The sequence below is a fragment of the Ovis aries genome, chromosome 15 (assembly GCF_016772045.2).
Source record: "Ovis aries strain OAR_USU_Benz2616 breed Rambouillet chromosome 15, ARS-UI_Ramb_v3.0, whole genome shotgun sequence".
Taxonomy (NCBI): Eukaryota; Metazoa; Chordata; class Mammalia; order Artiodactyla; family Bovidae; genus Ovis; species Ovis aries.
This window is the reverse complement of record NC_056068.1, coordinates 3,264,065-3,336,153: the sequence shown is the minus strand read 5'-3', so window position 1 is coordinate 3,336,153 and position 72,089 is coordinate 3,264,065.

Below are 72,089 nucleotides of genomic sequence, written 5' to 3'. Positions count from 1 at the left end.
ATTATCTTGGTCATTAAGATCTTTTTTGTATAGTTCTTCTGTGTATCCTTACCATCTCTTCTTCTGCTTCTGTTATATCCATACAATTTCTGTCACTTATTGTGTCCATGTTTGCATTAAATGTTCCCTTGTTATCTGTCATTTTCTTGAAGAGATCTCTATTCTTTCCATTCTATTGTTTTCCTCTATTTCTTTTCCCCATTGACCACTGCAGAAGGCTTTATCTTTCTTTGTTTTTCTTTGAAACTCTATATTCAGATGGATATATCTTTCCTTTTCTCCTTGCTTTGCGTTTAGCTTCTCTTATTTCCTCAGCTATTTTTAAGGCCCGCTTAGACAATTATTTCGCCTTTTGCATTTCTTTGTCTTAGGGATGGTCTTGATCCCTGCCTCCTGTACAACGTCCCAAACCTCCACTCATAGTTCTATAGCCACTCTGTCTATCAGATCTATCCCATTGAATCTGTTTGTCACTTCCACTGTATAATTGTAAGGGATTTGACTTAGGTCATACTTGAATGGTCTAGTGGTTTTCCCTACTTCAATTTAAGTCTGAATTTTGCAATGAGTTCGTGGTCTGAACCACAGTCAGCTCCCAGCCTTGTTTTTGCTGACTGTGTAGAGCTTCTCCATTTTTTCTGCAAAGATTATAATTGATCTGATTTCAAAATTGACCATCCAGTGATGTCCATGTGTAGAGTCTTCACTTGTGTTGTTGTGAGAGGTGTTTGCTATTACCAGTGCATTCTCTTGACAAAACTATGTTAGACTTTGCCCTGCTTCATTTTGTACCCAAAGAACAAACTAACCTGTTATTCCAGGCAACTCTTGACTCCCTACTTTTGCCTTCCAGTCCCCTATGATGAAAAGCACATCTTTTTTGGTGGTAGTTCTAGAAGGCCTTGCAGGTCATCATAGAACTGTTCAACCCTAGCTTCTTTGGCATTAGAGTTGGGTCATAGACTTGGATTGCCATGATATTGAATGGTTTGCCTTGGAAACAAACAGAAATCATTCTGTCATTTTTGAAATTGCACCCAAGTACTGCATTTTGTTCTCTTTTGTTGACTATGATGGCTACTCCATCTTCATTTCTTTTAAGAGATTTTTCCCTACAGTAGTAGATATAATGGTCATCTGAATTAAATCTCCCATTCCATTTCATTTTACTTCACTGATTCCTAAAATGTTGGTGTTCACTCTTGCCATCTCCTGTTTGAACACTTCCAATTTACCTTGATTCATGGACCTAACATTCCACGTTCCTATGCAATATTGTTCTATACAACATTGGGCTTCACTTCCATCTCCAGTCATACTGAACAAAGCTATCAGGGTAGAATCAACATAATTACATAGGTTCTTTTTAAAATCTTTATTGAAATATAGTTGTAGTAGTGTGTATATTTTAGTCCCAGACTTCTAGTTTGTTCCTCCCTGACTCTTCCCAATCACATGGATTCTTAAAAGCAGGATTCATAAAGTGTCAGAGGAAAATCTCTCTATGGAGGAATAGTTAGAGACAGGTAGCATTACTTGTTTTGAAGGTAGCAGGAAGCCAAGGAATTCAAATGGCTTCTTAAAAGCTGAAAAAATAAGAAAATGGATGCTCGCTTTGAGCCTCCAGAGGAAACACAGACCTACTGATACATGATAGTTTATTGAAATCTGTATTGGATTTCTATAGAACTCAAAGGTAATATAGTTGTGTCAAGTCACTGTTTATAGTAATGCTATGGGTTCAATATAAAATCAGTACATCAGTGAATTCCAGTTCACTGATACTTTGTCTTTATCTCCTCAGGTGAGAGCATTAGTAACTGTAATGTTAAAGTGCACCAATAATTATCTCTAGCCACTTCAAGTGAATTGTTGGTGACGTATTCCTAGGAACAGGTTCATTCTTAGTCTTTCAATCTGGGGATGTGTAGGACTATTTCCAGGAAAACTATTTTAATTGAGTTCTCCTAATATAATATCTTGAAGAAAATAATTGAAATGCAAGTAGTATATTGGGAAGTGATTCTGGAAAACACCGTTGGAGAGAACATAGATAATACAAAGAAGAGAATAAAACAAATAAATGCATTGCCATAGTTTTCTCTTTCTGACTTATGTATATTATATATATGAAATCTCAAAAGATGGTACTGATGAATCTACTTGCAGGAAACAATGGAGATGCAAACATAGAAAACAGACTTGTGGACCTGAGGGGAGGGGGGCCTAGGAGAGAGTCAGATGAATGGAGAGAGTAGTTGGAAACATATGTGCTACCATATGTAAAATAGATAGCCAGGGGAAATTTGCTGTATGACTCAGGGAGCTTAAACCAGGACTCCGTGACAACACAGAGTGGTGGAATAGAGTGGTAGGTGGAAGGGAGGTCCAAGAGGGAGGGTACATATGTATATCTATGGGTGATTCATAGCAGATTGATGCATAGCAGAAACCAACACTATATTGTAAAGCAAGTATCCTTCAATTAAAAATAAATTTTAAAAAAACGTACATTACCATATGGGTACCTGGTATAAAGAAAAGAGAGAGAAAGAGAAGAACAAGCGCTTGAGAATCATCCCAGTCAGGGAAAAAGGGATGGGGATAATGATTCAAGTAGTACTATCAGCTATTAGTTAAGGAATCCTGAAGACAATTGATTCACCACGGCTTTTAGCCCAACTATGTAGAAGACAGAGCAGGCTCTGCTGGTCAGTGACAACTTTGAGGCAAAGAATCAGAGGTGATGGTGGTTGGAATTTGTGCCAGAGTGCAGGGAGATGGTAAAGGCTGATGGGAGATGGGTGAATCACTTACAGTATCTGCTGTTATCATTGATTCACATTTGTTTTACTATCAATATGTCTATCACACTTGTTATTTTATATCCTTGCCTTTTGCTACTCTATACTTCATACTTTTTAAAAATGTGTTATCTAGCCTCATTTAATTAATTAGTAGTCGTTTTCATTGATTCCACTCTCTTCTTCCTCTTCACTAATTATGTTATTTGTGATCTCAAAAATATTTTATTTGATATCAATTCTTTATCATTTCTTTATTGTTCTACTCAAAGTTTTATAATTTGGCTCAAAACCTCCTCAGGATTTCACGCCACTTTTTTACATACTACTTTTGCTTCAAGTACATCTGAATACTCATGCATTTTCACAAGAATTAAATATTAATAATATGTCATTTAGCATATTTTTCTGGTCGCATATTATATCATTCCCATACTACTTCTCTTTGTACTCAATTGTATCCCAGAGTTTTTCTCCATTTCCCAAATATATTAAAAGCTTTCATTCCTCCATATCTTTGCTCCTACAACTTTTTATGACTTGATTCAACTAATTTTTCATTGCCCAATCCAATTGTTAAGTCTTATGTGATCATTTCCTAATTACCGAGATAAAATAAATTATTCCCAAAACAGCACTTTCATAATATTGCTTATTCTTCTATATATTTGACTCATATTACTGCTATTATCTCTTAGTCCTGCCAATAAACTGTCAGCTTTCCAGGTCATGCACCTACCTAAGTGCTTTAGATATAGTAGATGTCTAATAAATCTCTTGAGTAGCAGTCAATTATAATCAAAGTAGTCTACAAGATGAAATGAGAATCTATATTAGAGGACATAATTGTTGTTTGATAAAAGTAATATCCAGTCAATCACTCTCAGGATTAATGAATATCTATCTAGTAATATTTTGAAACATGCTTCCAAAGACAACACAACAAAATAAATTTTAGAATGACCATTTTATCATGACATAATCCCCTTTTCTTCCTTATTTGAGGCACTAAATGGAATAATATGCTTACCATGCTTTCTAGACATAGATTTATCTTCACTGTCTCAGTTAGCATAATGATCTCAGGCTCACAAAGTATCAATTTTATGATCATGGAATTATCATAACATAGTTTTGGGCTAATGAGCCTATTTGACAAGGAATATTAAAATATAGGAAATATACAAAATATAGGAAAGAAATATTATAGAAACATAAGATCCATTTGTCCTATATTATGCTGCATTTAAAAAAATTATTTCCTGATAGGACATTAGAGTGACTTCATAAAAAATATATCTGAATTGAGCTCTTTTAGATGAATCTTTGAGGAATTCAAGTCTAAGTCAACAGGTATTATACGGTGCTATATCTTCAATAGTAGAATGTGTGTGCCTGCATGCTAGGTTGCTTCAGTCATGTCCAACTCTATAAGAACCTATGGACTGTAGCCCCCAGGCTCCTCTGTCCATTGGATTCTCTAGGCAGGTATACTGGTGGGTTGTCATTCCTTCTTTCAGAGGATCTTCTTGACCCAGGGATCAAACCCTCATCTCATGTCTTCTGCATTGGCAGGCAGGTTCTTTACCACTAGGACCACCTGGGATGCCCCAATAGCGGAATAAATGTCTCTTAAATTAGGAGTACATACTGTTCAGTATCAATGAATAGCACTGACTCACTTGGATAATTTTTACCACTTTTCCTCCAAACTGAACTAGAGTTCCATTTTAAAGGGAGGGTAGTTTCACCAGGGCACAATAGGGTTCCCTCAAGCCTGGAGATCTCTCTGCCACTGGATATTTTGTCCACTCCTATGCCAGTGGACAGACTAGCAAGGAAAAAAAGAGTTAGTACTCTAGCAGAAGTTGTTGTTTAGTAGCTAAGTCATGTCCGAATCTTTTGGTGCCCCATGGAAACCCACCAGGATCCTCTGTCCATGGGATTTCCCAGGCAAGGATATTGGAGTGGATTGCCATTTTCTTCTCCAGAGGATCTTCCAGGCCAAGAGTTCAAATCCACAGCTCCTGCATTGGTGGGCAGATTCTGTACCATTGATTGAACATTAGATTGAGGTGAGAGTGTTGCTGCTATGGTACTGGGCGGGGGGTGGGGGGGGCGGGGAGGAGTGTGTCTGAAATCAGGATACACAGAGGTCCTGATTTATTCATTCATGTCCAGCGACAAATTTAGGTGAAAAATTGCAGCAAATATGATCTGAAAGGGAGTGCAACCAGGATGAAGATCTGAGTTATCCCACCATGGGTGAAGATCTGGCCCCCTAGATCAGCAAAATTATTGCCTGAGAGTGAGTAGCACATAGAATAGCCAGTAAAAGAAGGAGATTATGAACAGTGATTATACTTTGGGGTCGATTGCTGCAGCAAAAACAATAGTGAATTGAAGAAAACAAAGAGAACTTTAGATAAGTACAAATAATATAAAAGCAATAGTATCATCTATTAATATCTTGGAGATTACAGTTTTGGCAACAACAAAGGTATACACTCTTTATCAAGAGTGTATACATTTTCCTTTTTTATGATGCCAAATTTCTTGGCAGTTAGATTAGCTTACAGGGTTACAGACAATGGGATGTGAGTAAAAATTATGTAGACCTAGTCCTTAATAGTATTCCATGAATTTATTCAGACTTTCATTCCCTGACATTATTACCTGAACACAATAAGTTTCTAATTTCAGAGTCCCCAAATAGAGGAAGATTCCATGAATCCATCTTTTTATTGAGTCAATAACAAGTATTACTATAATAAGCCACTAAAAATTCAGGATTAATTTGTTACCCCAATGTAGCATAGCATAATTTCATTAAAAAAGGAGACTAAATTCACTAAAAGAAGAAGGAGAAGGAAGAAAAGGATGAGGAGTAAGAGAAGAAATATTTCAATAGATAGACTTATTAGAATGAGTACATTAGAAAATTTAAGTAGGCAATATAAACTTGACCTCAGCAACTCTCTCAAAGTGAAATGCAAAAGGACAAAGGTATACAATGTAAAGAGTTATGATATATAGATAATGAACTCAGAGTTTCCAACAATGTCTAATAGATATTTAGGAGAAAGCATGAATTAAAATGTCTATAACAACCTAGAGAAAAAGAAAAAAAAATTATCCTGAAGGCTGCCTCAAGTCTTCAAATACAGAATGATCACAGAAAGACAAATACACTGTATCTTAACCAGTTGGCTATTCCTGAGATGAAGCTCATTTAGATTTCAGGACGCAATTGCTCAGTTTAAGAACATATCAAAAGCTGACAACCATGCAAAGAGACAGTGTCTATCAGAAGAAAAGACATGTAAACACTGTTATATTTGAAATGAATAACCTCAGTGGTAAAGAATCCGCCCACCAGTTCAGGAGATGCGGGTTAGATCTTTGGGTCAGAAAGATCCCCTGGTGAAGGAAATGGCAACCCATTCCAGTAATCTTGCCTGAGAAATCTCATGGACCGAAGAGCTTGACAGGCTACAGTTTATGAGGCTGCAAATAGTTGAACACAACTTAGTGACTAAACAATAACAACCACCAACAAGGAACTAGGGTATCACACAGGGAACTCTGCTCAGTGTTATGTGGTAGCCTGGATGGAAGGGGAATTTGTGGGAGAATGGATACATGTATAAGTGTGACTGAGTCCCTTCACTGTTCACCGGAAACTACCACAGCATTGTTAATTGGCTATAGCCCAATACAAAATAAAGGTTTTGTTTTTTAAAGGAAACAATGGAATAAACAGAGAAAATAAGCAGGAATGAGGCCATGTGGTCACTGAACAATAAAGAGAGCATAGAGATCCTGTGAGATTTGTATTGCACTTAAGGTTTGACTACACTATGCTTTTTGTCCTTACATGCACACAGATTCCATCAATGCCTCAAATTTTCTGTTTAAGGTTCTCTGTGACTTGCAACAAAAGAATAATATCTAGAGTAAACATAACCATTATTTCTAAATTTTACTTATATCTAACTCTTCTGTCTTACATTCTGTAACTTCTTCAATGCATTTCTCCTTATTTATTACTAATATTTCACCATTTTCTTAGCACATATTTTCCTTTCCCATATACTTGCTTTTGTCTTCCTGAAATGCCTTTTTCTTTTTCTTTTTTCTCTCTGGAAAACTCATATTTATTCTTTAATAATGAGATGGATTACATACAACTTCATAACATTCCCAATGATTTGATGGAGATTTTGTTGTCCTTTCCTTGTGTTACATGAATACATGTTTATATATACATATATGTATATTTATTTATTTATATGTATATATATTTATATGTATATATATTTTTACATACGTATCAGTTCAGTTCAGTTCAGTCGCTCAGTCGTGTCCTACTCTTTGCAACCCCATGAATCGCAGCACGCCAGGCCTCCCTGTCCATCACCAACTCCCGGAGTTCACTCAGACTCACGTCCATCGAGTCCGTGATGCCATCCAGCCATCTCATCCTTGGTCGTCCCCTTCTCCTCCTGCCCCCAATCCCTCCCAGCATCAGAGTCTTTTCCAATGAGTCAACTCTTCGCATGAGGTGGCCAAAGTACTGGAGTTTCAGCTTTAGCATCATTCCCTCCAAAGAAATCCCAGGGCTGATCTCCTTCAGAATGGATTGGTTGGATCTCCTTGAAGTCCAAAGGACTCTCAAGAGTCTTCTCCAACACCACAGTTCAAAAGCATCAATTCTTTGGCGCTCAGCCTTCTTCATAGTCCAACTCTCACATCCATACATGACCACAGGAAAAACCATAGCCTTGACTAGACAAACCTTAGTTGGCAAAGTAATGTCTCTGCTTTTGAACATGCTATCTAGGTTGGTCATAACTTACATATATATGTATATACATATATATATATATATATATATATATATATATATATAACCACTGGGAAGCAATGCATCTATTTTTTTTTACATATCTTTCTTGCTTTAGGTTTTTTACCACAGGGCCCATACCTTGTTCATTCATGAACACCAGTGCCTATTACAATGGAGAGCATACAGTGCTTGCTCAATAAAGGAGGGATCAAAGAGCTGGCCCAGATTTCATTCAATAGCAAAATAAATTGCTGACTTTCAGCTATTTTACTCTATGACACACCAATCACAAAATATCACATCTGGGAATGATGTGATTTGATTTTGTAAGACTGCTGAAATAATAAGATGCTTTTACTTTAATTTTGTTTTTTATTTTTTATTCACTTAGGTTGATTCTGTATGCAAACTTCAGAATTTGAGGTCAGGATTCCTGAACAGACCATTAATTCAACAACAAATAAGGCATATGACAGCCCTCAAGGCAGTTCAGAAGCTTCTAGTCTCACCAACTGCTTCTAGAAGAGTCTGCCAAGTAGTTTGACACTGTGGAAAGAGCAATTTTTCCCCATATGACATCTGTGATTTCAGGTGTGCTAGAGCAGTAGTCCCCAACCTTCTTGGCACCAGGAGCCAATTTCATGGAAGACAATTTTTCCACAAACCAGAGGTGGGGAGGATGGCTTCAGGATGATTCAAGCACATTACACTAATTATGCACTTTATTTCTAATAAATGCTGCCACTAATCTGATAGGAGGTACCCATCCACAACCTGGAGGTTGGGGACCTCTGGGCTAGAGTGTTCTTTTGCACTTAACTAGGGACAAAGATAGGCACTTTACTGTTTTCTTCAATATTGGGATGGAAAACACATTAGTTAAAGTCTTTATTTTTTTTCCCCACTCATAACAAATCCATAACAAATTGCATGTTGCAATTCCTACATGCAAATAATAAGAGAAAATTATAAATGGAATATGTATCCATTTTTCAGAAGGCCAAAGGGCACTGTCTGTTTTTGCATTTCACAGCAAATATGATCTGTAGTAGAGGTTTTTCTCCAGTTAGCAGCTTAGGGAAATGTAAGCTAACCACACACACACACACACACACACACACACACACACACACATACACACACGCACAGAAATGCAAACTTTTAGGTTTGAATTTTACATTATGCATTCAGAATAAAAATAAGTATTTTCTAAAATTATGTGGTAGTATCACTTAAAATATTACATTTGTCCTAAAATTAAAAGGCTGATTAAAAGCTAATATAAGATGATTCCTTTTGTTTGAAATATGCAATATTTTGTGTAAAGTATTTTGTATCTTTCTCAGAGTATTTCTAGAATATTGCTTCAAATATGAATATATAGGCCTAAATAAACAGGCCAACAAATTTAACCAGCTATTTTGAACTGAACTTTCCAAATAGATTGCTCAGCTATTTATAGTTTGATGTTAAAGAAAAGAGAGCAGAATTATGATGAAAACTGTTGCATTAGATGGTGGACCTCTAAAACTAAAATTGCTTTCCATGCTTCTCCTTTCACTCATCAAGCCAGGGACAATGCTCCATTTATGAAAGAGGAGGAGGTTTCAATATATTACTTTATTTTTCTTTTTTAGAAATGAAAATTCACCCTTTTCAGTGCACAGTTCTATGACATGGGCATACATATACATTCATGTAACCACTAACAGAATCAAAATACAGAATAGTTAAATTGCTTTAAAAATCCATCCATGCCCTTGAAGTCAAACCTTCAGTTCAGATCAGTTCAGTTGCTCAGTCGTGTCCGACTCTTTGCAACCCCATGAATAGCAGCATGCCAGGCCTTCCTGTCCATCACCAACTCCCACAGTTCACTCAGACTCAGGTCCATCGAGTCAGTGATGCCATTCAACCATCTCATCCTCTGTTGTGCCCTTCTCCTCCTGCCCCCAATCCCTCCCAGCATCAGAGTCTTTTCCAATGAGTCAACTCTTCGCATGAGGTGGCCAAAGTACTGGAATTTAACTCCACCCTAACCTATAGAAATCTCAGATCTGTGTTCTATTCCTATATTTCTCTCTTCATAATGTAATATAAATGAAATTTAGTATGTACCTTTTCTATTCTGCCTTCTTGTGTGTATGTGTGTGTGTGTGTGTATGTGTGTGTGTGAATCACTCAGTTGTGTCCGACTCTTTGTGACCACATGGAGTGTAGCCTGCCAGGCTTCTCTGTCTATGTGATTTCCCAAGCAAGAATACTGGAAATCCAAGTCTCTTGCATTGCAGAAGATTCTTTACCATCTGAGCCACCAGGGAAGCCCTTCTCATATTTAGTTTATAGTAAATGTGTGATTTATCCATGCTGTTAAGTGTACCAGAAGCATGTTTCCTCGTTTTCAACTATTGTTTCATTTTATGGATACATCAAAATGTATCTATCCACTATTTGATGGATATGTAAGTTATTTCCAGTTTTGAATAATTATGAGTTAAACCACTATAAAGATTCGCCTATAGGATATTGTATGAATTAAAGTGTTAATTTGTTAATTTTTCTTGAGTGAATACTTAGGCCTGAGTGTTCAGTGGTATTGTTTAACTTTATAAGAAACTGACAAACTGTCTTTCTAGGCATGCATCAGCAGGCCTCTTGCCTGTTCTGGATCCTTCTGGCAAGCATTCAGCGAAGGTTTGTGAAGAAGAACTTGCAACTGTGAATGAAATATCTGTATGTCTGTGGCTTTCAGGAGTTCCATTCTCTTTTATGCTAACCTGCACCTTACCTTTATGTATCTGTGTTTGTTGCTCAGTTGTGTCCAAGTCTTTGTGACCCCATGGACCATACCCACCAGGCTCCTCTGTCAATGGGATTCTCCAGGCACAAATACTGGAGTGGGTTGCTATTCCTTTCTCTAGGGAAACTTCCTGACTCAGGGATTGGACTCAGGTTTCCTACATTGCAGGCAAATTCTTTACCAAAATGTAGTTAAATTCTCACTGCTTTTTATAGCACCTGGCATGTTTTCCTCCACACTCTGTCACAGGTAATGTGGGGCACAGGTCCTAACTCTTACAGGAAAGTCCTATTGTTCTTTAGATTTCAGGTCTATATTATTGCCATGAAACACTAGCTTTCTGATGGGTTTAAGAAAGCTTGTGATTTTGTAGTTTTTTTTTTTTTTTCCCCTCTTCCTTTTTCTTGTTAGAATGGAAACACTACTTCTTCCAGTTTTCTTGTTCTAGGTGGAAGCTTAGCTAAGCTGAGCTTTTTAATGAGACAAAATTATAATTTCTGATGTTCTTAAGCACATTTAAATGAACAATCTTTAGGTTAATGAGCTACCCAATTAAGAGGCACCTTGGTGAAAATGCCTTGAATATCTTAAATGCAGATTCATTTATCTGGAGTTGAAGTTTTACAAAACATAATATAATGCATAGAATAACTATTATGATCATTGTATATTCACATCATGAAGACAGCTGCATAAAAAAGTGGAGACATTTTCATTTAATTAGGCACTAGGATTTGCTTCCAAAAAGCTAGTGAGAAAATCCATCCTCGCAAAGGACTTTTTGCCTCATTGTCATGTTATCAGTTATGTATCATTACTGATTTTCTCATTCCTTTTCATATTGTTTGCTTAACTCAACATCAAAGCTCTGCTTGTTAACTTTTGCATGTTCCTTAAGACCAAAGCATTTTCTTTTGAAACTCTGCCCATTTCCTCTTTGGAAGCAGTCATATTGCTGCTTTTGATTGTAAACCATTTTGTACAAACATGTTATAAAGGCAGATATCATTTGTTACCTAGGCTTTGTTTCCATCTGCACTTCTTTTCAGTCACAGAACTCTAGTTTTATTCAGGTTTGACTTTTCCTCATGTATTTCTATTTATCGCTTCTTAGATAAATTCCAATCTTTTTACTTGGGAATGTGAGAGTTTCCACAATCTAATTCCATCTCAGCTTTCCCACTGCATCTCTTCTGTCTCTCATTCAAACACCAAAAGATTTATGCTGAATTAATCTTAGAAATACTGCAATACAAAATAGAAATACAAATTAGAAATAATCAAGATGTCCTTTCATAGATGAGTGGAAAAAAGCAGTGTTATATTCATATAAGAGAGTGTTTTAATATTAAATTATCAAACCACAGAAAGAGAAGAAGCTTCAATGTGTATTTCCAAATTGGAAAAAAATAATAAAACAGTCTGAAGAGGATATGTAAAGTTTTATTCCAACACACACACATAACATTCTGGAAAAGGCAAACCTATAGAAACTATAGAAAATTATAGAAAAACCATTGGGAGGGAAAAACTGGGAGGGAGGAGGTGAGGGCTCTATAAAGCCCTTTGTAGGGACTGTTGGACTGTTCTTCATGACAGTATAATGGTGAATAATTGTTATACATTTTTCAGAACCTATTTGAGGTTCAACAGGTATGAACCATTGGACTGCAAGGAGATCCACCCAGTCCACCCTAAAGGAGATCAGTCCTGGGTGTTCATTGGAAGGACTAATGTTGAAACTGAAACTCCAATGTTTTGGCCACCTAATGAGAAGAGCTGACTCATTGGAAAAGACCTGATGCTGGGAAAGATTAGGGGCAGGAGGAGAAGGGGATGACAGAGGATGAGATGGTTAGATGGCATCGCTGACTCAATGGACACGGGTTTGGGTGGACTTTGGGAGTTGGTGATGGACAGGGAGGCCTGGGGTGCTGTGGTTCATGGGGTCACAGAGTCGGCCATGACTGAGCGACTGAACTGAAGGTGTGAACCCTAAAGTAAACTATGGACCTTGCGCTGCATTTGGTGGTTCAGTCGAGTCTGACTCTTGGCGATCAGATGGACTGTTGCCCTCCAGGCTCCGTGGGGATTCTCCACACCAGAATACTGGAGTGGGTTGCCATGGCCTCCTCCAGGGGATCTTCCAAACCCAGGGGTAGAACCCAGATCTTCCACACTGCAGGTATTTTCTTTACCATCTAAGCCACCAGGGAAGCCCAAACTTTGGACCTTAGTTAATAACAATATGTCAATATTGATTCATCAATTAAAGCAAAGGTACTACACTAATGAAAGATGAGTTTCCTTGGTGACTCAGACTTTAAAGAATCTGCCTACAATGCAGGAAACTGGGGTTCAGTCCCTGAGTTGGGAAGATCCCCTGGAGAAGGGAATGGCTACCCATTCCAGCATTCTTGCCTGGAAAATTCCATGGACAGAAAAGTCTGGCAGTCCATAGGGCCACAGAAAATCAGACAACTGAGCAATTGGGCACAGAACACAATAAAATATATTAGTAATAGTGGAAACTGTGGAAGGTATATAAGAATCCTATATTTTTTTCCTAATTTTTCTGTAAATCTAAAACGGCTCTAGAAGAAGTGTACTTTTTTAAATTTGTATACAGCAGTTTATAGGATATTAGTATCTTGAGTACCATGAGAATTACTTAGATAATGATTTGAAGAAAAATATTTTAGTTAAAGTAGATTGGAAAAGGCAATGGCAACCCACTCCAGCACTCTTTCCTGGCAAATACCATGGATGGAGGAGCCTGGTAGGCTGCAGTCCATGGGATCTCGAAGAGTAGGACACAACTGAATGACTTCACTTTCACTTTTCACTTTCATGCATTGGAGAAGGAAATGGCAACCCACTCCAGTGTTCTTGCCTGGAAAATCCCAGGGACGGTGGAGCCTGGTGGGCTGCCGTCTATGGGGTCGCACAGAGTCCAACACGGCTGTAGTGACTTAGCAACAGCAGCAGAGAGAAATAGATAGGTTGACTGGCTACAACACTGGTTTGTGAATTCAGGAGTAAGTCATTAATCGTGAAGGAAGACAAGGTTATAGGTAAAGCTACATATGTTGCCAAGGTAAAGGTTTGCTTTTTGTAAAATTTGATTCTCCATGCCCATTAGTCAAAATGAGATGGACTATGAGACAGAAAGCCAAACTGTCTTGCTGACCTCCTTAAGACAATATATATATAAACGTTCCGGATTCAATTGCTGTTGGTCTCTAAAATTAGCCTTGGGACATATGTAAGACATATTATTAGTGCCATTTCACAGATAAAAATGCTAAGGCTCAGAAAAGTTGAAGTTCCACTAGGACTTAAAATATGTGTCTAATGGAAAATGATGGTGAAACGAAGAAGTTATTTCTCAAGAGATTATAAGCCAAACATAAAATGTCAGGTCTAAAGATGTATTCAATACTTCAGAAATTTCAGAGGAAAAATCAAGTGTATGGGTACCTAATGGATAAATGAGAAGAGGGTAGTTCCTTCATTCAGTGAGTAATGGAGACAAAACAAACATTAACAATTAGTTGTAAAATAAATAAATAAAATAAGTGCCTGGTTTCCATGCCCCACAACTGATTCATCTCTGCTGTATTATTAATCTGATACTTGTGTATCTGTGTGTCTCTGTCTCTCTCCTTCTTTCCTCATGACATGGCTGGCAATATGGCTACTATCAGTTCAGTTCAGTTCAGTCCCTCAGCCCAACTCTTTGAGACCCCATGGACTGCAGCATGCCAGGCTAGTATAAAATAAATTTTTATAGATGCTATACTATAAATATTTCATAGCTACTATAAAATAAACTTAAAATTTTAGAAAAATTCCATTTTTTATTTAAAGAGAGGTCTTGGGCTTTAGTATTTTTGCCTTGGGCTTGGTGTCATCATTTGTTTTCCCATCTACATTATTTGCTCCAATATACAATGAGAGCTCTTTTCAGGCTCATCTTTTCCAATTGATTTTTTTTTTTTTTGGTTACTCTTTCTTTTCTTTTCTTCTTTTACTTATCTAAACAATTGCAGTGCATTTTCAAGCACACTTGGCTTACATACACTTGGGAATATTTGATAATGTAAATTGTTTGCTCATTTTGATTTCCCTTATATATAAAGAATTTCATACAATTCCAAGTTAAATAAAATTTCTTAATGAGAGAAAACTAGTAATTCAGATTATATTGACTCATTTTAGAATTTACATAGGACTTTGCCATATAGAGAACAATGAGGCTTTTGATTAAGTCAGACTTTTGTGCTGTCAACATAGGGGTACAAGAAGTAATAAGAGAGAGTCTAGAAACATAACTAAAAAATGAATTAGTAAATGCCTTATATGTACAACAAAAGTGTTGAAAATTTCATAAGCAGTTGGAAATTTCTGATAACTCAAATAATATTTCTCCAAATGTATTCTTCAAAGAAATTTGAAATCAAGTTCCCTTGATAAATTTACTTTTACAATGTATTTGTAAGGGCAGCTGTTTTAAACTCAAACCACTTATGTATACAAACCATTCATATTTGTAATGCATGCTTTATTAATTTAACAAAACTATAATTTTAACTAAACATTAATTAATTGAGCTAAACTGTAAAATATATACAGAATATAAAATTACACTAATGTGATTATTATTTTTATGTTGATTGTTAATTAAAATTATTTCATTCCAGAGATTTGCTATTTTTAACAGAACTTAAATCAGAGTATATCAATTAAGTATATTAGTTCAGTTCAGTCACTCAGTCGTGTCCGACTATTTGTGACCCCATGAATCGCAGCACGCCAGGCCTCCCTGTCCATCACCAACTCCCGGAGTTTACTCAGATTCACTTCCATCGAGTCAGTGATGCCATCCAGGCATCTCATCCTCTGTTGTCCCCTTCTCCTCCTGCCCCGATCCCTCCCAGCATCAGAGTCTTTTCCAATGAGTCAACTCTTTGCATGAGGTGGCCAACGTACTGGAGTTTGAGCTTTCACATCTTTCCTTCCAAAGAAATCCCACGGCTGATCTCCTTCAGAATGGACTGGTTGGATCTCCTTGCAGGCCAAGGGACTCTCAAGAGTCTTCTCCAACACCACAGTTCAAAAGCATCAATTCTTCGGTGCTCAGCTTTCTTCACAATCCAACTCTCACATCCATACATGACTACTGGAAAACCATAGCCTTGACTAGTCAGACCTTAGTTGGCAAAGTAATGTCTCTGCTTATGAGTATGCTTTCCAGGTTGGTCATAACTTTTCTTCCAAGGAGTAGTTTAGTTCAGTTCAGTCGTTCAGTCATGTCCGACTCTGCGAGCCCATGAATCGCAGCACGCCAGGCCTCCCTGTCCATCACCAACTCCCGGAGTTCAGTCAGAATCATGCCCATTGAGTCCATGATGCCATCCACCCATCTCATCCTCGGTCGTCCCCTTCTCCTCCTGCCCACAATCCCTCCCAGCATCAGAGTCTTTTCCAATGAGTCAACTCTTAGCATGAGGTGGCCAAAGTACAGGAGTTTCAGCTTCAGCGTCATTCCTTCCAAAGAAATCCCAAGGTTGATCTCCTTCAGAATGGACTGGTTGGATCTCCTTGCAGCCCAAGGGACTCTCAAGAGTCTTCTCCAACACCACACTTCAAAAGCATCAATTCTTCAGCGCTCAGCCTTCTTCACAGTCCAACTCTCACATCCATACATGACCACAGGAAAAACCATAGCCTTAACTAGATGGACCTTAGTTGGCAAAGTAATGTCTCTGCTTTTGAATATACTATCTAGATTGGTCATAACTTTTCTAAAGCATCTTTTAATTTCATGGCTGCAGCCACCATCTGCCGTGATTTTGGAGCCCAGAAAAATAAAGTCTGACACTGTTTCCACTGTTTCCCCATCTATTTCCCATGAAGTGATGGGACCGGATGCCATGATCTTTGTTTTCTGAATGTTGAGTTTTAAGCCAACTTTTTCACTCTCCTCTTTCACTTTCATCAAGAGACTCTTTAGTTCTTCTTCACTTTCTGCCATAAAGGTGGTGTCATCTGCATATCTGAGGTTATTGATAATTTCTCCTGGCAATCTTGATTCCAGCTTGTGTTTCTTCCAGTTCAGCGTTTCTCCTGATGTACTCTGCATAGAAGTTAAATGAGCAGTGTGACAATATACAGCCTTGACATACTCTTTTTTGTATTTGGAACCGGTCTGTTTTTCCATGTCCAGTTCTAACTGTTGCTTCCTGACCTGCATACAGATTTCTCAAGAGGCAGGTTAGGAGGTCTGTTATTCCCATCTCTTTCAGAATTTTCCACAGTTTATTTGATCCACACAGTCAAAAGCTTTGGCATAGTCAATAAAGCAGAAGTAGATGTTTTTTCTGAAACCCAGTAATTAAATGGAACTGATACTTGAATTACTATGCTATTGCTGCAAAGATATGCTTTGTAGAAATTAATATAATGTAATATAATATTATATATTCTATTATAACAATTCTAATATATATATATATATATATATATATATATATATATATATTCTATTTTAACAATGCACAGCCTGCACCTTTGTAGTGCATCTCTTAATACTTGTTGTTTTACATGCCTCTATATTTGTCCATGATGGATCTCTTGTGTACTCCAGTATGAGTTAAATTAACTAGCACACATTTTTACAATCATTATTAAAATAAATAAAATTTAAGCTATTTCAGTCCTCTTGCCTCTCTTTGTATGGATTCCTTTCTGATACCTATAATCTCAGTACAGAAAAAGTAGGAGTCCTGGAAACTCAGGACATTGCTTTACCACTTAGTTTGACTGGCAAGTCATAATTTTCAAGAGCCAATTTCCCTGTTATTCATTCTTTCACTTACTCATCCATTTGACAAAGTTTGCTGAGTACCTATTGTGTGTGAGGCATTGATATGAACACGGAGGATAAATCAATATTCAAAACTGATTAAATTTTGTCCTCATTCAGCTTTCATAGTACAGGAAGATTAAAAGAAATAGGTAAAAAATTAAGTTATGATATACAGTGATAAGTATTTGGAAAAAAACATAAGAAGGTAAGGAAGTTAGGTTGCTCAAGGAAAGCATATCTGACAAAATGTCATTGGGTTAAAGAAAAAGTGAGAAAATACCATGTAGCTTTCCTGTAACTGTGAAGAAATCAAAGGAACAGCATGAGCAACGATCTTAAAGAGCATTCCTGGTAAGGAAAAAGAAGAGCAAGAAACTCTATGGAGCTAGTGTAAATGATAGGCCAGAGGCAGGAGATACTTATAGAGCATAAGGGAGATGATAGGTCATTAGGATCTTGTTGACAGTAATTAAAATTCCAGGTATTTGGGTAAAACTGAAAATCCACTAAAAGTCTTTATTACACTCTTTGCAGGGTACTGGAAAGGTATTACACTCATTCCAGGGGACTGGAATACAAAAATAGAAAGTGAAGAGATACCTATAGTAACAGGCAAGTTTGACCTTGGACTGCAAAATGAAGCATGACAAAGGCTAACAGAGTTTTGCCAAGAGAATGCACTAGTCATAGAAAACACCCTCTTCCAACAACACAAGAGAAGACTTTACACATGGACATCACCAGATGGTTAATACTGAAATCAGACTGATTATATTCCTTCCAGCTAAAGATGGAGAAGCTCTATACAGTCAGTAAAAACAAGATCAGGAGCACACTGTGGCATAGATCATGAGCTCCTTAATGCAAAATTCACACTAAAATGGAAGAAAGTAGGGAAAACAACTAGATCATTCAGGTATGACCTAAATCAAATCCCTTATGATTATACAGTGGAAGTGGCAAATAGATTTAAGGGATTAGATGTGATAGACTGAGTGTCTTAAGAACTATGGACAGAGATTTGTAACATTGTACAGGAAGCAGTGATCAAAACCATTCCACATGGCAATGACGACCCTGTATGCAAGACAGGAAAAAAGACACAGATGTGTATAACGGACTTTTGGACTCAGAGGGAGAGGGAGAGGGTGGGATGATTTGGGAGAATGGGAATTCTAACATGTATACTATCATGTAAGAATTGAATCGCCAGTCCATGTCTGACGCAGGATGCAGCATGCTTGGGGCTGGTGCATGGGGATGACCCAGAGAGATGTTGTGGGGAGGGAGGTGGGAGGGGGGTCATGTTTGGGAATGCATGTAAGAATTAAAGATTTTAAAATTTAAAAAATAAAAAAAAAATTAAAAAAAAAAAGAAAAGAAATGTAACAAGGTAAAACGGCTGTCTGAGGAGGCCTTACAAATAGCTGAAAAAAGAAAAGTGAATAGCAAAGCAGAAAAGGAAAAATATAGCTGTCTGAATGCAGAGTTCCAAAGAATAGGAAAGAAAGATAAGAAAGCCTTTCTAAGTGATCAATGCAAAGAAATAGAGGAAAACTATAGAATAGGAAAGATTAAAGATCTCGTCAAGAAAATTAAAGATACCAAGGGAACATTTCATGCAAAGATGGGCACAATAAAGGACAGAAATGATATGGACCTAACAGAAGCAGAAGATATTAAGAAGAGGTGGTAAGAATACATAGAAACACTACATAAAAAAGATCTTTATGACCCAGATAACAACGATGGTGTTACCACTCACCTAGAGCCAGACATCTTGGACTGTGAAGTTAAGTGGGCCTTAGGAAGCATCATTATGAACAAAGATAGTGGAGGTGATGAAATTCTAGCTGAGCTATTTCAAATCCTAAAGGATGATGCTGTGACATTGCTTCACTCATTACGCCAGCAAATTTGGAAAACTCAGCAGTGGCCACAGGACTGGAAAATTTCAGGTTTAATTCCAATCCCAAAGAAAGGCAATGCCAAAGAATGTTGAAATTAACACACAATTGCACTCAACTCACAAACTTAGCAAAGTAATACTCAAAATTCTTCAAGCTAGGCTTCAACAATATATGAAATGAGAACTTCCAGATGTTCAAGCTGGATTTAGAAAAGGCAGAAGAACCAGAAATAAAAGTGCCAACATCCACCGGATATTAGAATAAGCAAGAGAATTCCAGAAAAACGTCTGCTTCATTGATTATGCTAAAGCCTTTGACCTTGTGGACCACAATACACTGTGGAAAATCCTTAAAATGATGGGAACATCAGAGCACCTTACCTTCCTCCTGAGAAATCTGTATGTAGGTCAAGAAGGAACAGTTAAAACCGGACATGGAACAACAGACTGGTTCCATATTGGGAAAGGGTATGTCAAGGCTGTGTATTGTCACATTGCTTATTTAACTTAATGCAGAATACATCATGTGAAATGCTGCGCTGAATGAAGCATAAGCTGGACTCCAGATTGGAGGGAGAAATATCAATAACCTCAGATACACAGATGGTACTACCCTTGTGGCAGAAATTGAAGGGAAATGAAAGAGCCTCTTGATAAAGGTGAAAGAGGAGAATGAAAAAAAAGAAAGAAAATAAAGTCGCTCAGTCATGTCCGACTCTGTGACCCCATGAACTGTGTCCTACCAGTCTTCTCCGTCCATGGGATTTTCCAGGCAAGAGTACTAGAGTGGGTTGCCATTTCCTTCTCCAGAGGATCTTCTGACCCAGGGATCGAACCTGGGTCTCCCAGATGCTGGCAGCCACTTTACCGTCTGAGCCACCAGGGAAGCCCGAGAATGAATAAGCTGGCTTAAAACTCAACCTTCAGAAAACTAAAATCATGTCATCTGGTCCCATCACTTCATGGCAAATAGATGGGGAATGTCTGGAAACAGTAGTAGACTTTGTTTTCCTGGGCTCCAAAATCACTGCAGATGACTGCAGCCATGAAATTCAAAGACATTTGCTCCTTGGAAGAAAAACTGTGACAAACCTAGAGAGAATATTAAAAACACAGACATTACTTTACCTACAAAGGTCATATAGTCAAAGCTATGTTTTTTTTCCAGTAGTCATGTATGGTTGTGAGAGTTGGACATTAAAGAAAGCTGAGTGCTGAAGAATTGATATTTCTGAACTGTGGTGTTGGAGAAGACTCTTGAGAGACCCTTGGACTGCAAGGACATCCAATTAGTCCATCCTAAAGGAAATCAGTCCTGAATATTCACTGGAAGGACTGTTGCTGACACTCCAATACTTTTTGCACCTGATGTGAAGAACTGAATCATTGGAAAAGACCCTGATCCTGGAAAAGATTGAAGGCAGGAGGAGAGGCGGGGAACAGAAGATATGATTGTTGTATAACATCACCTACTCGATGGACATGAGTTTGAAGAAGTTCTGTAAATTGGTGATGGACAGAGAAGTCTGCCATGCTGCAGTCTATGGGGTCACAGAGAATCAGACATGCTTGAGAGACAGAAGTGGACTGAGAAAAATGTCTTTGTCACTGGAGGTATCTCTGAGAATTATCCCTGCTCAAATTTAAAGGTTTATGACTGATTGGCTTCCCTGGTGGGTCAAGCAGTAAAGAACCTGCCTCATTGCAGGAGAACTGGGTTTGACCCTTAGTCAGGAAGATCACCTGTAGAAGGGAATGGCAACCCACTCTAGTATTCTTGCCTGGAGAATTCCATGTAGAGAGGAGCCTGGTGGCAACAGTCCATGGGATCTCAATGAATCAGAGTCCACTGAATAACTAACACACATATGTGACTGACACAGAAATGAAAGTTTAGGAATGCTTAGTGTTTAAAGATTTAGTCATATAGAGTGTTGTGCATATAGGTATACTATATACCTATATAGTATACATATAGGTATACATATACCTATATGATGTGCATATAGGTATACAGAGGAAAAAGACAGTGTTTTTCACAAGAATATATAAAACAAAAAATGTGCCTGGCTGAAGATAAAAATTCTGATAAAAAATTCCAGGAAAAAAGTTTTAAACTTTTAGAATTAAATAACCATTAAGAGCTAGAGAGTTGAATGAATTGGGGCAGCAATTATTCCTCAGTTAAGTAAATGAAAGCGTTGTTCCAGAATAGGACCACTGCAGAAAATAGGCCTGAGAAAGACTGTTTTATTGATTAATCTTTATGTTTTGAATCCTCACAAGATTACTATGTTAAACAGAATACAATTCAATTTTGTATTTGCATCTTTAGAGATTCAGTCTAGTTACAATATTGCAGAACTAGAGAGTTTTATTGGGTCATCATTAGATCCACTGAATTTTGTCCTGTTGAATCAATGTACACCTCTGTCCTTTGATCAGTTTTCTCTCCTATGGCATTACATGGAACCATATGCTCCATATTCCATATGACAAGCCTTGGGTATTGAATCAGAATCAGACATGGGTATTGGAGATTCTCCCATATCTCCTCTTTTCCAAATATAATATTATTTCTCTTAATTTTTAATTGTAGTATAGATGATTTATAATATTTTGTTAGTTTCTGGTATACAACAAAGTGATTCAAATATGTATTTTCATATTCTTTCCTTTACAGATTATTACAAGATATTGACTATATATAGTTCCCTGCACTATACAGTAGAGACTTGTCATTTATCTATTTTATATATAGTGATTTGCATCTTCAATTACTGTGGGAGACTAATATAAGAAAACATTGCTGTGATTTATGCCAGAGAATGTTTTGCCTATGTTCCCTTTTAGGAGTTTTATGGTATCATATGAATATTTAAACCTTCAAGAAATTTTGAGTTTATTTTTGTGTTTGGTGTAATGGCATGTCCTAATTTCATTAATTTACATGCAACAGTCCAACTTTCCTGACACCACTTACTGAAGAGACTGTTTTCTCTCCATTGTATATTCTTGCTTGCTGTGTCATAGATTTATTGACCATAGGTGTGTGGGTTTATTTTAATATTATCTATTCTGTTCAATTGATCCATATGTCTGTTTTAATGCAATATCACATTATTTTGATTAGTGTTACGTTGCAATATTTTCTGAAGTCTGGAAGGTTACACTTCCAACTTTGTCCTTTTTCCTCAGGTTTGCTTTAGTGTTTCTGGAATTTTTATGGTTGCATATAAACTTTAGGGGCTTCCCTGTTCGCTCAGACAGTAAAGATACTACCTGCAATGCAGGAGATTTGGGTTTGATCCCTGGGTCAGCAAGATCTCCTGGAGAAGGAAATGGCAACCCACTCTTGTAATTTTGCCTGAGAAATCTCATGGAGAGAGGAGCCTGGTGGGCTACAGTCCATGGGGTTGCAAGAGTCAGACATGACTTAGGATTACTTGTTTTAGTTTTATGAAAGCTAAAAAATTTAGGATTATTTGTTCTAGTTCTATGAAAAATGTCATGATAACTTGATAAGGGTCATATTAAATATGTAGAGTGCTTGGATTAGTACATACATTTCAACAACATTAATTCTTCCAAACAAGATTATGGGATGTCTTTTCATTAATTTGAATCATCTAGTTCAATCATATAGTTCTCAGCATATAAATCTTTAATACCTTTATTTAGGTTTGTTTCTAGGTATGTTAATTTTGAGGGGTGAAGTAAGCCAGAAAGAAAAACACCAATACAGTATACTAACACATATATATGGAATTTAGGAAGATGGCAATGACGACCCTGTATGCAAGACAGGAAAAAAGACACAGATGTATATAATGGACTTTTGGACTCAGAGGGAGAGTGAGAGGGTGGGATGATTTGGGAGAATGGCATTCTAACATGTACACTATCATGTAAGAATTGAATTGCCAGTCTATGTCTGACTCAGGGTGCAGCATGCTTGGGGCTGGTGCATGGGGATGACCCAGAGAGATGTTGTGGGGAGGGAGGTGGGAGGGGGGGTTCATGTTTGGGAACACATGTAAGAATTAAAGATTTTAAAATTCAAAAAATAAAAAGCTAAAAAAAAAATTAAAAAATAAAAATATTCCCTTTCTAATATCTCATTGTTTGTATAAAGAAATCCAACAGATTTCTGTGTGTTAATCGTCTATCCTGCTACCTTGCTGAATTTGTTTATCTGTATTAATAGTTTTTGTGTGAAGTCTTTAGGGTTTTCTATATACACTGTTTTGTCACCTTCATATAATGACAATTTTACCTCTTCTCTTTAAACCTCTTCTCCTCGGATGGTTTTATTTATTTTTCTTCTCTTATTACTGTGGCTAAGACTTCCAATATTATATTTAATACAAGTTGTGAAAGTGGGCATCATTGTCTTTTTTTCATATTTTAGCAAGAAGATTTTTAGCTTTTGAACATTGAATAATAGACTGGCTGTTGGTTTGTCATGAATACTATTTATGATGTTGAGATATACTGACTTTGGTGGTGCTAGGGGTAAAGAATCTGCCTGCTAGTGCAGGAGACATAAGAGACTTGTGTTTGATCCGTGGGTTGGGAGGATCTCCTGGAGAAGGAATTCTTGCATGAGTAATCCCATGGACAGAAGAGCCTGATGGGCTACAGTCCATGCAGTCACAGAGAGTTAGACATGACTGACTAAGTAGCAACATACTGACCTTGGTAAGTTTTTTTTTTTTTTCTTCTTTTTTTTGACACTAACGGATGTTAAATTTTATCAAAGTATTTTATGCATCTTTTGAGAGGGTCATGAGGTTTTTGTCTTTTATTGAAGTGGTATATCACATTGATTCATTTGCAAATGTTGAAATATTCTTGTGATCCTGGGAGGAATCTAACTTGATCAGGTGTAAGATCTTTCCTTTTTTTTTTAATTTTTTAAAATATTTTTAAAGTTTTTTAATGTTATATTGTCATGTTAATATTTTTGTTGTGAATGTGCTTAGTCACTCAGTTGTGTCTGACTCTTTGTGACCCAATGGACTGAAGCCCGCTTGGCTCCTCTGTCTGCGGGGTTCTCAGGCAAGAATACTGGAAGGGATTGCTATGCCCTCCTCCAGGGTATCTTCCCAACCTAGGGATCAAACGTAGGTCTCCCTCATTTCAGGCAGATTCTTTACTGTTTAAGCCACCAGGGAAGTCCTTTGCTGAGAATATTGCCTCTGTATTCTTCAGAGTTACTGACATGTGACATGTCTTTGCCTGGCTTTGGCACCAAGGTGATGATAGCTTCATAGAATGACTTTGGGAGTGTTTCTCCTTTTAAAAGATTTTGAGAAGGATTGGCATAAATTATTCTGTTTATGGTTGGTAGAATTCATTAATGAAACTATCATGGTGATAGTTTCCATGGGCCTGGAATTTTTATTGTAGGTTTTTTTATTTTTCTTTTTAATTAGGGATTGTATTTCACTTCTGAAGATGTCTATTCAAATTATTTCATACTTCTTGATTCAGTTTTCATGAGCTATATTTGTCTGGAAACTTGATCGGGCCATTAGGGTGTCAAATTTCTTAGCATGAAATTGTTTCTAGTATTCTCTTATGATTTTTGCTTTCCTGTAGTATCAGTTGTTATTCCTTCTCTTTCCCTTATCATTTTGTTTATCTGGGCCCCCAGTTTTATTTTCCTTCTTGGTGAGCTTGGCCAAAGGTTTGTTGACTTTGTTTGCCCTGTTAAACAGAGACCTCTTGGTTTTATTAAGGTTTTATTGCTTTTTGAAAATTTTATTTTGTCTCAGATTTTCATTATTTCCTTCTGTTAGGTAGTTAAAATAGGAAAAAGGGGTCCCAAATGGCAGTGGCTAAAATACAAGGAAGGGAAAAGCCTGGAAAAATAAAACAAAGGAAGGTGTGAGGACCAGAGTGAGGACCTCAGGTAGAACAAACAGCACCCCTGATTAGCCTAATTTATATATGGCAGGCCCAGGGGAAGAGGAAAGAAAAAAAAAAAAAAAAGAAGAGCTAAAGGGTGGGGGTCTCTTCTCTGCACCTCTTGGGTTGCCATGCCCTCACACCTTGAGGATGTAGTTCCTTTATTTTCTAAATAAAACTGAGCTGAAACACGGAGCTGTAACACTGATTCATCTGAGAGCTGTAACACTGGTATGTCAGAGGGCTGTAACACTGGTCCCTTGCTTCAAATTTTTGTTGTGATGAGACAGAACCAAGGAAATTACAAATTCCCCTGACACTTCTGTCTGATAATTTTAGGTTTGTGTCTTTCTAATTTTTTCAAGCGATAGTTCAAGTTGTCTATTTGAGATTTTTTTCTTTTCTTTTTTCTTTTTTTTTTTTTAGTGAACCTCTATCACTATGAAATTCCTACTTAGGACTGCTTTAGCTGCATCCCAAAGATTTTGTGTGATTGTGTTTTCATTGTCATTTGTCTTTTAATGCCCTTTTTGATGTCATCATGAGCCATTGGGTATTTATTAGCATGTTGTTTATTTTCCATGTAATTATTTTTCCTCGTTTCTCTTTTTGTGGTTGATTTCTTGTTTCATGCTGTTGTTGTTAGAACAGATACTTGAAGTAATTTCTATCCTCTTAAACTTCCTGAGGCTTGTTTTTTATACTAGTGTGTTGTCTATTCCAGAGAATGCTCGAATGTTCCTTGTGCTTTGGAAAACACTGTGTATTATTATTATTTTTTAATATAGTGTTCTGAAAGTATAAATTAGTGTAACTGTTATAGTGTCAATCATGTCAATTAAGATCACTGTTGTTTTATTGATTTTCTGTCTGAAATATTTGTTCATTGATTTTAATAAGGTGCTAAAGTTTCCTACTGTAATTTCATACTGGTCAATTCATCACTTTATTTCTACTAATATTTGTCTATATATTTTGGTTCTCAAATATTGGGTGTTAACAAGTTTAATATCTTCCTGTATGGATGAATTTATCATTAACATGGTATCCTTTTTCTTTCTTTAATGTATTTTTTTAAAGTATATCTTGTGTGATATAAGTATTGCTATCTCTATTTTCCTGTCATTTCCATTTCCTTAAATATCTGTCTCATCCTCACACTTTCAATATAAGTGTTTCTTTTGCCCTGAAGTGAGTCTTTTATTGACAGCATACTTCAGGTTATTGAATGTTTTATCCATTCTGTCATGCTATATATTTTTTATCAGAGAATTTAATGCATTGTACTGCAAGGTAATTATTGACAGATATGCACTTATTATCATTTTAAATTTTGTTTTTGAGATTATGTTGTACTTTTTCTTTGTTGCTTTTTTTAAAATCCCTTTGTGTTTTGATGATTGTCTTTTTTACTATGCTTGAGATCTTTTCTTTTTGGATTTTATGAGTCTATTGTGTATTTTTGATTTCTGATTATCCTATTTTTCACGAATGTTGACGCATTACTATATCTACTTGCTTCAGACTGGTAGTCATATAGGCATAAACATATTCTTAAAATAATCTCCATTTTTCTCACTCCATTCTCACATATTTTATGATTTTGATGTCTTCTTTTACATTTTCATGTCTACCTTTTTTTTAATTATAGTTATCCTCTCACAATTTAAACAAAAAAATTTTGCAGTGGTTTATTTAGTAACTTACTTTCCAGTTGTGGTTTTCTCTTTCCTGTAGATGCTTGCTTCTTTCCTTTTTAGAGACTAGCTATCAATATTTCTTTTGCCCAAAGAAAGGCAATGCCAAAGAATGCTCAAACTACCACACAGTTGCAGTCATCTCACATGCTAGTAAAGTAATGCTCAAGATTCTCCAAGCCAGGCTTCAACAATATGTGAACCGTGAACTTCCTAATGTTCAAGCTGGTTTTAGAAATGGCAGAGCAACCAGAGACCAAATTGCCAACATCGACTGAATCATGGAAAAAGCAAGAGAGTTCCAGAAAAACATCTATTTCTGCTTTATTGACTATGTCAAAGCCTTTGACTGTGTGGATCACAATAAACTGTGGAAAATTCTGAGAGAGATGGGAATACCAGATCACCTGACCTGCCTCTTGAGAAACCTGTATGCAGGTAAGGAAGCAACAGTTAGAAATGAACTTGGAACAACAAACTGGTTCCAAATATGAAAAGGAGTACATCAAGGCTGTATATTGTCACCCTGCTTATTTAACTTATATGCAGAGTACATCATGAGAAACGCTGGACTGGAAGAAACACAAGCTGGAATCAAGATTGCTGGGAGAAATATCAATAACCTCAGATATGCAGATGACACCACTGTTATGGCAGAAAGTGAAGAGGAACTAAAAGCCTCTTAATGAAAGTGAAAGAGGAGACTGAAAAAGTTGGCTTAAAGCTAAACATTCAGAAAATGAAGATCATGGCACCCGGTCCCATCACTTCATGGGAAATAGATGGGGGAACAGTGGAAACAGTGTCAGACTTTCTATTTTGGGGCTCCCAAATCACTGCAGATGGTAACTGCAGCCATGAAATTAAAAGACACTTACTCCTTGGAAGAAAAGTTATGACCAATCTAGATAGCATATTCAAAAGCAGAGACATTACTTTGCCAACTGAGGTCCGTCTAGTCAAGGCTATGGTTTTTCCAGTAGTCATGTATGGATGTGAGAGTTGGACTGTGAAGAAGGCTGAGCACCAAAGCATTGATGCTTTTGAACTGTGGTGTTGGAGAAGACTCTTGAGAGTCCCTTGGACTGCAAGGAGATCCAACCAGTCCATTCTGAAGGAGATCAGCCCTGGGATTTCTTTGGAAGGAATGATGCTAAATCTGAAACTCCAGTACGTTGGCCACCTCATGCGAAAAGTTGACTCATTGGAAAAAACTCTGATGCTGGGAGGGATTGTGGTCAGGAGGAGAAGGGGATGACAGAGGATGAGATGGCTGGATGGCATCACTGACTCGATGGCCGTGAGTTTGAGTGAACTCCGGGAGTTGGTGATGGACAGGGAGGCCTGGCGTGCTGCGATTCATCGGGTCGCAAATAGTCGGACACGACTGAGAGACTGAACTGAACTGAACTGATCAATATTTCTTTTAGGGGTAATTTAATATTGCTGTATTTTCTAAACTTTTGCTTGTTTGAGAAATTCTTTATCTCTCCTTCTATGCTGAATGATTATCTTTCTGGGTAGAGTTTCTAGATTGCAGGCTTTTCCCTTTTATGACTTTGGATTCATTTTGGCACTCCCTCTGATCTACATTTCTGTGGAGAAATCAGATGATCACCTTATTTGTCCCATAGAACAAATAAACTATATTTATCGCTTGCTGCCTTTAAAACTCTCCTTATCTTTAAATTGAGGTATTTTAATTGCAATATCTTTGTGTGGGCCTGTTTGGGTTTATCTTGTTTGAGATATTCTGTCTTTTCTATACTGGGTTGTACAGTTCTGTCTTTAGGTTTAGGAAGTTTTCAGACATAAATTCTTCAAATATCTTTTCAAATCCCCTTTTATTTTTCTTCTCCTTCTGGAATCTTTATTATGAATAAATTGGTATACTTTGTATTATATTATGTCTTTTATATATTTTTTTTAAATTTAACTTTCTGTCTGCTGTTCAGGTTAAGTAATTTCAGTTATTTTATCTTCTAGACCACTAATTTGTTTCTCTACATTATTTATTTTACTATTTATTGCCATTAACTTGTTTTTTCTCAATCTAAAGACAATAAATTAGCTTCTCTTTATATTTTCTAGTTCCTTGTTTTAGTGATCTGCATTTCCATCAGTTTCCTTTATGAAACTCTTCAGTATTTTTATTAACTCCTTTTGAACTCTGTGTCTGGCAGATCAGAGACATTTATCTCTTTGCTTATTCTTTCAAGATATTTTTGTTGTTGTTCTTTTATTTGGGTGTGGCTCTTCTGCTTCTTCATTTTACATATATTTCTCTGACTCTATGAACTTAGGAGAAATAATTATCTGTTTTTGTCTCAAAGGTTTATCTTTTTTGTGGGACCTTTCCTGTATAGCATGCCTAAGTCTAATAGCTTTAGTTCAATAAAAATATGGATGTTTGCCATGACCTTGCTTGATGTGTACTTGCTGTTATCTCTTTGATAGGGGTATGATTGATGTTGTGGTGACTAAAGTCTACACTAGATATTGAGTGGAACCTCCTCTTTTTTATGTGGTTGTCACAGTACTGCACACACAAGTTAAAGCATACCTCAGGCTAGGGTGTACTGTGAGATGTCCAGGACTGTCTGTGCTTGTCTCTTTCTGTTTTGCCTACAGCAAGCTGACTGTTGCACCCTTCTCAGAGTCTCTGAAACTGTCTACCCTTCCTGGTTGATCTCCCAGCCGGTGAGAGGAGTTCCAAGGGTGAGGGAACCTTTCCTCTTTCACCACTCTCTCCCATGGGGCAGGTCTCAAAAATAGCAGGCATGGGTAGATAAAAAGTTTTTAAATAGCTGTAGAAGACATAAAAAGGAATCAAGTTAAAATAAAAGAAACTACTGATCAAAAAGTCCTTTGAGAAAGTCATTAGTAGATTCAAGGAAGATGAAGAAGGAATTTGTGAACTTGAAGAACTATCCAAAAAAAAAAAAGAAATACAAAAAGAAAACAAGCTCAATAAAACAGAACAAAGAATATACAGCTTTAGAATAATACTGTGAAAGAAGTCAGAGAAGACTATTATTGTTTTAAAACCCACCCTAGGATTATAGTAGATTGGTTGTCGGAAACTACATAAGACAGAAGGTAGTTAAATAGCACTTTTAAAGTGTTGGGGGAAAAAATCATAAAATAAAACAAATATGCATGTAAACAAATAAAAGCAAATAACCCAGAATTCTGTGCTAATGAAAATGTCTTTGAAAACTTAAGGTGAAAACTATCTGGCCAGACAAAGAAAACTAATAAACTTCATTGTGCCATAAGAAATATTCAAGGAAAAAGTTCTGCAGGCAGAATGAACATGAAATCATACAAATAAAGGAATAACTCCAATAATGGTAAAATGAATCTATATATGAAAGATATTTTTTTTTACTTCTTGGAAGGAAAGTTATGACCAACCCAGAATGCATATTCAAAAGCAGAGACATTACTTTGCCAACAAAGGTCTGTCTAGTCAAGGCTATGGTTTTTCCAGTGGTTGTGTATGAGTGTGAGAGTTGGACTGTGAAGAAAGCTGATCACTGAAGAATTGATGCTTTTGAACTGTGGTGTTAGAGAAGACTCTTGAGAGTCCCTTGGACTGCAAGGAGATCCAACTAGTCCATTCTAAAGGAGATCAGTCTTGGGTGTTCTTTGGAAAGAATGATGCTAAAGCTGAAATTCCAATACTTTGGCCATCTCAAGTGAAGAGTTGACTCATTGGAAAAGACTCGGATGCTGGGAGGGATTGGGAGCAGGAGGAGAAGGGGATGACAGAGGATGAGATGGCTGGATGACATCAGTTACCCGATGGGCATGAGTTTGAGTAAACTCTGGGAGTTGTTGAGGGACAGGGAAGCCTGGTATGCTCCAATTCATGGAGTTGCAGAGTTGGACATCACTGAGTGACTGAACTGAACGCAACTGAACTGAATCCCTTGAAATGACTACACAATGTTTTTAAAAATAAGACTAATGTACTTTGGAGTTTATAAACTAGTAAAACTTAAAGTGTGTGACCAAAATGATACACAGAATGGCAGGGACAATTTGGAAGTATGTTTTTATACAGTTTTGCAACTCTGTAAGAAATTTGGTATGTCCTATAAACTTGTTATAAGTTATGTATGTATACTGAAGACCATAAAGTCATCTCTAAATTAAAGAAAAATTTTAAAACATAGTAAAATAAATAAACCAAGGGTGTAAATACATTTAAGTCTATAACTTTGGGTTTTCCAGGTGGCACTACTGGTAAAGAACCCTCTTACCAATGCAGGAGAAATAAAAGATACAGGTTTTACCCTTGGGTCAGGAAGATCCCCTAGAAGAGATGACAACTCACTCCAGTAGCCTTTCCTGGAGAATTCCATGGATGGAGCCGCTTGGCAGGCAACAGTCCATAAGGTTTCAGAGTCAGATATGACTGAAGCAACTTAGCATATATGCATGCATGCTATAATTTTGGTGGGCAAACCAGAAATAGGAGAATAATTACTATTTTCAATTGAAGTTTAGTCAATGTATAATATATAAATTATAGACATAAAATATAGTGATTCATGAGAATATATTCTATTACAGAGTTTCTCTCAAAGGAATCAGAAGTTCAAGCTTCACATTTGGCTCCCCAGCATGGGGCTCCCAAACTTGAAAATTAAACCCCAGAACATTAGGCTTCAAAGGACAGCTGGGTTACTTTCTAGATTCTCAGAGAGCTGGAAGAAAGAGATTTCATTCTTAAAAGGTGGACAAAAAAACCTCACGTACTCTGGAAACCAGATAGGCTAATGATCTGATAGGAGCCAGAGTCAGACCTTTGTTCACATTAATGGTTCCTACTTCTTCCCAGTGGTCATATATGGTTGTGAGAGCTGGACTGTAAAGAGGCTTCACTGGTCTTCCCAGCAGTCATGTACAGTTGTGAGAGATGGCTATAAAGAAGGTGGAGTGCCAAAGAATTGATGCCTTCAAATTGTTGTACTGGAGACAGCTCCTGAGAGTCCCTTGGACAGCAAGGAGCTCAAAAGAGTCAATCTTAAGGGAAATCAACCATGAGTACTCATTGGAAGAACTGATGCTGAAGCTGGAATTCCACTATTGGTCTTTTGATGTGAACAGCTGACTCATTGGAAAAGTCCCTGATCTTGTGAAAGATTGAGGGCAGAAGGAGAAAAAGGCATCAGAGGATGAGATGGCTGGATGGCATCACAGATGCAATGGACATGAATTTGGACAAACTTCAGGAGAAGTGAGGGACAGAGAGACCTTGAATGTTGCAGTCCATGGGGTCAAAAAGAGTCGGACACAACCAGGGAACTGAACAATAGCAATGCTTCCTATGGCCAACCTGACTTCACACTCCAGGATGTCTATCATTAGGTGAGTGGCCACACCAATATGGTTATTTGGGTCATTAATTTTTTAAAAAATATAGTTATTTTGTGTATTTTTGTTACCTCTTCTTAATGTTTTCTGTTTCTGTCAGGTCCTTTCCTTTTCTGTCCTTTATTGTGCCCATCCTTTTAAAATCTTCCCTTGATCTTTCCAATTTTCTTGAAATGATTTCTAGCCTTTCCAATTCTATTATTTCAAAATTGGAAAATAAGTATGACAAGGCTATATATTGTCAGCCTGCTTATTTAACTTGTATGCATGGTACATCATGCAACATGCCTGGCTAGATGACTCACAAGTTACAATAAAGATTGCCAGGGGAAATATCAATAATATCATACAGGCAGGCAATACCACTCTAATGACAGAAAGTGAAGAGAAACTAAAGAGCTCTTGATGAAAGATAAAGAGTAGAATGAGAACATAGGCTTGAAACTCACCTATATAAAAACTAAGATTACGACATCTGATTCCATCACTTTGTGGCAAATAGTAGAGAAAAAAGTGGAAGCAGTGACATATTTTATTCTCTAGGGCTCCAAAATCACTGCAGTGGTGACTGCAGCCATGAAAATAAAAGTTGCCTGCTCCTTGGAAAGAAAGCTATGACAAACCTAGAAAGCATATTAAAAAGCAGAGACATCTTTTTGCCGACAAAGTCTGCATAATCAAAGCTATGGTGTTTCCATTAGTAATGTTTGGATGTGAGATTTAGACCACAAAGAAGCAAAAAGCACTGAAAACTTTATGCAACCTATGGTGCTGGAGTCCCTTGGACTGCCAGGAGATCAAACTAATCCATATTAAAGGAAATCAACCCTGAATATTCATTGAAAGGACTGATAAACAGGATCCTCTATGACCCACTGCCCAGAATATTGGAAATAAAAGCAAAAATAAACAAATGGGATCGAATTAAAATTAAAAGCTTCTGCACAACAAAAGAAATTATAAGCAAGGTGGAAAGACAGCCTTTGGAATGGGAGAAAATAATAGCAAATGAAGCAACTAACGAACAACAAATCTCAAAAATATACAAGCAACTCCTACAGCTCAATTCCAGAAAAATAAACGACCCAATCAAAAAATGGGCCAAAGAACTAAATAGACATTTCTCCAGAGAAGACATACAGATGGCTAACAAACACATGAAAAGATGCTCAACATCACTCATTATCAGAGAAATGCAAATCAAAACCACAATGAGGTACAAGTTCACACCAGTCAGAATGGCTGCGATCCAAAAGTCTATAAGCAAATGCTGCAGAGGATGTGGAGATAATGGAACCCTCTTACGCTGTTGGTGGGAATGCAATCTAGTACAGCCACTATGGAGAACATTGTGGAGATTCCTTAAAAAACTGGAAATAGAACTGCCTTATGATGCAGCAATCCCACTGCTGGGGATACACACCAAGGAAACCAGAATTGAAGAAGACACGTGTACCCCAATGTTCATCGCAGCACTGTTTATAATAGCCAGGACATGGAAGCAACCTAGATGTCCATCAGCAGATGAATGGATAAGAAAGCAGTGGTACATATACACAATGGAGTATTACTCAGCCATTGAAAAGAATACATTTGAATCAGTTCTAATGAGGTGGATGTAACTGGATCCTATTATACAGAGTGAAGTAAGCCAGAAAGAAAAACACCAGTAAAGAAAAACTACAGTATACTAACACATATATATATAGAATTTAGAAAGATGGTAACTATAAAACTGAATGCGAGAGAGCAAAAGAGACACAGATGTATACAACAGTCTTTTGCACTCTGTGGGAGAGGGAGAGGGTGGGATGATTTGGGAGAATGACATTGAAATATGTATAATATCATATAAGAAACGAATCGCCAGTTTAGGTTCGATGCAGGATACAGGATGCTTGGGGCTGGTGCACTGGGATGACCCAGAGAGATGGTAAGGGGAGGGAGGTGGGAAGGGGGTTCAGGATTGGGAACACGTGTACACCCGTGGTGGATTCATGTTGATGTATGGCAAAACGAATACAGTATTGTAAAGTAAAATTTAAAAATAGGAAAAAAAATAACAATTTTTTTTTAAAAGAAAGAAAGGACTGATACTAAAGCTCAAGCTCCAATATTTCAACTAATTGATGTGAAGAGCTGACTCAGTGGAAAAAACCCTGATGATGGCAATGATTGTCAGCAGAAGGGGAAGAGGGCAGTGGAGGATGAAATGTTTAGATAGCATCGCCGACTCAATGGACATGAATTTCAGCAAACTCTGGGCAGTAGTGGAAGGCAGAGAAGCCTGGCATGCTGTAATCCAGGGATCTGCAAAGTGTCAGACAGGACTTAGTGACCAAACAATAACAAAAACAAGAGTTAGACCTACTTTTTCATATTGGAGTTCCTCCCAGAAAGGCAGTAGGCAAGTGCAGACACAAGCGGTATCCATTTAAGGGAGCTCCTTTGACTGTGTTGACACTGATACTGGTGAGTGCCAGTCCACCAAAGGGCCAAGGACCCTGCCCCATACACCACTGTGCAGGCCCCATACTAGGGGCTCTCAAAGACTTCCAGTCAGAGACTCTGGGGAAGAGTCCACAGAGGCCAGGTGCCAGGCACCAGCCTCAGAATCACCTGGCCTTTGCCTTGCCCACCAATGAGCCTGATCTAGCATTGGGTCCAGCCTTCCCCACAAGAGGGTATGTACTGTTGCTGCTGCTGCTGATAAGTCACTTCAGTCGTGTCCAACTCTGTGCAATCCCATAGATGGCAGCCCACCAGGCTCCTCTGTCCCTGGGATTCACCAGGCAAGAATACTGGCGTGGGTTGCCATTTCCTTGTCCAATGCATGCATGCATGCTAAGTCACTTCAGTCGTGTCTGACTCTGTGCAGCCCCATGGACAACAGCACACCAGGCTCCTCCATCCACAGAATTCTCCAGGCAAGAGTACTGGAGTATGTTGCCATTCCCTTCTCCAAGGATATGTACTAGCAGCAAGAAAATCACAGTCCCATAACCTACAGTTTTGACCCAAACACTAGCAGGCCAGATCCTGTCCTGGGACTATTTTGGCCCTGAATCGTCCCATTAGTAGGTCAACAGAGCCCAGACACCATAGCCAACTGTGTCAAGAACCATTTCCATCCACAAGTGATCTGAAACCAGTTTTGGGATCTCTGGACCCAGCAACAAAACTCCAGGACCTGAGTAATCAATAGACCACCACTGGCCTCAGGGACTGGCTTCATCCACCAGTGGGCAAGGAACAACTTCAGTGTCTCTTGGATGTTGACTTCATCCACCACTAAGTTAGCATTAGTTCCAGAGCCCTCCAGTTCCTGTAGTCAGCTGCTTCCTGACGGGGTCCCACCGATCAGTAACTAGCATCCACCACATGAGGCAGGGCCTAACAGTCAGCTGGACTGAGTGCTAACCAAGCCTATTAGACTGCCTACATAGTTAACTGATCATGGTAGAAAGACCCATGCAGTCATCATAGGTGGAAGCCCTAGGGCATATACCACTCTTAATAAGAGAGAAGTGCTAGAACACATAGGATATCTCCTACAAAACATCACTTGTCTAAGGTCAGGAAACATAACTCATCTATAGAGTAATTTAGGCAAAATGAGGCAAAACAAGAAACAAGTTCCAGATGAAGGAACAGTATAAAACCAATGAAGAAGAACTAAGTCAGGTGAAGAAAACCACTCTACCCAAGAAAGAGTCAGGTTAATTATTGTAAAGATGGTCAGAGAAATTGAATGGTTTGAAAAGTGAATGGATGCACAGACCAAGAAGTTAGATGTTTTAACAGAGTTAGTATATATAAAGAATAAGGAAACAGAGATAAAGAATACAATAACTGAAATGAAAAAAATAAACTAGAAGGAATCAATAGTAGACAAAATAATTCAAAGGAATTAACCAATGAGCTAGAAGACAGAGTAAGAACTGTGAAGAGAAAAAAAGAAAGAATAATGAAAATAAATGAGGTCAGTTTAAGAGAAATATGAGATAAAATTAAGTGCACAGATGTTTCCATTATAAATGTTCCAGAAAGAAGAGATAGAGGGACTGAAAACATAATTAAAGACATAGAAGCTGAAAATTTTCCTAACCTGGAAAAGGAAATAAAACTTTCAAGTTCAGCAAATATAGAGCCCCAGATAAGATCAACCCAAAGAGAAGCACACTAAAAGCCACATAGTAATTAAAGTGGAAAAAAACTAAAAATAAAGAGAATATCAAAAGCAGCAAAGGAAAAGTGACAAGTTACATAAATGTGATACCAGAAACAATTAGTTTGAAAGTAGAGAGCACACAATTAAGATTGTTAATGAATTTGGAGAAAAGAGATTAGCAATTTAAAACAATTAAATATATGTATAGTTTGCTATAAATGAACTTCATGGTAACCACATATCAAAAATTCCATAGTAGAGAATGCTAAAACCTATCCTTTTTAAAATAGCCCAAAAATAGTGGAGGAAGAAATGCTTCTTAATGCATTCTGTAAGGCCAGTGTCACCCTGATATCAAAATCAAATAAAATATAACAAAAAATTGAAAAGCTAATATCAGTGATGATCATAGATGAAAAAATCCTCAACAAAATATTAATAAACTAAATTCAACAACATATTAAAAGGATCATACTCCAGGATAAACTGCAATTTATCTCTGGAAGGTAAGGATTTTTCAATATCCACAAATCTTTCAATGTGATACATTAACAAATAAAGTGAAAGTCAGTCCTCTCCAACTGTTTGTGACCCCATGGACTATACAGTCCATGGAATTCTCCAGGCCAGAATACGGAAGTGGGTAGCCTTTTCCTTCTCCAGCAATCTCTCTGATCGAGGAATTGAACCCAGGCTCTCCTGCATTGTAGATGGATTTGAGCTATGAGGAATGTCCTCATAGCTCAAAAAGAATAAAGCTATATGATTTTCTTAATATACACAGAAAATATTTTGACAAAACTCAACATCCATTTATAATAAAAAATCTCTAGAATGTTGGCATATAGGGAGTAAAATTCAATTCAATAAGGGTCTTATATGCAAGCCCACAGCTAAAATCATACTCAAGCAGATATACCATGTTCATGTATTGGAAGAATAAATATTGTTAAAATGATCATACTACCCAACGTAATCTACAGATTGAATGCAACCCCTGTCAAAAGACCAAGGACAATTTCACAAAACTAGAAAAATTTTGATTATATAAAACTACTTCCTGAAATAAAGATTATATCTTTTACTTGAAAAGATATCTCAAGGATTTTGACGACAAATACAGACTGATAATATTTCTTAAGTTAGGAATTAAAAACTAGCTATACAATCAGAGAAATTGGGAAAAAAATGGGTGATGTATAAGAAAAAATAATTGGGCTTTCTTCAGACATCTACAGCACAGTGAAATTAATGCCAAACAAAAATGTCTGCAGATTTCTGAAATACAAAAACTGTGTCATATACATAATATATATAAATATGTATAATATATATTAATATATAAAATATATATAAATATACCAATGCTGATTCATGTTGCTGTATGCCTTGCATACATATGTTCCCCTCCCGCTTGAACCCCTTTCCTACCTCCCTTCCCATTCCAACCCTCTAGGTTTTCACAGCACTGGCTTTGGATTCTCTGCTTTTACACTGAACTCCCACTGGATATAAAAAAGAAAAGATCATTCAAAGAGACGATATCTTTAATACATTCAAGGGAGTTTGAGTTTGGGGTTTGTGATTTCAGCTATTTCTTTAAGGTGCTATGCTCAGTCACTCAGTCGTGTCCAACTCTTTGTGCCAATATGGAATGTAACCCTCCAGGCTCCTCTGTCCATGGGATTTTCAGGCAAGAATACTGGAATGGGTTTCCATTTTTCTCTCCAGGGGATCTTCCTGACCCAGGGATCAAACCCATGTCTCTTGCATTGGCAGGCAGACTCTTTACCACTGAGCCACCAGGGAAGTCCCATTTTTTAAGGTAAGTGTGTCTAAACACACACACACACACACATACACATGTGCAAACAAGTATCAGTAGAAACAAAAGCTACAGATAAATGTGAAAGGAAGAGGATGGGGAGCTTCTTGACAATGTGATAGACTGACATCCTTACTTAGGAGGCTTAACAGGATGAGATAGAAATTTAAAAAATTAGTCTAGAAAGAATAAAGATAATTTTAGAAAAAAAATAACAACTTTTTTCCCCCCCTGAGGCAGGAAGAAATTTGGGAGTATCTTGATATGACATAAAGATACAGAAAACTGAGGGAAATAACACAGGTAAGGTTTATAAATGACCTAATTATTATTATTATTATTATTTACAAATGACCTAATTATTTTAAGAGAGAAGGATGTGGACTAGTGTTGGAAAAAAATTGTTTTGAAGAAGTTTTATAAACTGAAGGATTTGCATATGGAATCTGGAAAGATGATACTAATGAACTTATTTGCAGGGTAGCAATGGATATATAGATATAGAGAACAGACTTGTGGACACAGTGGAGAGGGGAGGGTGGAGCAATATAAGGAAGGAGAGGGTGGAACAAATTGAGAGCAACACTGCAACATATACATTACCCATGTAAAATAGAGAACTACTGTAAATTTGTTGTATGATGCAGGAAACTCAAACCCAGTGCTCTGTGACAACCTAGAGGGCTGGGAAGGAGTGGACAGTGGGAGGAAAGTTCAAGTGCGAGGAAAGTTCAAGTGGGAGGAAAGTTCAAGTGGGAGGAGGCACAAGTACGCTTATGGATTCATGGTGATATATGGCAGAAGCCAACACAATATCATAAAACGATTATACTCCAACTAAAAATAAACATTTGCAAAATATTTAATAAAAATAAAAACAAAGGATTTGTTATTTGCAGTGAAATCCATTTTGTAGTTAATATTATTGTGAGTCTCCTTGAAAATGCTCCGATTATATCACACAGAAGTAACTACTCAAGAAAAAGAAAATCCTTCTATAAAAATCCACTCTTCTGAGTAATCAGTTCCATCTGTCAACTAGTTATAACTTTAAATTTACCAACCCACTTTTGCAGAAGTTTTCTAAGTTCTTTTTCTCTTTCTTTTTACTTAGTTATTTCAAAATTAGAGAAGTTAAAGAATAAAACAAGGAGCTCCTATATATATACAGCCCCAGACTTACCAAAAATTTAGTGTGTATAAGAATTTTTTTCTTTTTTATCAATTAACCCTTTTCTTTTAAATTAATTTATTCATTTTAATTGGAGGCTAATTATTTTACAATATTTTGCTGGTTTTGGCCATACATTGACATGAATCATCCATGGCTATACATGTGCCCTCAATCCTGACTGCCCTCCCAATTCCCTCCCCATCCCATCCCTCAGTGTTATCCCGGTGCACCTGATTTGAATGTCCTATTTTCATGCATCAAACTTGGACCTTACATCTATTTTACATATGGTAATGTATCATCCAACCCTAGCCTTCTCCCACAGAGTCTAAAAGTCTATTCTTTATATCTGTGTTTCTTTTCTTGTCTCGCATATAGGGTCATCATTACCATCTTTCTAAATTCCATACATATGTGTTAATATACTGTATTGGTGTTTTTCTTTATGACTTCTTTCATTCTGTATAATAGGCCTCAGTTTCACTCACCTCATTAGACCTGATTCAAATGCATTCTTTTTAATAGCTGAGTTACCAGCTCGATGGACATGAGTTTGAGTGAACTCCCTGGGAGTTGGTGATGGACAGGGAGGCCTGGGGTGCTGTGATTCATGGGGTCGCAAATAGTCGGACACAACTGAGCGACTGAACTGAACTGAATATTTCATTGTTTATATGTGCCACAACTTGCTTATCCATTCATCTGCCAATGGACATCTAGGTTAGTTCCATGGCGAGCTATTGTAAACAGTGCTGTAATGAACACTGGAGTACATACATGTGTCTCTTTCAATTCTGGTTTCCTCAGTGCGTATGCACAGCAGTGGGATTCCTGAGTTGTATGGCAGTTCTATTTTCATATTTCTAAGGAATCTCCACACTGTTATTCATAATGGCTGTACTAGTTTGCATTCTGACCAATGGTGTAAGAGGGTTCCCTTTTCTTCACACCCTCTCCAGCATTTATTGTTTGTAGACTTTTTGATAGCATCCATTCTGACCCACGTGTGGTTTTGATTTGCATTTCTCTGATAGTGAGTGATGTTGAGCATCTTTTCATGTGTTTGATAGCCATTTGTATGTCTTCTTTGGAGAAATGTCTGTTTAGTTCTTTGGCCCATTTTTTTTTTATTGGGTTGTTTATTTTCTGGTATTGAGCTGCATGAGCTGCTTGTATACATTTGAGATTAATTCTTTGTCAGTTGCTTAATTTGTGATTATTTCCTCCCATGCTGAAGGCTGTCTTTTAACCTTGATTATAGTTTCTTTCATTGTACAAAAACTTTTAAGTTTAATTAGGTCCTATTTATCTTTGCTTTTATTTCCATTGCTCTAGGAGGTGGTCATAGAGGATCCTGCTCTGATTTATATCAGAGAGTGTTTTGCCTCTGTTTTCCTCTAGGAGTATTATAATTTCTGGTCTTACATTTAGATCTTTAATCCATTTTGAGTTTATTTTTGTGTATGGTGTTAGAAAGTGTTCTAGTTTCATTTTTTTACATGTGATGGACCAGTTTTCCCAGCACCACTTGCTAATGAGATTGTCTTTTCTTCATTGTATATTTTTGCCTACTTTGTCAAAGATAAGGTGTACATAGGTGGGGAGATTTATCTCTGGGCTTTCTATTTTGATCCGTTGATCTATATTTCTGTCTTTGTGCCAGTACCATACTGTCTTGATGACTATAGCTTTGTAGTAGAGTCTGAAGTCAGGTAGGTTGATTCCTCCAGTTCCATTCTTCTTTCTCAATATTGCTTTGCCTATTTGAGTTTTTTTTTTAATATATATTTCCATACAAATTATGAAATTATTTGTTCTAGTTCTGTGAAAAATACTACTGGTAGTTTGGCAGGGATTGCATTGAATCTATAGATTGCTTTGGGTAGTATACTCATTTTCACTATATTGATTCTTCCAATCCATGAACATGGTATATTTCTCCATCTATTTGTGTGATCTTTGATTTCTTTCATCAGTGTTTTATAGTTTTCCTTATTTAGGTCTTTTGTTTCTTTAGGCAGATTTATTCCTAAGTTTTTTATTCTTTTTGTTACAATGGTGAATGGAGTTGTTTCCTTAATTTCTCTTTCTGTTTTCTCACTGTTAGTGTATAGGAATGCAAGAGATTTCTATGTATTAATTTTATATCCTGAAACTTTACTATATTTATTCATTAGCTCTAGTAATTTTCTGGTGGTATTTTTAGGGTTCTCTGTACAGAGGATCAAGTCATCTGCAGTGACAGTTTTACTTCTTTTCCACTCTGGATTCCTTTTCTTTCTTTTTCTTCTCTGATTGCCATGGCTAAAATGTCCAAAACTATGTTGAATAGTAGTGGTGAGAGTGAGCACCCATGTCTTGTTACTAACTTTAGGGAAAATGCCTTCAATATTTCTCCATTGTGGATAGTGTTTGCTGTGGGTTTATCATATATCACTTTTATTATATTGAGGTAAATTCTTTATATGCTTGGTTTCTGGAGTGGTTTTTTTTTTTTTTTAATCATAAATGAATGCTGAAGTTCGTCAAAGGTTTTCTATGCATCTATTGAGATAATCATATATTTTTTATCTTTCAGTTTGTTAATGTGGTATATCATATTGATTGATTTGCAAATATTAAAGAACTTTTGCATCCCTGGGATGAAGTCCACTTTTTCATGGTGTATGATCTTTTTAATATGCTGTTGCATTCTGTTTGCTAGGATTTTCTTGAGGATTTTTGCATCTATGTTCACCAGTGATATTGGCCTTCAGTTTTCCTTTTTATGTGTCATGATTATTTATTTTCTTGTTAAGCTTATTCCAGATGTCATCAGAGAAAGTCCTTTCAAAAGGGCTGGTTTTCCCAGGTCCTTTTAGGTTTCCGTGCACTTCCTTACTTTCTGGTATAAGGTAATCCAGGCTTTTCTTGAAATTTTCCTTTCCCAGACCTATAAGCAAACATTCCTACCAAGAGTTGGTTCCTTTCTGTGTTGAATATTATGTACAAAATAAGATGTGTGTCCCTAATGTGCTCATGACCATGGTGGTGCCACTGCTTCCAAGTCTTCTCATATAAGAGAACAAACATATGTTCATTTCAGTTCAGTCACTCAGTCATGTCTGACTCCTTGCAACCACAAGGACTGTAGCAGGCCAGGCTTCCCTGTCCATCACAAATTCCCAGAGCTTACTCTGATGTCCATATAGTATTCATGTTCACTCTAGTATTCTGGCCTAGAGAATTCCTTGGATAGAGGAGCCTGACAGGCTACAGTCCATGGGGTTGCAAAAAGCCAGACAAGACTAGTGACTTTCATTTTCACTTTCACCCAAGCTTTAAGCTTTTCTTTCTTTCTTTCTTTCTTTCTTTCTTTCTTTTTACCAATTTATGCCAGATAGAACTTCCAGTGCATTTTTGGTTTTATTTTGATTTGTTTTTGCTGTTGTTGTTGTTATTTTTGTAAGAAAGTGAAAGTGAAGTCACTCAGGTATGTCCAACTCTTTGCAACCCCCTGGACTGTAGCCTACTAGGCTCCTCTCTTCATGGGGTTCTCCAAGCAAGAATACTGGAGTGGATTGCCATTTCCTTCTCCAGGGGATCTTCTCAACCCAGGGATCGAACCTGGGTCTCCCGCATTGCAAGCAGATGCTTTAACCTCTAGGCCACCAGGGAAGCCCTTTTTTGTTAGAAGAATTGCTGAATACTAACAATCTTACTTCATTCCAGATATTACTGGGGAAAAATTCAATATTTCACCAATAATTATTTCTCTTAGCTTCAATTCTTCTTTGATTCCCTTTAGTAGATCAAAATTTTGTTCCTAGTTTCCTAAGATATTTTCTCTCCTTCAGCATTAAAACAAACAAACAAACAAACAAAAACTATTAGTTCAGTTTAGTTTAGTCGATCATTCGTGTCCAACTCTTTGTGATTCCAAGGACTGTAGCAGGCAAGGCTTCCCTGTCCATCACCAATTCCTGGGGCTTGATTAAACTCCTGTCCATTGAGGTGGTGATGTTATCCAAACTTCTTGTCCTCTGTCATCCCTTTCTCCTCCCACCTTCAATCTTTCCCAGCATCAGTGTCTTTCCCAATGAGTCAGTTATTTGTGAAAGAGGGACAAAGTATTGGAGTTTCAACTTCAACATCAGTCCTTCCAATGAATAATCAGGACTGATTTCCTTTAGGATTGACAGATTGGATCTCCTTGGTGTCCAAGGAACTCTCAAGAATCTTCTCCAACACCACAGTTCAAAAGCATCAGTTCTTCAGTGCTCAGCTTTCTTTATAGTCCAACACTCACATCCATACATGACTACTGGAAAAACCAAAGCTTAGGCTAGATGGACCTTTGTTGACAAAGTAATGTCTCTACTTTTTAATATGCTCTTTGGATTGGTCATAACTTTCCTTCCACGGAGTAATCATCTTTTAATTTCATGACTGCAGTCACTATCTGAGATGATTTTGGAGCCTAAAAGTATAGTCTATCATTGTTTCCACTGTTTACCCATCTCTTTGCCATGAAGTGATGGGACCAGATGACATGATTTATTTTTATGAACGTTGGATTTTAAGCCAACTTTTTCACTCTCCTTATTACTTTCATCAAGAAGCACTTTAGTCCTTCTGCGTTTTTGCCATAAGGGTGGTATCATCTGCGTATCTGAGGTTATTGATATTTCTCCCAGCAATCTTGATTCCAGCTTGTGCTTCATCCTGTCCAGCATTTCTCATGATGTAATCTGCCTATAAGTTAAATAAGCAGGGTGAGGATATAAAGCCTTGTCATACTCCTTTCCCAACTTGGAACCAGTCTGTTGTACCATGTCCAGTTTTAACTGTTCCTTTTTGAATCTGCATACAGATTTTTTAGGAGGCCGGTCAGGTGATCTGGTATTTCCATCTCTTTAAGAATTTTCCACAGTTATTTTGTGAGCCACACAGTCAAAGGCTTTTGCAAAGTCAATAAAGCAGAAGTAAATGTTTTTCTGGAACTCTCATGCCTTTTTGATGATCCAACGGATGTTGCTATTTCATCTCTACTTCCTCTGCCTTTTCTAAATCCAGCTTGAACATTTGGAAGTTCACAGTTAACATACTATTGAATCATGGTTTGGAGAATATTGAGCATTTCTTTGCTGGTGTGTGAAATGAGTACAATTGTGCAGTAGTTTGAGCATTCTTTGGCATTGCCTTTCTTGGGATTGGAATGAAAACTGATCTTTTCTAGTCCTGTCTCCACTGATGAGTTTTTCAAATTTGCTGGCATATTGAGTGCAGCACTTTCACAGCATCATCTTTTAGGATTTGAAATAGCTTAACTGGAATTCCATCATCTCCACTATCTTTGTTCGTAGTGATGCTTCCTAAGGCCCACTTGACTTCACATTCCAGGATGTCTGGCTCTAGGGGAGTGATCATACTATTGTGGTTATCTAGATTGTGAAGATATTTTTTGTACAGTTCTTCTGTGTATTCTTGTCACCTCTTCTTAATAGTTTCTGATTCTGTTAGGTGCATATCATTTCTGTCCTTTATTGAGCTCATCTTTGCATGAAAATTTCCCCTGGAATGTATAATTTTCTTATAAAGATCTCTAGTCTTTCCCATTCTGTTGTTTTCCTCTATTTCTTTGCAGGGATCACTGGGGAAGACTTTCTTTTTTCTCCTTGCTATTCTTTGGAATTCTGCATTCAAATGGGTATATCTTTCCTTTTCTCCTTTTCATAGCTATTTGTAAGGCCTCCTCAGACAATCATTTTGCCTTTTTGCATTTCTGTTTCTTGAGGATTTTCTTGATCCCTGTCTCCTGTACAATGTCATGAACCTCTATCCATAGTTCCTCAAGCACTCTATCAGATTTAATCCCTTGAATCTATTTGTCACTTCCACTGTATAATTGTAAAGGATCTGATTTAAGTCACGCCTGAATGGTTTTCTCTACTTTCTTCAACTTAAGTCTGAATCTGGCAATAAGGTTTTCATGATCTGAGCCACAGTCAGCTCCTGGTCTTGTTTTGCTCACTATATAGACCTTCTCCATCTTTGGTTGCAAAGAATATAATCAATCTGATTTCGGTGTTGACCATCTGGGGATGTCCATATGTAGAGTCTTCTCTTGTGTTGTTGGAAGACGATTTTTGCTATGACCAGTGTGTTTTTTGGCAAAATTCTTCATTCTGTACTCTAAGGCCAAATTTGCCGGTTACTCCAGGTATTTGTTGACTTCCTAGTTTTGCATTCCTGTCCCCTATAATGATAAGGACATCTTTTTTGGGGGTATGAATTCTAGAATATTTTGTAGGTCTTCATAGAACCATTCAGCATCATCTTCTCTGACATTAGTTGTCGGGGCATCAACTTGGATTACTGTGATATTGAACGGTGTGCCTTGGAAACGAACAGAGATCATTCTTTCATTTTTGAGATTATATCGAAGTACTGCATTTTGGACTTTTTTTGCTGACTATCATAGCTACTCCTTTTCCTCTAAGGGATTCTTGCCCACAGTAGTAGATATAATGGCCATCTGAGCCAAATTCACTCTTCCCAGTCCACTTTAGTTCTCTGTTTCCTAAAATGTTGATGTTCATCCTTGTCATCTCCTGTTTGACAACTTCAAATTGTTCCTGATTCATTGACCTAACATTCCAGGTTCCTATGCAATATTGCTCTTTACAGAATCGGACTTTACTTCCATCACTAGTCAAATCCACAACTTATAGACATTGCATTTTGTCAAATCTTTTGTTCTTCTTCTATTGAGATGATTTGGCATGTACTTTTCACCTTTATTATATTAATGTGTTAATTAACTTTTAATAGGTTTAATTAAGCTCTGATCCAGTAAGCTCTGATCAAAGGAGGCTGACAAGCACCCTTTTGCCCCTCCTCAGGACCCACCTGTTGCTGCTGCTGCCAGAGAGCTATTGAAGCCAGGCCACACCCAGAACTTACAGTGGATGATCACTTCCTGATGGTAGACTGGTGGAAAAGGAGTCAGGAGGGCTTGTTTCCCTTTAACATCTGTTTTGTGAAGTTTGTTAAGTGTAAGGAAAGCTTAAAGTCTTTTTTCTTTGAAAGAGAAACTCTTATTTAACTCTTGTATTTTAGATTTACTTATATACAGAATCTAGTGCTCAGCTTTAGTTTTCATATTACTTAAATATTAAAAGACTCTTATAACCTTATTCTTTTTTCTCCTGCTGGAAAAAAAAAATCATATAAAAATGGTTTTGTTTTAAAACTTTCTCATAATTTTTTACATGCTTATAAGGTCTACTTTGTAACAATGAATGAATCTATTATATATTATTGTATTTTAGTTGCTAATATTTTCTTAAGGATTTCTAAACCTATATATATATATTTTTTTAGAGAGAACTTTACCTTCTTCAGAAATGGTATGGACCTAACAGAAGCAGGAGATATTATGAACAGGTGATAAGAATACACAGAAGAACTATACCAAAAAGATCTTAATTAATCAGCCACAAAGGTGTGATCACTCACCTAGAGCCAGACATCCTGGAGTGTGAAGTCAAATGGGCCTTAGGAAGCAAGTGGAGGTAATAGAGTTCCAGTTGAGATATTTCAAACCCCCAAAGATGATGCTATTAAAGTGCCTCACTCAATATGCCAGCAAATTTGGAAAACTCAGCACTGGCCACAGGACTGGGAGAGGTCAGTTTTCATTCCAAACCCAAAGAAAGACAATGCCAAAGAATGTTCAAACTACCATGCATATGCATATCTTACATGCTAGCAAAATAATTCTCAAAATTCTCCCAGTTAGGCTTCAACAGTACATAAACTGAGAACTTTCAGTTGTTCAAGCTGGATTTAGGAAAGGCAGAAACACCAAAGATCAAAATGCCAACATCCTTTGGATCATAGGAAAAGCAAGAGAATTTCAGAAAAACAACAACAGCAACTGTATTTCTGCTTCATTGACTCTGCTAAAGCCTTTTACTGAGATGAATGGATAAGAAAGCTGTGGTACATATACACAATGAAGTATTATGTAGTCATTAAAAAGAATACATTTGAATCAGTTCTAATGAGGTGGATGAAACTGGAGCCTCTTATACAAAGTAAAGCAAGCCAGAAAGAAAAACACCAATACAGTATACAAACTGTGGAAAGTTCTTTAAGGTGGGAATACCAGACCACCTTATCTGCCTCTTGAGAAACTGTTGCAAATCAAAAAACGTCAGGAACATTTTTGCATGTTCCTGACATGGAACAACGGACTGATCGAAAATTGATAAAGGAGCATGTCAAGGCTGTATATAGTCACCTTGCTTATTTAAGTTATATGCAGAGTACATCATATGAAATGCCTGGCTGGATGAAGCACAAGCTGGAGTCAAGATTGCTGGGAGAAATATCAATAACCTCAGATATGCAGATGTTACCATACTTATGGCAGAAAATGAAGAAGGACTAAGAGCTTCTTGATGAAAATAAGGATGAGAGGGAAAAAACTGGCTTAAAACTCAACATTCAGAAAACTAAGATCATGGCATCTGGTCCAATCACTTCATGGCAGATAGACAGAAAAACAATGGAAACAGTGGCAGACTTTATTTTCTTAAGATCCCAAATCACCTCAGATTGTGACAGTAGCAATGAAATTCTAAGACACTTGCTCCTTGGAAGAAAAACTATGACAAACCTAGACAACATAGCAAAAAGCAGTGACATTACTTAGCAAAGATTCAAATAATCAAAGCTATGGTTTTTCCATATACAGACAGGAGAGCTGGACCATAAGGATGCCTGAATATTGAAAAACTGATGCTCTCAAACTGTGGTATTGGGGAAGACTCTTAGAATTCCTTGGACTGCAAGGAGATAGGTTCAATCAATCCTAAAGAAAATCAACCAGAATATTCACTGGAGGGACTGATGCTTAAGCTCAAGCACCAGTACCCAATGACGTGAGTTTGAACAAGCCCAAGAGATGGTGAAAGACAGGGAAGCATGGCATGGTGTAGTCCATGGGGTCACAAAAATTGGACATGACTGAGAGACAAAAACTACAGAGTACTCAAAACTAGTCAAGATCCTATCAGAAAACATCAGACTAAGGAAAATGTTCTCACTCACTATTACATGGTGAGAATTTTCTTTGCACACTGTTTACATAATTATATATCTTTGTTGTTCAGTCCCTTCGTCAGGAGAAACTCTTTCAGAACCCATGGATGGTATCAGGCCAGGCTTTCTGTCCTTCACTCACTTATGGATTTGGCACAAATTCATGTCCGTTGAGTTTCTGATACTATCTAACCATCTCATCCTCTGCTGCATCCTTCTCTTTTTGCTTTCAATATTTCCCAGCATCAGGACCTTTTCCAATGCATTGAGTCTTCTCATCAGGTGGCCAAAATAATGGAGCTTCTGCTTCAGCATCAGTCTTTCCAAGAACATTAGGAGTTAATTTCCTCTAGAATTGACTCATTTTATCTCATCGCAGTCCAAGGTACTCTCAAGAGTCTTCTCCAGCACCACAATTCAAAAGTATCAGTTCTTTGGTGCTCAGCCTTCTTTATGGTCCAAATCACATTCATACATGACCTTGTAAAAATGTAGCTTTGACCATTGGGATGCTGTTAATAAATTGATGTCTCTGTTTTATAATACACTGTCTAGGTTTGGTGTAGCTTTACTTCCAATGAGCAAGTGTATTTTAATTTCATGACTACATTCATTGTCTGCAATGGTTTGGGAGCCCAAGAAAATAAAATATGTCACTGTTTACACTTTTCCCCTTCTATTTTCCCTGAGGTGATGAGATCAGATGCTGTGATTTTAGTTTTTTTTAAGCGCTGAGTTTTAAGCCAGCTTTTTCACTGTTCTCTTTCACCATCATCAAAATGCTTTTCAGTTCTTTTTCATTTTCTGCCATTAGAATGGTATCATCTACATATCAGAGACAGTTTATATTTTTCACAGAAATTTTGATTCCAGTTTGTAATTCTTGCAGCCTGCCATTTCACATGATGTACTCTGTGTATAAGTTAAGTAAACAGGGTGACAAGACATAATCCTTTTCCAATTTTGAACCAGTTCATTATTCCATGTTCAGTTCTACCTGTTGCTTCTTGACCTTGACATAGCTTTCTCAGGAGAAAGGTAAGGTATTCCCATCTCTAAGAATTATCCAGTTTGTTTTGATCCACACGAAGACTGGTTTTATCAATGAAGTAGATGTTTCCTGAAATTTTCTTGCTTTCTCTATGATGCAAATAATGTTGGCAATTTGGTCTTTGTTCCTCTGTGTTTTCTAAATCTAGCTTGTATATCTGGCAATTCTAGGTTCACATACTACTGAAGCCTAGCTTGAAGATTTTTGAGCGTAGCCTTGATAGCATGTTAAATGAGTGCAGCTCTATGACAATTTGAACATTCTTTGGCATTGTCCTTTTTGAGATTGAAATGAAAACTGACCTTTTCCAGTACTGTGGCCATTGATAAGTTATCTACATTTGCTGACATATTGAGTACTGTACTGTTATAATATAATCTTTTAGGATTAGAATTAGTTTAGCTAGAATTTCATCACCTCTACTAACTTTGTTTGCAGTAATGCTTCCTAAGGCCAACTTGACTTCACACTGCAGGATGTCAGGCTCTAGGTGAATGGCCACAACATTAAGGTTATCTGAATCACTCACACCTTTTTCATATAGTTCTTTGGTGTATTCTTGACATTTCTTCCTAATCTTTTCTTCTGTTATGTTGTTAGAAAGGACATTTCTATCCTTTATTGTACCCGTCCTTACATAAAATATTTCCTTGATCTCTGCAATCTTCTGGAAGAGATCTCTGGTCTTTCCCATTCTATTGTTTTCCTCTATGCTTGTGCATTATGTTCTTTATAAAGTCTTTTTATCTATACTTGTTATTCTCTGGATCTCTTTATTTAGTTGGGTATACCGTCCCCTTTCTCCCTTCCTTTTGCTTCTCTTCTTTTCTCAGCTATTTGTAAGACTTCCTCAGAAAATCTCTTTTCCTTCTTGCACATATTTTACTTTGGGGTAGTTTTGGTCACTGCATTTTCTACAATGTTATGAACCTCTGTCCATATTTCTTCAAGTACTCTGTCTACCACATCTAATCCCTTGAATCAGTTCATCACTTCTACCACAGAATCACAAGGATTTGATTTAGGCCATACATGAATGGCTTATTGCTTTTCCTTACTTTGTTCATTTTAAACCTGAATTTTGCAATCTGAGCCACAATCAACTCCAGATCTTGCTTCTGATAACTATAAAGATTCTCCATTTTTGGCTGCAAATAATAGAATCAGTTTCAAGTGTTGACCATCTGTTAATGTCCATGTATAGAACCATCTCTCATATTGTTGGAAGAGGATGCTAGCTATGAACAGTGTGTTCTCTTGCCAAAACTCTGTTAGCCTTTGCCCTGCTTCATTTTGTACTCCATGGCCAAATTTGCTTGTTACTCCAGATATCTCTTGACTTAGTGTTTTTTCATTTCAATCCCTTATGAGAATCAGAAAAGGAGATCTTTTTTTGTTAGTTCTAGAAAGTCTTGTAGGTCTTCAATGTAGGTCAACTTCAGTTTCTTTGGCATTAATGAAGGGTCATATACTTGGATTACTATAAAATTGAATGGTTTGCCTTAGAAACAAACCTAGATCATTCTGTCATTTTTAAGATAGCACCCAAGTGCTGAATTTGGACTTTCTATTAACTATTATGACTACCTCATTTCCTCTAAGTGATTCTTGCACACAATAGTACATATAATGGTCATCTGAATTAAATTCACCCATTCCTATCCATTTTAGTTCAGTGATTCCTAAACTGTTGATGTTCATGCTTGCCATCTCCTGCTTGACCACTTCCAATTTATCTTGATTCATAGACTAACAGATTCCTATGCAATATTGTTCTTTTCAACATTGGGCTTTACTTTTACCAGCAGTTGTTGTTATAGAATCACCCAGTTGTGTCAGATTCTTCACAACCCCATGGACCACATGCCAGGCCTCCCTATTTCTCACCATCTCGTAGAGTTTGCCCAGGTTCATCTCCATTGCATCAGTGATGTAATCCAGCCATCTTACCCTCTGCTTTCTCATCCAGCACTCTTCTCCCCTACTTTCAATTTTTCCCAGCATTAGGGTCTTTTCCAATGAGTCAACAATTCATATCAGATGACCAAAATATTGTTTCTCCAGTCTCAGCATCAGTCCTTCCAATGACTATTCAGGGTTGACTTCCTTTAAGATTGATTGGTTTGATCTCCTTGCTGTCCAAGGGACTCTCAAAACTTTTATCCAGTACCGCAGTTTGAAGGAATCAATTCTTCAGGACTTTATCTTCTTTTTGGTCCAGCTCTCACAACTGTATATGACTACTGAAAAGGCCGTAGTCTTGACTGTATAGACCTTTGTCAGTAAAGTGATGTTTTTGCTTTTTAACACACTTGTCTAGGTTTGTTATACCGTTCCTGCCGAGAAGTAATTGTCTTCTAATATCATGGCTGCAGTCACCATTTGCAGTGATTTTACAGCCCAAGAAGAAGAAATCACTCACTGCTTCCACTTTTTACCCTTCCATTTGCCAATGATGCCATGATCTTGTTTTTTCTTTTTTTAATATTTAGTTTTAAGCCAACTTTTTCCCTCTCCTCCTTCACCCTCAGCAAGAGGTTCTTTAGTTCCTCTTCACTTTCTGCCATCTGCATATGTAAGGCTGTTGATGTTTTTCCTGCCAATCCTGATTCCAGCTTTTAACTCATCCATCCCAGTATTTCTCATGATGTGATCAGCATATAAGTTAAAGAGTGACAGCAAACAACCTTGATGTACTCGTTTCTCAATCCTGAACCAGACACATCCACAACTGAGCATCATTTTCAGTTTGACCCAGTCTCTTCATTTTTTTCTGAAATTATTAGTAATTGCCTTCAACTCTTCCCCAGTAGCATATTGGACACCTTCCAACCTGAGAGGCTCACTTTCCTCATATCTTTTTGGCTTTTCATACTGGTCATGGGGTTCTTAGGACAAGAATACTGAAATGGGTCTCCATTCCCTCCTCCAGCGAACCACACCATGTTTTATCAGCACTCTTCACTATGACCCATTCTTCTTGGATGGTGTTGCGCAGCATGTTTCATAGCTTCACTGAGTTATGCAAGCCCCTTCACCATGAGAACATTTTGATCCATGAGGGGATATTATAATCTATGTAATATAATTGTCAGTAAATTGTATGAAGAGAAAATTTAAGAGACCTGGAAGGGCTCTATGAAATTACCTAATCCAACTTACAATTATGTATTGTTAGTGCGAAGACAAAAATTAAGTCCTTTGATATTTAGTCCAGGTGCTTTCCCGCTGTACCATCCTACCTTTGCTTTTTGCTTTGCATAATGCTATATATGATTATATACATGCATATGTATATATATTTCTGAATCAGCTTAAATATCATTCTGGCAATATTTTGTCAAAACAGAATTATTTCAATGCATTGTTCTTTTCACTTTGAAACATACTCCCTCACTGCTGGTTTATTTTCTCATTTTTTTCTGAATGTACAATTTTATTATATTGTAGCTAGTCCCCAAAGAATATGTCTTTGATAGCATAGCAGTAAATTCCATCATGCTGGAAATGATGATTTTTGTGGCTTGAGTTATATACATGAATATTCTTCATCATAGTTAGGCTTTGAATTAATAACAATGTTCCCAATAAGATACAAATCAAAAACATAAAACTATTAAAGCAGCTAAATTCATGCTGGAGATTTGCCTACTTGTACCATTAGATTATCTTTTTGGATTCACTAATTTTGTGGTTCAGAACCAAAAATAAATAAATAAATAAACAAACATATAAGTGGATTATCACATAAATGAGATAAAGCCTAAGAATTTGTTTGAATTTCCAAGATTAACATGGCAAATCTTACTTAAGATTTAATAAGATACACAGACATGACAGATGCTTCTATTTTTCAACAAGGACATGATGACACTCTTTGACCAAATATAGCTGTGTTTATATAGCTTATGCTGGCATTTTGAATCATCAATCATTTTGGAACAAAAGGCTGAAGAAAGTGTTCAAATGACCATTTTCAAAAATCTACCACCAAGTACCGAGACTGTTATAAATATTTTTTATGAACCAAGTGACTTTTAAAGTGAAAAAATATTACCTCCAGTAGTCTGGGGTATAAATAAATAAAATGAGAGTTTACTTATCTTAAACAATTTTATAAGGAGCCAGTTACACACATGTGCACACACACACACAGTTTTTAAAATGGCACTGTACAGAGAAAGAGATGTACATTTCCCAGAGGTTAGACTATGTGCAAAAGTACAGACAAGGTGAGTAGAAAGGGTGATTAGGGTTAGCATCCATGTAAGGATTTAGAATAGGGATTGACAAACTTTTTATGTATAGGTCTAGGCAGTAAATATTTTAGGCTGTTTGGTTTTTGAAAATGCTCAACCCTTCCATTATAATGCCACAGATAATGCACAAAAAATTTTATTAACTGCATTTCAAAAAAACTTTATTTACAAAACATGCTGTGGACCTGGTTTGCCTTATGAGCCTAGTTTGCAGGCCCACCTTGATAAATAGCCTAAGGGCCAGAGGACTTTAAGTGAGAACATGTGGATTCAAATCAATCATATTTAAGTTTTTTGAGCTGAGCCAAACACGTTGTGTGCATATGTGCTAAGTTGCTTTAGTTGTGTCCAATTCTTTGAGACCCTATGGACTGTAGTCCGCCAGCCTCCTCTGTCCGTGGGATTTTCCAGGGAAGAATGCTGGAGTGGGATGCCCTGCCTTCCTCTAGGGGATTTTACCAATCTAGGGACTGAACCTGATTTTTTTGTGTCTCCTGCATTGGCAGGCAGCTTTCTTACCACCAGCACCACCTAGGAAACAGAAGCCAAACACGTTATATTTCTAAATTTCCCATTTTAGTTTATTGCAATATAATCAGTTAAGGGACAGAATTGCTACAAAGATAAAAGGAATGAACCTAGACATCTTAGCAATAACCATATAATGCCTAATTTATAAAAATCCATCCCGTCACATGTCCACCCCCTACTGAAATGTGAAATAATGGAAATGAAAAGTGTAAATTCATGAGGGAAAAAAAAATGGTAGGAGAAAATATGCCAGAGACAAGAAACATTGACACAGAAAAAAAATTAATTTGGAAAGCTGGAATTTGAGTAGCAACGTTTTTATTATAATTAAAACGTTAAAATTAAGTATCTACAGGAGTAGGGCTGAGAAGGAAGCTGATTTGTGTTCCCAAAAACTTCAGAAAATTTTGGAAATTGGTGGTACATCCAAAGGTGAGGAAGCTGGGTGATGCTAAACATGGAAAAATTGATACTTGGGGCATTTAAATTGCTACATCCCACACACCAACTAGCAGAGATTTCCTTCTCTGCCCCTTCTGTATGAAACAGATGGGAGATTTAATCTCTAAACATGTCGATGCCAAGCTTTTGAGTTTAGGGACCTTAAGCTGACTTAAGATGGGTATTTAGTCTTACTGAATACAAAGAAGTTTAAATAAGATCTGTATTCTGAATGATCATTGCCCCTCAACCGTCCCCAAAATTCACCAGAATACTGACAACTTTTTGCTTTTTAAGGCTGGTAAAAATTGATTGATGATCTAAGGAAAAAAAAAAAAAAAACCTTCACATATTGATATGATAAGGCCAGATAATCACCTCATCTCCATTTCAGTCAACTCAAAAGCTACCACTCAACTTTTTATTGTTTCACTTTAAAAATGAATAGTGAAAATTACCAGATATTTGGAAACCAACTGTACCGTGAATGACAGAAACAAAAGCAAATGAACATACTAAAGAAATTTAGAGAAAGAGAGACCATGCAAAAACAGAGGAAAATATTCAGAATGTCTAATTATATCATCAGAGAGATGAGATAGCTTTACTTTATTTAAAAAAAAAAAAGTAAAGAATGCTATTAAAAAGTAATATCCAGAGAACAAAAAAGAAAGGTAAATAAAATGTGACAGCAGAAATTTAAAATTAAACATAATGATTGAAGCACATATTGAAAATTATTCTGGAGCAGTGCATCTCAAATTTTAGTGTACATACATATCACTTAGGTAAATTGACAAAATGAAAATTGTGATTTAGTATCTCTGGTGTTGGACCTGAGATTGTTCATTTTGAATAGGCTTTCAGATGATGCTGCTGTTGCCAGTTTCACTCTTCGAACAACAAGACTTTCTAGTGCATAAGGTAAACAAAGAGATGGGAAAATAGAAAGCAAATAAGAAATTAGCACCCAGGGGATTTCATATCTGTCCAAGAGCAGACATAGAAAGAGATAGAAAGAAGAAATTGGATGGGAAATAAATAAATGGAAATTTTCCCAGAAGATTAGTTTTTAAATTGAAAAGACTACTACTAAGTGTCCAGCACATTAAGTGAAAAATGATCTATATCACCACATAGTAAGAAAATTTCAGAATATCAGGTAATGCTAAAAATATCATAAAAACTTCCAGAATACAATCAATCATACACAGCTCACCAATGCCCCCAGACACATATGCTTACATGCATACTCATACACATGCACAAACACACACCCCTTATAGCAAATATTCAAAACTTATATAGCCATGTAGACGACATAGTATTACAGTCAATTTTCCAAATCTAGATCTTAATACCCACAATCTAGAATGAGCAAAAAGTAAACATGTATTCATATAGGCATAGTATGCAAGTATAGATACTTTGTAGTCAAGAATTTTTAAAAGGCTAATGTATTCATTCTCAGATGGAAATGTGCCATTGAAAATGACACAAGCCTCCTAAGATCCACAAAGCTGGGAATCTTACAACAGAGAAAGGCAAAAGAGTTTCTATAATGTAGGTAAAGTCAAAGTTGACAGTTGTTTGGTAGCTCTATATAATAACTAGTAAAGACTGAAGCAGAGAAGATGAAAAGGTATTTCTAAGGGTCACTGTATTAAAGGTGTCAGAGAGAGTCTCAGGACCCATCCAGCAAATGAATAAAAAATGCTAACTGACTCACTAGGGGAGAAGCACTTTAAGTCAACCTAAATTCAAATGAATATTTTAAGGAAAAATCAGAGATCCTTAGTGGTAAGATATCCAAAGAACTCATGCTTACTGCATAGGAATATCTATTTCAATAACTAAAATGAGACTGTTAGTAGGAAAAAAATATATATAACAGAAGGATGTTTTAATGTCGCAAAGATCCCAGAGAAACCTGGAAACCTGACTTAGCCTTACAGAGTAGCTTTAACTATTTGTGAGAAAAAAAATAAAAATAAAGGTTATTTCTCATTCCATTTTACAACCCTGGCTTGTTTCATGTAAAGGCTACAGTAGAATTTCTGTATGCTACAGAGTGTTACAAATAGAGTGAAACTCCTCATACATGCCATTTTGAGGTCAGAAATTAGAAGCATGACTGAATCAGTTGAAGAGAATGAGGTGACAGGCATTTGATGACAGGGTTTGTAGGAACTGTTGCCCACTTCTTGAGAGAGTTAGATTACTTTTACTATCTGTATTTACTATCTGTATTTTTGAAAATCATTCAAATCAAGGGACCAGAATTGCAGTAGGGTTATATCATCCCTAGTGGCTCAGATGGTAAAGTGTCTGCCTGCAGTGCGGGAGACCTAGGTTCAATCTCTGGGGTTGGGAAGGTCCCCTGGAGAAGGAAATGGCAACCCACTTCAGTACTCTTGCCTGGAAAATTTCATGGACAGAAGAGACTTGTAGGCTACAGTCCATGGGTTTGCAAAGAGTCAGACACGACTGAGTGACTTCACTTTAAACTTTAAACTTTACTATACACTAACCTCAAAAAGGGCCTCCATTATCACTCTTTGCTCCTGAAACAATGGACATAAATTTAAAGCAAATTGAAAAGGACAACAACACATTTTTATAAATTAGGCAACCAATGTGGAAACTCAGGACTACAACAACAAGAGGCAGTCCAGTGGTTAAGAATTCACACTTCCAATTCAGTGGGTATGAGTTTGATAACTGACCAGGGAATTAAGATCTCACATGCTGCACAGTGTGGTCAAATAAACAAATAAGAGACCCAGTGATAAAGTACAAGTTAGAGAAATTTTGTGGGGTTAGGGATTTTTTGAGCTTCCCAAGTGGCACTAGTGGTAAACAATCCACTTGCCAATGCAGAAGACATAAGAGACTCAGGTTCAGTCCCTGGATTAGGCAGATCTCCTGGAGAAGGGCAATGCAACCCACTCCAGTAATCTTGCCTGGAGAATCCCATGGACAGAGGAGCCTGGCAGGCTACAGTTATAGAGTCACAAAAAGTCAGAAACAACTGAAGCGACTTAGCACACGCACAGGGGTGTTTTAGCCACAGGAGGTGCTAGAGGTAAGTAAGAAATTCTGGGGACATGGCTAAACTTCAAGATTGTTGTTAAGTTCATAATCTTTTGCACACTTCTCTTTATGCCATTTTCTGTATTAATAGATGAAGGCCTACAAATAAGTTTGTGTAATTGGTATTTGGTCAAGATAAAAAATTATGTATGTATGTATGTGGGGCTTCCCTGATGGCTCATAGTATGTTATTTTTAATGAAATTTTGTGTGTCAAAATAATGTATAATATCTAATATTCCATTAACATTTGTATAATATATTTATACCTGTATCTATAAATTTTAAAAAATCCTATAGAAGCCTGTCATATCAACCAGTCAATCCTAAAGAAGCCTGAAGATCAAACCAGTCAATCCTAAACGGAATCAATTCTGAATATTCATTGGAAGGACTGATGATGAAACTGAAGCTCCAACACTTTGGCCACCTGTGAAGAGCTGAATCACAGAAAAAGGCGGGAGGAGAAGGGCATGACAGAGGAAGAGATGATTGAATGGCATCACTGACTCAACAGGCATGAATTTACGCAAACTCCAGGAGTTGGTGATGGACAGGGAAGCCTGGACTGCTGCAGTCCATGGAGTTGCAGAGTCAGACACAATTGAGCTGCTGAACTGAACTGATAGTAGCCTGAGATTTTATACTGTTCAGTAATGTTGATATCAGTTGAAATATAAGAGTAGAAAGATGCATAATAGTAAACAATCTAATGGATGAAATAAAACTGACACATGATTACATAAATGCTGTACTTAAATATTATCCACAAAAGTGTTTCAAATAAGATTTTACTTTATAAGGATCTATTCTGTGCCTGACCCACATTTTTATAAGTTTTCTATACATACTTATTTGCTATAATAAGGAAGAAATAAATAGGAAGAAATATACATACATATATCAGCAAGTGTTAAGCAGCAATATGATAAAAATAAATAATGATTATAAAGGGCTTTACGAAGTCTTGTATCCCATGCCCTGCTTCCATGGAGGCCCCCGCTTTTCAGACCCAACTTCCCTTCCATCCACAGGAGAGTCATTCAATAGAACTTTAAAAAGCCCTGGATAGAGAACTTGTTGTCTCTCCTCTGGGATACTTAGGACTCTCTCCCTGTAAATATAATCCCAATATCTCCCAAATGTGACCCCCTTTGGGGGGGGTCAATGTTTTGGAAAGTTTTGCCTTGTGCAGGACGTTGATTTTCGTCAATTTTCATGGAGCTTATGTAAGCTAAATGAGATTTTTTTACTGCCGTTGTTCAGTTCCTCAGTTATGTCTGATTCTTCATGATCCCATGAACTGCAGCACACCAGGTTCCCTGTCCTTCACTATGGCCTAGAGTTCACTCAAACTCATGTCAGTTAGGTTGGTGATGCCATTCAACTATTTCATCCTCTGTCATCCACTTTTCTCTCTGCCCTCAATCTTTCTCAACAATGAGTCAGCTCTTCACATCAGGTGGCCAAAGTATTGACATTGCAGGTTCAGCATCAGTCCTTCCAGTGAATATTCAGGGTTGACTTCCCTTAGGATTGACTGGTTTGATTTCCTTGCAATCCAAGAGACTCTTCAGACTCATCTCCAGCACCACAATTTGGAAGCATCAATGTTCAGTTATCAGCTTTCTTTATTGTCCAACTTTCACAACTGTACATAGCTACTAGAAAAAAAGAACATAGCTTTGACTATATGTATCTGTTGGCAAAGTGATGTCTCTGCTTTTTAATACACTGTCTAGGTTTGTCATAGCTTTTCCTCCAAGGGGTAAAAGTCTTTTAATTTAGTGGCTGCAGTCATAGGCTTCAATGATTTTGGAGTCCAAGAAAATAAAATCTGCCACTATTTTCACTCTTTTCCCAACTATTTGCCATGAAGTGATGGAACCAGACTGCATCATCTTAGTTCACTGAATGTTGATTTTTAAACCAGCTTTTTCACTATCCTTTTTAACGCTCCTCAAGAGACTCTTTAGTTACTCTTCACTTTCTGCCATAAGTGTGTTGTCATCCATATATTTGAAATTATTGATATTACTCCTGGCAAGCTTGATTCCAGCTTGAGCTCCATCCAGCCTGGCATTTGGCATGATGTACTCTGCATATAAGTTAAATAAGCAAGGTGACAATATACTCCTTACCCCATTTGGAACCAGTCTGTGGTTGTTCCATGTTCAGTTCTGTTACTTCTCCTACATACAGGTCTCTCAGGACACAGATAAGGTGGTCTGTTATTTCAATCTCTTTAAGAATTTTCCAGTTTGTTGTGATCCACATAATCAAAGACTTCAGCATCACCAATTAAGTAGAATTAGATATATTTCTGGAATTTCCTTGCTTTCTCTATATTCCAAAAGATGTTGGCAACTTGATCTCTGGTTCCTCTTTCTTTTCTAAATCCAGCCTGCACATCTGAAAATTCTTGGTTCATGTGCTGTTGAAGCATAGCTTGTAGGACTTTGAGCTTTTCCTTGCTAGCATGTGAAATGATTACAACTATATGGTAGTATGAACATTCTTTGGCATTGCCATCTGGGGGAATGTAATGAAAATTGGCCTTTACCAGTCCTGTGACCACTGGTGAGTTTTCCAAATTTGATGGGATATTGAGTACAGCACTTTTACAGCATCATCGTTTAGCATTTTAAATAGCTCAGCTGAAATTCCATCACCTCCACTAGCTTTGTTTGCAGTAATGATTTCTAAGGCCCTATTTGACTTCACAATCCAAGATGTCTGGCTCTAGGTGAATGACCACACCATCATGGTTATCCAGGTCATTAAGAGCCTTTAGGTATAGTTCTTCTCTGTATTCTTGCCACCTCTTCTTAATCTGTTCTGCTTCTGTTAGGTCATTTCCTTTTCTTCCCTTATTGTGCCCATCTTTGCATTAAATATTCCCTCAATATCTCTGATTGTCTTGAAGATATATATAGTCTTTTTCATTCTATTTTTTCCCTCTATTTCTTTGCATTGTTCATATAAGAAGGCTTTCTTTTCTCCCCTTGCTAGTTTCTGGAACTCTGCATTCAGTTGTGTTTCTCTTTCTCTTTTAACTTTTGCTTCTCTTCTTTTCTCAGCTATTTGTAAGGCCTCCTCAGACAATCACTTTGCTTTCTTGCATTTGTTTGTCTTGGGCATGACTTTGTCAATGCCTCCTGTACAATGTTATGAACCTCCATCCATAGTTCTTCAGGCACTCTGTCTATTAGATCTAATCCCTTGAATATATTTTTCACTTCCATTGTATAATCATATGGGATTTGATTTAAGTCATACCTGATTGGCCTAGTGGTGTCCCCTATTTTCTACAATTTAAGTCTGATGTTTGCAATTAGGAGTTCATAAGCTGAACCGCAGTCAGCTCCAGGTCTTGTTTTTGCTGAATCTTTGGAGCTTCTCCATCTTCAGCTGCAAAGAATATAATCAATATGATTTTGATGATGATTATCTGGTGATGCTGATGTGTAAAGTCATCCCTTGTGTTGTTGGAAGAGAGCATTTGCTATGAACAGTGTGTTCTATTGGCAAAACTCTGTTAGCTTTTGCTCTGCTTCATTTTATACTCAAAAACCAAACTTGCTTGTTGCCCCAGGTATCTCTTGACTTCCTAGTTTTTCATTCCAATTTCATTCCAGTTGGAATTTCATTCCAATCGTGAAGTGAAGTGAAGTGAAGTGAAGTGAAGTGAAGTGAAGTTGCTCAGTCATGTCTGACTCTTTGTGACCCCATGATGAAAAGGACATCTTTTTTTGTTCTTGTTGTTATTTGTTCTAGAAAATCTTGTAGTTTTTCATAGAATGGTTCAACTTCAGTTTCTTTGGCATTATTGGTTGGGGCATAGACTGGATTACTATGGTGTTGAATGCTTTTCCTTGGAAACAAACCTAGATCATTCTGTCATTAGACTGTATTCCAGTACTGCATTTCCGACTCTTTTGTTGGCTATAAGGGCATCTATTTCTTTGACTTCCCTGGTGGCTCAGACAGTAAAGCATCTGTCTACAATGCAGGAGACACAGGTTCGATCCCTGGGTTGGGAAGATCCCCTGGAGAAGGAAATGGCAATCCACTCCAGGACTATTGCCTGGAAAATCCCATGGAGAGAGGAGCCTGGTAGGCTACAGTCCATGGGGTCACAAAGAGTCAGACATGACTGAGTGACTTCACTTCACTTCATTTCTTTGAAAGGATTCTTGCCTACAGTAGCAGATGTAATGATCATCTGAATTAATTTGTCAATCCCTTCCATTTTAGTTCACTGATTCTTAAAATGTTAATGTTCACTCTTGCCATCTCCTACTTGACCACTCTCAATTTACCTTGATTCATGGACATAACATTCCAGGTCTATGCAATATTGTTCTTTACAGCATTACCACCAGGCACATCCACAACTGAGTATAGTTTCTGCTTTGGCTCAGCCTCTTCATTCTTTCCGGAGTGTTTCTCCATTCTACCCCAGTGGCATATGGGACACCCACAGACCTGGGGGGCTTATTTCCAAGTCTCTCTCTCTCTCTCTCTCTCTCTCTTAACCTTTTCATAGTGTTCATGGTGTTTTCAAGTCAAGAATATTGAAGTGGTTTGCCATTCCCTTCTCCAGTGGACCACGTTTTTATCAGCAATCTCCACCATGGCCCATCTCTTCTCACTGGCCCTGCATAGTGTGGGTCATAGCCTCATTCAGTTACACAAAGCTATAATCCATGTGATTGTTTTGGTTAGCCTTCTGCAACGTGGTTTTCATTCTGGAGGCTGTGGGATTATGGTTCTTGATTCTTCTGTCTGCCCACTGGTGAATGAAGATAAGAGATCTTTTTAAAAGCATGTAAGGTATCTCTTTGGTTGACTACTGAGGAAAATATACAACAGTCTCCTCAGTATTGCCTAGACCCAGAAATATTTCACTGATACTTTGCTGTGGCCTTCCCTTACATGTTAACTCTACAGATCTCTACATTTGAATCAACCTTTGACTCTCTTCCCTCTTCCTTATTTCTAGATCTTAAATATTAATTCAAACTACCTCCTCATGTGAATAATCACAATAGGATCCTTACTGGCCTCCATTTCCAGTCTCTTTATAATGCTTTTATTGACTTGTATCAATAAAACCTGTCAACTGAAAAAAAAAATCAAATATGGTAAGATAAAAGTCTGATTATGTTCCTCTACTACTGAAAATAACCATGGCCTATGGAATTAAACAAATCTTAGGCTTTGCTCAAGCTCTCCTCTCATGATATGAATTTTATCTAATATCTCACCAGTTTCTTAACCATATCCTCTATCTAACTTCTGTAAACTAGTCAGTATCTACCAAACATATAGAACATTCCTAATCATTCCTAACATTCTTATATTTAGAATTTCCTTAAGTCTACTGTTCAGTTGTATCTTCTAAAGATGGCCTCCACATAATATATGCTTGTCTGCTATGTGACCTTGCAGCTCCTCCATCAAGCAAGGGATTCTATATCACCACCTAGTCTATCTAGCTGTTAAAACAGCCTAATCTTTGACAACTTTGACAAACAGAATATGGCAGAATTAAATTTTCTAATACCCTAGAGGGCTTCCCTGGTGGCTTAAATTGTAAAGAATCTGACTGCAATGCGGGAGACCCAGCTTTGATCCCTGGGTTGGGAAGATGCCATGAAGATGGAAATGGCTACCCACTCCATCATTCTTGCCTGGAGAATTCTGTGGACAGAGGAACCCAGTTTATGGAGTGGCAAAGAGTCAGGATGCCTGGGCAACTAATACTATGGGTCTTTGTTAGCCTCTCTTGTATTGTTAAATGTACCAAATGCTACAATTACATATATTTGTCTTATTTACCTAATAGAGTGAAAACTTCTTGAGAACAGGGACTATAACATTCATCTTTGCATATTTCAAGGAATATAGCAAAATGTCTTGGTTTTATTAGGTTCTAAATGGACATTTATCACATGAATTAGTGAATTTTGATCCATGTGCTATTGTTCTTTATTGTTTATATTGTTCTTTATTGTTCATTTATTCTTTTCACAGACAGACTTTTTTTTAAGTTTTAGTTTTTTTTTGACAGCAAATAGTTGTTAATATTTTGGTACTATTAGGAGGAAGGCTGCTATGAACAATTGCATGCCTTTTATAGCTAAATGTGCAAACTTATTTTTTGACCTATAAATAAGAATGAAATTACTGACTCATAGAAAAGGAAAATGCTTGGGTTCTGTAGGCAATAACCAAGAGATTCCCAAAGTGTTTTCTTAAATCAATTTATTCTCCCACTTGTAAAGTACAAGTTTTCCATATTTATTGTAATGCATAAAATGGTCAATTTTTAAATTTTTATCCATCCTGGTATATGTAGCAATATTTCACTGTGATAAGACTGATTTTGTAACTTTATTTCCCATTTGGAGATTTTCTTTAGTTAGTATATTTTCCAGAGTTGTGTATACTATGTAAATTATGTATTTTCTTTCCTTCTTTGTTTGTGGTGGTTCTTTACATGTTTGGATATTAATCTTTTCTCACATATAAATTTGAAATTTTTTTCCCAGTCTGTGACTTGCTGATTTCCAAGAACTGTATTTTGATGAATTCAAATTTTTAATTCTTTAATTTATTTCAAGTTGGAGCATAATTGCTTTATAATGTTGTGTTGTTTTCTGCTGTACAGCAACATGAGTATTTTTCATCTCAAATTTATATCTTTCATGAAGTACTTTTAAAGTTTTTACTTTAATTGATTTTCTTTATTTTGCTTTCTCATTATTTTATGATATCTTTATTTACCAAAATATATAAATTATTTGAATAAGAGCTAAATATTTTTATACATGTAACTATATTTAATGTGAGGTAATATTTTCATCTCTGATTGGGCCATAATTAATGAATAAGATCAACTCAATTCAAGCAAGCAACTTAGATTGATTATATTTCTCTAGTGCTAAATATTGGAGAAGGAAATGGCAACCCACTCCAGTATTCCTGCCTAGAGAATCCTGTGGACTGAGGAGCCTGGTGGGCTGCTGTCCATAGGGTCACATGGAGTTGGACACGACTGAAGCGACTTAGCATGCTTGCATGCATTGGGGAAGGAAATGGCAAACCACTTCAGTATTCTTGCCTGGAAAATCCCAGGGCAGAGGAGCCTGGTAGGCTGCCGTTTGTAGGATCGGAGAGTCGGACATGACTGAACCGACTTAGCAGCAGCAGCAGCAGCAGCAGCAGCAGCAGCAGCAGCAGCAGCAGCAGCAGCAGCAGTGCTAAATACATATACATTACTTAGTAAATAGCAAGTTAATGTTTCCTTTAAGAATTTCTTTCATTATGTTAGATATAGCATTTCATGTTTTCACCCTAGTTTTGTTTTTAGCAGTAAATTTTCCTTGTGGTCTCAGATTCCCTTCTTCATTCTGCTTGGATATAGTTGTAGTGGATTCTGTTCTCTACAGCTGTTGCTCATTAAATAGATCTGCAGTGGAACTTTCTTTTCTCTTCCCCAAATGGTAATGTTTTGATCTTGGCACTTCCTACAGGGTGAACTAGATGCCTATTTGTTGAACATATAATATACAGATATTACTTTTGATAATAAGAAACATTTTAAATGTTGGTTACATTTTCAGTATAGATCAAACTAATTTTAGATCAAAAAAGGTATATCTATTAATTTTTCTCAGAATTCATCAATTTATGTTAAGTGTATATTGAGTTAGAGTGGGTTATATAAGAATGTATCAGATGTTTTTATAAACTATTCTAATGCTTATGAGACATACATCTATTACACATTAATTTTTTTCCCAAAATTTCAAAAGGTGGCCCGAATGGTTTAATCTATCTACCTATATTAGGAAACTATTCAATAATGCACAATTGGGAGGAACTCAGACTCTTATGATTCTACTCATGGTCCCAGCATGCATCCCTAAATCTTGGGCCCTGGTAGGAATAGGTCTATTATAGATTGTGACTTTGCTATTTCACTAAAATTACATTAAGGTATCTCTTGACCTTAGAATATTGGAAAGGCTTGTCTATTAGCCAGATCATTCTGTGCTAACACTTTCATTTTTTTTCAATAAAAGTATCAGAATTCCAAGAAAAAGCTCTATCAACATTTTTCTTTTGAATGATTTTTATGCAATCTTGAGGAAAGAATCAATGTATCAGGTCTGTATCATCCATTTCTTGCCTCTGCCATAACCATGATGGTGACTATGTCAAACTTTGAGAACTAAACCATGGGAATGCTCACATCACTGGGTAGTGATATTATTCTATATACTGGCAATCGGTAGGTCAGAATGAAAGATGGTGTCACCATACTGAAAGGAAACATTACATTTCATGATATACACCTACTGCCTGACTTGAGGACTGTATCATCTATAATCATATGGTTGGTTTGTGACCAACCACCTTTAAGGTCTTTCCGGGACAATAATATCTCTTGAATGACCCTGAGGTTTACAGCCGAAGAAAAAGCCTGTTTGTTCAATACATGCTAAATGACAAGAGATCCTGTAACTGACATTTCTAGCCTTCTAATTTTCCTGTTATTTTTGCCCTATATCCCTTGCTGTAATAAAGCTTAGCCACGAGTATAATTTTACATTAAGCCATGTAGGTCCTTCCAGCTAGTCACCAAAGTAGTAGTTAGGATTGCCAAAAATTGCTGATAGCAATAGGTTTTTTAATGCATACATTTTTAATATTTTATTACAATTTCAATTTTAATACATTAAGAAAACTAAGTACATTTAAGTTTCTATAGTAATTAAATGTTTTTTCTCTTTTTCATTTTGCTGATTCTATTTTACTGTTTCTAAGTGAATCAGTGTCCATTTTGCCCTATAACATCTGTCTATAATGAATAAAATTAATTTGAAATATATACATTTTGCCAATTGCTAACTATGGAAACACATTTTGCCAAACTGCTAACAATTTGAGTCTATTGATAACTATGGAAAAATGATTCATTAGAACATTGGTGGACCAACATCATAGTTTATATCTTTTCCCAAGATGTATATTTAAAACAAGATGAGCTTAGCATCTCTCAACATGGAGTTTACCTCCATTTCTATTAGATAAGTAAAATAAACAAAATTATCTAAGTTAAAAGTTATTGTCAGGATTAAATTAGGCCATGTATAAAATAATGCCCAAAATACAACATGAATGTAGACTATCAAGAAAGAATATCCTTGGTATTTTTAAATAAAAAAGTTCTAAATAATGTATGTCTCATGAGACAATTGTAAATGGATTTTAAATTTCAGTTTTAGTTTTGAAATTTTTGCTGCTATCATCGTTTTAAAAATTGTCTTTTACCATATTAACCTTGCATCCTATGACCTTGATGAATTCACATAGTATGTCCAATAGATGTTTATCAATGCCTTAGGATTTTTCACATAAACAAACCTCTAGTTCAGTGTTGAACAAGAGTTGTGACAATGAGAATCCTTGACTTAACTTCTGATCTTATCAGGAAAGAGTTCAATATTTCATCATTAAATATGATGCTAAAGATAACTTTATCTTAAAATGCCCCTTATTGTACTGAAGAAGTTCCATCTCTTCCTAGTCTGTTCAAAGTTTTTTTCAGGAATAGGTATTGATTTTTTTTTTTTTTCCGAAGGGGAGGGTGCTATTAAGATGATCATAAGGTATTTCTTCTTTATCCCGTTAATAGGGTGAATTACATAGATTGATTTTTTTAGAGTTAGTTCAGCTTTTCATTCTCTAGACAGAGACTACTGGGGAAATGCATCATAATTTTCTATATATTGCTGCTGCAATTTATATGAAACTCCTTTTCTTTAGGATAGAACTACTTCACAAGAATATTTATTTTCTGACAAGTATATGTTGATTTCAGAGCTCCAAGTGACAGCATTATCTTTCACACAGTCTGTTAGTTTAATTTCTTATATTTTCCAGCATAAAGCTGACTATCTTTTCTAGGAAGTAAATTGGTTTCTATAAAGTAGCTTAAGAGGTTCCTTACAGATTTGTAGAAAACTTTAGTTTGAAGCTGCTATGTTGACATTAGAAATTAAGCTCACTGCAAGTGCTATTTCAGTGCTATCCCAAGCCAAATTATGGGCTTGGGATTTATGAAGATACTGGTAACTGAATAATGTCACCTGATAATATGGATCTTTAAAGAGTAGTGCTGCCTTTTTCAATGAGATTGCAGTTTATTTGTATACTCCACATTTTTCATTAAAAATAAAAATTATGTATTGCCACTGGATAAACTTTATTCCCATATTTTAATCAATTTATTTTGGCAAGTCAAATACCTTTAACTACTTGTGAAAACAACACCAAATATTATTTTTTATTAAAGATATAAGATTATAGTCTTGTGATAAAAATGAAATTTATCTATCTCATCAAACATGTATTAAGCATATATAATGTGCAACACAGTGGATGAAGACCTCTAAGGAGCAATAAACAATGGAAAAGACATAAAGAACCCCTGGTGGTATTTTTTTTAAACACATCTATATTAAAGTATAATTTTCACAAGATTAAAAACATGACTTATGAACATATAAAATGTACAAATGTCGAAATTTTAAGTTAACTCATTAATTAATGAGAAAACTGGTAAGATGCTTCAAAAAGTATTTCTGAAGTAATGACATACAGGTAATTTTATGTTAAGATCACTACATTAGAGAAACAAAAAACAGTTAAAATTCAAAGGGGAAATAATATTTTGGGGGTTATCTTTCCCCCAAAATAGAAATTGATTTTTCTTAAGAAAATCTACAAGTTAAATTATACTTTACTGAAGCCTAGGATCATGGGTAAACAGTGAATTTAACCATTTACATTCCTATAGATAATGCTTTGCTTTCATATGAAAAATGCGCTCCCCACATTTTTCCTCACTTTCAAGGTTTAGATAGTTTCCCATACGTAGATAAAAACAATGGATGTATAGCATACTTCCCTACTGCTAAACCATGAAAAAGCATTTAAAGTGAAATTTTGTGGAATATTCAGATGAGGAAAGCATAATTAGAGTAGGCATTTAGGAATAATATAATACTAATTGGCATAAATGCAGGATGGGTAGAGAAGAAAACCAAAAAAGGAAAAGAATTTACTCAAAAATACAGAAACAGGAAGGCATGGATATATTTCAAAGCCATAAGGACTCAAATTTGCTTGTTGCCCGGGAGGCCTGGAAGAGAATAACAGGTTATAAAGGATGAGTAGACAACTTTTGAGATTAGAATCTGTCAGGTTAAATATTTTTTACTTTTCTTGGTAGGTCAGGAGGATCCTCGAAAGTTTTATCACCTGGATAAGATGATGTGTTCTTTAGGAAGAAAGAACTAGCAATACCATGTTTTCTAGGACCTGAGAGACTATACAAATGGTCAAGGCCAGACCATGTATGGTAATAGAACTCTGATCCACAATTGGCAGCAACCAATACAGTGAGCCAACCGATTTTCTCTAGTAACAGACCCAGGAAGCCAACCTGCTATCTGTAAGTCAGATGTAATAAATTAAATAATAATAATAATAATAATTCCTCTAAGAACTAGCTCCAAAGTGGCAAGGACTTTACAATTTCCCTTATTTTTGCCTCTGGTTCCAACTTAGGAAGAGAAACTAGAGAAAGCCAAAAATGCACTCCTAATCAATCACACAGAATATTTCATTTCTAGTTGTCCTCATATACCTGCCCCATACTAACAGCAAACTTTCAGGACATTTGTGAAACCTTCCTCTTTTATCCACTATAAAGCTTTCCCACTCCTCTGCCTGCCTTTGATTATCTGCTAAAATTCTAGTGATGGTGGCTGACTTGTATACTATTAAAAACTGGAGAAATAGATTCTGCTTGTTCTCATTTGAGTGTTCTTTATTTCCACAAAATGCGCAATTAAAATTAAGGATTCATTTTAAAATAATCAGTTTATTGAAATAGAATACTTTTGTCCACCTAATGAGTTGGGTGTCTCAGTAAGCCAGGCACTTTGTCACACAATACAGATTAAAAAAAAAAAAAAAAAAAAAAAGTACACTCTTGTTCACAGAAAGCCTCCATCTTGTGTGAGGAAGAAGCAAGTAAATATACATTACACTATTGTCAAAGACAAAACTGAGTGCGACCCATAATAAAATAAAATGTTCTTTCATAAGCATCGAGGGACACTTCCACCATCATTTTCATTTCAGTAGAAATTATGGGTATTAAAAAGGAGAGTAAATTGTATAGAGTAAAAAGAATACTGAAACCATCCATTTATGTGGAATGTAGAAGTGGAGGAGATTTATTAATGTGTAATTGACAGTCCTTGGTTGCTGGAAGGGGTAAGCCAGAAGTTTAGAGACACTTCAAAGGAGGAAGTTCAGTGTTAGGGACTGAGGGTTTTCTGTAACTGGCCATTCTCCTGTAATAAGTCTAGTTGATGGAGTGTTTTCACACAGTCTGTCATAATTTCATGATGGGTTGGAAGTGATGAGGGGACTGCTTTGGCAGGCAATTTCTCATCACTATTTATTATGAGCTAAGTCCCTGATAGCTTTATAGAAAGAACTAATATGAATTTAAGATAAAATAAATTTAGTACTGCTAAGTAACATTACAAAAGGATGAAACTCCAAAAGTGATCACTCCCAAAATTCTTAAAGACCAGAACACTTTCTTGTGTGTGAGTTAAAAGGGTTTTTTTTGTGTATATCTATGTATGTGAATTGTTAAAAATAAACTGAGACATATTGAAAATATTAAGAATTTATTTGAGTGAAATTGATTCAAATTGGGCAGCAGGTAGTAAAGAGCTCTAGGATTTGAACAAAATGACAAACATTTATAGGCATAAAGAAGCAGAACAAGGACATTATACCAGGCAAAAACTTGGTCATTTATGAAGAATTACTTTCCGTTCGGGAATAGCAGGAGTCTATTAAGCAGATTATATGCCTAGTCCTGATCAGGCAACTCCTGATTGATTATTAGAGATCTCATTTCTGGGAGAGCTGAAACTATAATTAAGTTTTGGCTTGGTGACATGAGGTTTAGTATAACTGACTCCATTTTGGACTTGTTTTCTTTTTTAACAATTTCCCCTTTCGATCATACTCTCAGCCTGACTGAGAGATGCTATAAAATTTAAAGCTTTAGTACTACTCCCAGCTATGACTCTGGAATTCTTGCTTTTTTTTTTTTTTAATTTTTTTTACTCAGTATTTGCAAGTCATAATTTCAGATTCACATCTTCTTTCCTTTTCTGACTTTCTAGTCTTAGAATGATTGTTTAGTGGTCAGTGGCTGAAAATGTGCATGTAAAGCTTTTGAGAGAAAACAGCACACCAGGGAGACTACTATGATTATTATCAACAAGATTATTCCCAATGTTTAGAGTGCACTTCAGAGCCAAGGTCCCTGAGACCCAAACCAATCAGAATCAAATGTCAAAGACCTCTCTCAAGCCAAAAAATATTTTTTAGTGATTATATATATATACAGTGTCTCAACCTCCCCAGCAATATTAATCCCAGTGCAGCAAATGGTGCTAATTACAAACACCTCCTTGCTCATATAAAAGATGATCAAAACCTATTCCATTATCAAGAAATAATTTAACCAAATAATCCTGGGATTTTTGTGAGGTGGCTATTGTTTAAGCAGCCGATTCTGCAATAGCTTCAGGAGTAAGGAGACAATAGTGGATGTCTCATTTGCCCTTATTCATAACCAGGGGACTAGGAACCTGACAGTGGAAGCTAATTTTGACTCATGAATACTTCCTGATACTCCCTATTTGAGTCTATAGCGTGGGGCTGGAAAAGTGACAGTGGAGACTATCATTCTTTTTTTTTTTTTTAATTGAGGAATAGTTGGACATAAAATTCATAACAGAAAATTATGTTATTTTCAGGTGTGTAGCATAGTGATTCAACTCTTTTATAGTTTATACTATTTAAAGCTATTATAAAATAATGTATTAATGAATGTATTTTCCTGTATCATAAAATATGTCCTTATTGCTTATATATTTTATGTGTGGTAGCTTGTATCTCTTAATTCCATACCCCATTCTGTCCTTCCCCTTCTTCTCAGTGGTAGTCTCTAGCTCATTTTCTATTTGTGAGTCTGTTTCTGTTTGGTTATATACAATCTGTTTTTGTTTTGTTATATATTAATTTTGACACATATGCTCACACTTATCACAAT